We start from the raw sequence: 50,931 nt of genomic DNA, 5'->3' as shown, positions 1-50,931 counted from the left end.
TTTGACATATAGTATAAAAACCCACCTTAGGTTATGAAATTATTCATGCATCATCTATTATAAATGTTATAATCTAGCATGAAGAAATTACATGAAAGCATACGCATGCATCATGAAATATAAGAGTTATATATTGCATGCAGTGAACATTATCATGCATCATCCTTTTATTATAAGTGTTATAGTCTAAGGGTGAATGGAAGCATGTTGTGCTTTTTTCGTTTTTGTTTTTGTATAGGCATTATATAAAAGAAGTAGCAATGAATGAACAATGCATTGAGCATGACACTTAGTTGTTTGTAATTGTTATGAATGCCTTGCATGTCTTAACTTTGCATTGTGGTTTTGGTTGTTTCCGTTTATAACTGTTATAAAGTAAACTAGAACTAAAATCAATAAGAAAAAGTTGCATGCGGACTTTAGGGTGAACTCATGTTTTTAAAAAGGGTTTTAAAATTAGATTGAGATAGACCTAAAGTCAAATGGTTCTAAAGAGTTTAGTGACCTAGATTAATCTTTTAAAATCGGTTTAATAGGATTGAATTGATTGGCATAAAAGATTAAATTTGTTTTAAATCTATCTATAAGGGACCTTTTGTCTAAGGCGAGTTCTGTCTAGGTTGGGGTTCTTAAGCTAACAAAAATCGTACACCCTTACCTAGAAACCTACCTGGAAAGGTGAATTAGATAAATTTTCTACAAGCATACAACAATTGATCAAAGACTCCGTTAAAGAGTTTAATGGATGATGATCAAAAGTTGTTTAACTATCCAAGGTAAAAGTTACTCTTGGGCAAACATAAAGTCACTTAATTAAAATCCTTAGCTGTGTTTTTTCTAAGTAAACTAAACCCTAGGTTATAAAATACTCAGTGGGAAGAAGAGATGTATCTGATATGTCTATGATTCCATTCACGTTTCTCTCTGAATGTTCACACCGTGAGATTCATGCTTGGCCTCGTGGTGCCCTAAGAGTATCCTTCTTCGGATGATGTTTGCTTGAGTCAATATCAAGGTGGACGGAGATAATATTTATAGTAAGTGGGTGAAAGGTGTTTGTCAACATGTCCTAGTCTCTGTCATTGATTCACACCGTGAGATCATTTTGTACTCCTTCGTGGTGACATAGGAGCGTCCCCCTTCAGATGGGTTTTGTGCAGTTGGTCAAGATCAAGGTGAACTCTAGAAATGGATAGGGTCCCTTTAGGTTTTTCCCCAATCGGATTTTTTCCCTTCGAATTAGCTGCTTGGGGTGGATCTCTAGGGCCTAAAATGGTGGGTCACACTTACGGGAGATTGATAAGTAAGTTAATGATCTCTTAACCAAATCAGTGATGGCTAGTCATTATAGGAACAAGAATTGTTTTAGTATTAATGACTAGTTGAGAACTTCTCATTTCAAAGGAAGGATAATTGACCTCCCTTCGATAGCTTTTGTCTTAAACCTTTGAAGCGTCATTGTGAAACTAGATATCACACGGGGTTCATATTAGTTTTTCTAAAACCTTATTGGATGTTATTTATTTTACAATGGGTATTTGTTTAAAACCTAACGTAGGTCAATGTGTTTTTTCTTTTCAGCAACTCGTTTGTATTTCCGTTTAGTGCCTTTAATATGACTAAATACTTACATTGGAAAGAATCGTGTGAAACGTATTTCGTGGCAAACAACCTCGAATTTGTCATGGTTGAGGAATGTCCTCAAGTCCCGACCCTTGATGCACCGCGAAGTGTTTTTCATGCATATAAAGTGTAGATGAAGACTAATTCATTGGCCAGACTTCACATTTTGTCTAACATACCTGATGTTTTGGTCAAAAGGGTTGAGAACATGATCATTGCACGCAATATCATGGACTCATTGCAAGATTTGTTTGAACGTCAGTTCTTACTTTTTGAACACAAAGGGATAGATGACGAATCCAGTAGTGTCAGTTGTTCTGACACTGATCCCACTACCCCCCAAAAAAGGAGGAAAGACATTAAATCATATTTATTGGTCTTGGAGACGTTTTTGATAGAGAATGATGATTCCGCCTGGTTCTTAGATTCGGGTGCTACCAATCATGTCAGTTCCTCTTGCCAAGGATTCAGTTCCTGGCAAACGTTGCTACAGGAAGAGATGACTCTATGAGTTGGTACTGGTAAGGTTGTTTCAACTTTTTTTGTAGGCAGGCTAGAGTTATTTTTTGACAAGAAACATTTTCTGTTACTGGATAATGTTTTCATGGTTCCTCATATTAAGAGGAACTTAATCTCAATTTCTTGTCTCATTGAACAAGGGTATACTGTCTTCTTTTCTGAGAATAAAGTATTTATTTTTAAGAATGGCATGGAGATTGATTATGGTTCAATGGAAAGTAACTTATATGTACTAAGGCCGTTAGTCATAAAAGCCTTATTTTACACTGAAATGTTCAGTATGGCAACAACAGCTAAAAAACCAAAGGTTTCTCCTAAGGAAAACACCCATCTTTGGCATCTAAGGTTAGGTCACATCAACCACAATAGGATTGAGAAGTTGGCGAAAAGTAGACTTCTAAAGAGTTTAGAAGAAAACTCTTTGTCAGTGTGTGAATCCTGCCTCGAAAGTAATATGACCAAACGACCTTTTACTGGAGAAGGTTACAGAGCCAAGGAAGCCTTAGAGCTTATACATTCAGACCTTTGTGCTCCGATAAATCTTAGAGCTCGGGGTGGGTATGAATATTTCATTTCTTTCATAGATGATTATTCAAGATTCAAGTATCTATACCTAATGCAACGTAAGTCTGAAGCCCTTGAAAAATTCAATGAGTATAAGGCTGAAGTTGAAAACTTGTTAGGTACGAAAATAAAAACACTATGACCTAATCGTGGTGGAGAGTATATGAACCTCCAATTCCAGAACTATATGATAGAACATGGGATTGCATCCCAACTCTCGAACCCTGGTACACCTCAGTAGAATGGTGTATCAGAAAGGAGAAACAAAACCTTGTTGGACATGGTTCGGTCTATGATGAGTTATGCTCATCTTCCAGACTCAATTTGAGGTTTTGCAGTGGAGGTTGCATGCTATATCCTAAACAACGTTACCTCAAAAACTATTTCTGAAACACCTTTTGAGTTGTGGAGAGGCCGTAAAGGTAGTTTACGCCACTTCAAGATTTGGGGCTATCTGACACATGTGCTAATGACTAACCCAAAGAAGTTGGAACCATGTTCTAAGGTTCGCCTCTTTGTAGGTTACCCTAAGGAAACGAGAAGTGGTACTTCTATGATTCGAGTGAGAACAAAGTATTTGTTTCTATAAATGCTATCTTCTTGGAAGAATACCGCATTCAGGAACATAAGTCATGAAATAAGCTCGTTTTGCGTTAGATTTCTAGTGAGACTGAGACTATTGAGGGTTCAAAAAGAGTTGTTGATGTTGAGGTCGGAACATCTAGTTAACCAGCTCAAGAGTTGAGACTGCCTCGACGTAGTGGGAGGTTTATGAACCCACTGAATCACTACATGGGTTTTACTGAAGCCCAAAACGTCATTTCAAATCATGGGGTCCAGGATCCGTTGTCTTTTAAGAAAGCAATGGAGGATGTTGACAAGGATGAATGGGTTAAAGTCATGAACCAGGAAATGGTGTCTATGTACTTCAATAACGTTTGGGAGCTTGTTGATCTGTCTGATGGGGTAAGACCTATTGGGTGTAAGTGGATCTACAAGCGAAAGAGAGGTATAGATGGAAAGGTGCAAACCTTTAAGGCTCGACTCATGGCAAAGAGTTATACCCAGGTTGAGGGAGTTGACTATGAGGAAACTTTCTCACCTGTTGTCATGCTCAAGTCTATCCGGATACTTCTGTCCATAGCCACATTTTATGATTATGAAATATAGCAAATGAACGTCAAGACTACCTTCTTAATGGTAATCTTGAGGAGACCATCTATATGACTCAACCAGAGAAGTTGATAGTTCCAGATCAAGGGCAAAAAGTTTGTAAGTTTAATAAGTCCATTTATGGGCTGAAACAAGCATCTAGATCATGGAACATCAGATTTGACATTGCGGTCAAGTCGTTTGGCTTAAATCAGAATGTTGATGAGCCTTGTGTCTATAAGAAGATCATCAATAGCTCAGTAGCTTTCCTGGTACTGTATGTGGATGATATCTTACTCATTAGGAATGATGTAGGGTATCTGACTGACATTAAGAAATGGCTAGGATTTTTTTTTTTTTGGGTGAGGCATAGTATTATCTAGGGATCCAGATCATTCAGGATCGTAAAAACAAATGGTTAGCCGTGTCTCAGGCATCGTACATCAATCAAATGTTGATCAGGTACAAAATGCAAGATTCCAAGAAGGGTTTATTACCCTTCAGGCATGGAATCGTTTTGGTCTAAGGATCACTGTTCTAAGACACCTCAAGAGGTTGAGAAGATGAGACGGATTCCCTATGCTTCACCTGTAGGAAACTTAATGTATGAAATGTTGTGTACCAGACCCGACATTTGCTATGCAGTAGGGATTGTCAATCGGTATCAGTCCAATCAAGGATTTGATCACTAGACGGGGTCAAGACGATCCTTAAGTATCTTTGGAGAACGAGGGACTACATGCTCGTGTATGGAGATAAGAACCTGATTCTTACATGATACATGGACTCTGACTTTCAGACCGATAGAGATTCTCGTAAATCGACATCGAGGTCAGTTTTCATTCTGAATGGAGGGGCTATAGTGTGGCGAAGCATCAAGTAAGGATGCACCACAGACTCTTCCATGGAAACCGAATACATAGCCACTTGTGAAGTGGCTAAGGAAGCTGTTTGTCTGAGAAAATTCCTTTCAAATTTGGAAGTTGTTCCAAATATGGATTTTCCTATCACTCTGTATTGTGATAACAGTAGGGTTGTGACAAATTCAAAGGAGCCTCAAAGTCATCGTCGGGGTAAACATATAGAGCAAAAATACCACTTGATCAGGGAGATTGTGCATCGCGGTGATGTGATAGTCACGAAGATCGCGTCGGAGCACAACATTGTTGATCCCTTTACAAAGGCTCTCACGGCTACAATGTTCGAAGGTCACGTGGAGAGCCTGGGTCTGTGGGACATGCGACATCTTGTCTAGGGTAGGTGGGAGATGATACTGGGGTATGCCCTAGTTTATTGTATATTGTACATGTTTTATATTTTATTGTACATTAGTCTCCTGAGGCATTAGAAGAAGTGGGAGATTGTTGAGATTAGTGTCTTAATTCTCCAAGAGTCTCATTGCTTGTAATTATACACAATGTTTTATGAATAAAATAACTGTTATTTCATTCTGACATTTACTCATATCCAATAAACAAAGCTCCATGGTTATCTTATGTAAACTTAAGCATGTATATGTGATATAAAAGTGGATCATGCCTTAAGTGATAACCTAAATAGGTTTATAGTATAAGGATTAAGGTGGGATACCTGATCTAGTGACACTACGGATACGGCCTGCTTTGTAGAGGTTTGCAAGTGTTGTAAACTACTAAAAATGGTAGATCCTGACCATTCATATGGAGACATGTGAGTGGGGGTGTCCTATACAAAGATGGTAGATCCTGACCATTTATGAAGAGAGGACTCAGTCATAGTAGGACTACTTATGTTCATTAGAGGATTCAGTGGTACTTAAGGAGTTAGATGTAACTATAGGGGCATAACGGTTATTGGCCGAGCTGTACTTACGAGCAATCTATGAAGGGTTGTCACGTTGTTGATTGGTTAAGATGGACACATAATATATCTGTAGTAAAGAGAGTTCAGCTATCGGTCTTTAGTGGAGTTCCTAGCAGTTAACGAATGGTGGATCCCCTGACTAAAGAGTTTAGTCAGTTATTCACGTATCGTTGGAGCTTCGAGCTACAGGTCCATAAGATCCCCTTGGTAGCTCAATGGATTCAAGTTGAGGATCAGTTCTTCGTGTTGATTTGAAATGTTCAAACTGACAAGAGGTAATTTGATTATATATAAGATTTACATTAAGTGCCATGGAATAGAAAAAGAGTTATGGTTTATATGTTTCATGAGATGAAATATTAAAACTATAGGTATAAATATATTATGGTAAGTTAGTTGTCATTTATACTTATAATAATATTAATTATTGGATAATTATTTTTTTTTTCTCTAATAACTAATTGAATGGGAGGTTATTTGTAGTTTCATGGTAACCGTGAGATAAAAGGAAAAATGTTTTCCTATTTTTAGTAAGAAAATAAAAGAAATAAGATTTGAAAAATTGTGTTTTTGAGATTTCCATTCTCGAAAAATTCTCACGGAGAAGTTGTCGAGTAAATCAGATTTACTAAGCGACAGCTTGGAGTTAGCTAAACGATCATGGAGTGTTCTTACACGATAGACACTAAACTAGACGGCGAGCTAAACAATTGCATAGCTTTTGCTAGACGATCACATAGCTTTTCCTAAACGATTGGGCATCGACCTATACGATAGGTTGTTCCATCTTCCACTTGCTCAATCATTTACAGATTGTGGTTCCTCCAGTTCTCTACCTTTAACCAAGTCCACACAGAGGCCACCCTCTGGATTCTCACATCGAGAATACCGAGATAACCTTCTTGGTGGTGTCATACTCAACTCGACATAGTCAAGATTCTGTGGAGGTCGTTCATGGTATTTGGAGTGTTCGTGACTTTGACGATCGCTTAGTTCGAGTGCGCGGTGTTCGTGCAGTGTAACAATCGTGTTAGACGAATGTTCATGTGTTGTTATGTTGCTGTGATCAAGCGTTCGTGATCAAGGAACTAGAAGATGAGTCTACAAAGGTTTATTGATTCTTCCCTTGATCTATAGTAAAGCATGCTATAATTTCTATTTTATGCTTAACTGCATGTTTCCGTTTGTGATTGTAATTGTAAAGTTCATATACGATTGAAATTTGGAAAGATCCTTCCGTTGCTCATGGAAATCCTCGTATCTGATTTCCTTCAATAGTGTCCTCACTTATTAGTTAGATGCCCACTAGATGTTATGTTTCCCTCAGGATTCACTAGATGTGGTGTTATCCTTCGGGATTCATCAAAGGTTGTGTTTCCTTCGGGATTAACCAGAGGTTGTGTTTCCTTCGAGATTCACTAGAGGTTGTATTTCCTTCGAGATTCAATAGAGGTTGTGTCTCCTTCGGGATTCACTAGAGGTGGTGTTATCCTTCGAGATTCATCAGAGGTTGTGTTTCCTTCGAGATTCATCAGAGGTTGTGTTTCCTTCAGGATTCACTAGATGTGGTGTTTCCTTCGAGGTCCACTAGAGGTTATGTTTCCTTCGGGATTCATTAGAGGTGGTGCTTTCCTTCGGGATTCACTAGAGGTTGTGAGTCCTACGGGACTTACTAGAGGTATTGGGCATACTTAACTACAGTAGGATGAAATTCAGTTATTCATGTATGTATGTGCCCCATGAGAATCAAAGAAGTTTATATGTTCCACCAGAAGTAGGCATCTAGAGGACATAGATGTCTAGCCTGACCCCAGTAGTAGGGTTACTTACTGAGTATTTTATACTCACCTTTCTTATGTTGTTATTTCAGGTATGGATAGAGATGCACCGGCGATTAATAAGTGGAATCCGTGATCGAACCACTGGGACCAGTTTTATGCTTCCACCCATGATTTTTTTTTTTTTTTTACTTTTAGTTTTAATGTTTGAAACTTACTGCTAAGATTTGTTTTAAAACCTATTTATTATCATTTATGATTTATGGGTACCCTATCCTTTGATTTTAAATATTTGAATTTATTATTTAGATTTAATGAAAATCTTTTGAATTTACCTTATATATGTAGTATTTATTTCACTATAAAAGGGTGTCGTTTTAGGTTCCATGCATGCATGTGTCTTAACAACCTAACTTGAGTCCTAGGGGGTCAGGTCGTTACATAAATGCCTAGTTTGACCCTAGTAATGGGGTTACTTATTAAGTATTTTATACTCATCCTTTCTCATGTTGTTGTTTCGGGTAAGGATAGAGATGCACCAACGATTGACAAGCGGAATCCGTGATCGAGCCACTGGAACCAATTTAAATGCTTCCGCTCATATTTAATATTTCTTTTATGTTTTAAATTTTTCAATTTTGAGATTTGAGACTACTGTGTAAGTTTTGTTTTCAGACTTATTTGTTTTCTGTTATGATTTATGGGTACCCTATCCTTTGAGTTTAAATATTTGAATTTAATACAAATCTTTTTATTTACCTTATTTTATTAGCATTTATTTCACTATAAAAAGAATGTCGCTTTAACTTCCATGCATTCATGCATTTAGTAACGGCATAGCTTGAGTCCTACAGAGTCGGGTCGTTACAACTTCTAGGCATTTCACTTACATTTTAGTTCGAGATTCAACTTTATTAATTAAATTCACCAAGTTGGCTATCAATGATAGATTTCTATAAGTGGTTATTAACTATGAAAATATAATCAAAGATTAAGTTATCAATGATAGAAAATATTAGAGGCTATCACTGATAGACTTTTATTTGCTATTTATATTTATTATTTATTAGAATAATCAAACTTGATAATTGGCTTGTTGGTGTTAAGTCACTTATGAATTGAGTACTTTCAAGTCTTGGGTACAAAACTCAGCTTCATAATTCTTGTGGAAAAAAAATGGACAAAGAAAAAATTCAAATAAAGGAAAAAATTTTAAATAAGAGAAAGAGAAGAAGAAAAAATTGAAGAAATGAAAGAAAAATAAATAGAAAAAAGGGAAGAAAAAACCAGAGAAATGAAAGAAAAATTTTAAAAAAAGAGAGAGAGAAAGAAAATGTAATATATTTTTAAATTTTTTCTCTAATTATACTATCTATTACAAATATCCAATAGTTAATAAGATTGTTAAAATATGAATTATTGATATTGCAACAGTTCCAAAATTGAAATATATTATGAACTATTTACCGCTAAAGCCATTAAAAAAATATATTCAATTATTGGAAAATGCCCCTTCTTACTTCTAATTAAAATTAAGCTTAAAAAGTGATGGGTTTTTTTCAAGATCATCCCTGCCAAAATCCACATAAACTAATAGATCATAATCCCGACTCAAAATGCGTATAAATTTGGATCGAAACACCAAAAATAATGATGACCCGCTCTGTTACAAATATAATTGAATGAGATTCAAATATATTTTCTATGAATGTGATTCATAGTTGTTAAATTTAATATAAATATGATTTATATTAAATGTCATAAAATAGAGAAAATAAACTACAGTTTATATTGTATGTGATACAATATTAAAACCATAGATTATATGTTATATTTGATATAATATATAATTTAAAATAAATATAATATGATAAGTTAGTTATTATATTTATTTATATTATTTTATTATTATTTGAATAATAGCTTCTCTTTTTCTCTCCAACCACCTTAGTTGGTGGTTATTGTTTTTATGGCAAGACGAATAAAAGAAAATTGGTTTTCTTTTCTTCCTAAACAGCTAACGTTTTTTAGATTGCAAAAACAATTGAGAGTTGCATGAAAATTTTGTGTGTTCTTTCAATCTCCTTCCTCCACCCAACCTCCTAACCAAAATAGTCAGAGCCCACCACTCCTAGGTTCTCACCCCGAGAATACCAGAGGCTCTTTGTGGTAGTGTCCCTGTTTCTGTTCGAAATATCTTGAAGAAAGTCTTCAAAAGTTGTTGTTTTTGTTCGAGGGAGTTTTACGTGAAGAAAGGTTCTTCAAGGGTAATGTATCTTGAACCCTTTATTTCTTGTAAAAGCATGTTGTAGTTTAACTTTAAATACATATCTAATGTATGTTTACTGCAAATTATGTTTTCAATAATTAATGAAATTTGGACGATCCACTTCCGCTCAAGGATCTCTTCAAAACGAGTTCATTTAATCTATGAGAAAGCAACTAGACAATTCAGATCTCTAGTTATCTTACTAATAGATAGTAAATTGTAAGATATTTTGGGTATATACAGCACATTTTGTAAAGTTAAACCATCAAAAGGAGAAGTATGACCCTTGCTCACAATAGGAGTAAAGGATCTTTTCATTATTAGCACCCAGAAGATATGATGAAAAAATTAGCAGAAGATCCAGTCAAATGATCTGTAGCCTTTGAATCAATATCCATGGTTTCTTACCATTTATGCTGAGGAAACCTAAGGATTGAGAGGTACTTGGTTAAGCAACAGCCTCAAGGGAAGAGACATCAGGGTCACTTTGGCAATTCACCTAAGATTGTGACTGGGAAGCACTTGCAGATTCACTCATAAGAGCCAACCAGGATTGGACATGTCATTTGGGGGACGTCTTCTTCCATTCAGTGATCTACCATGTAACTTTTAGCACTGATCTTTCATATGCCAAGGTTTCTTGCAATATTCATACATCGGGGTATGTTTCCCATTTTGCTTGTCATTATTAGAACCAAATAATTTTATATTGAAAGCAGCAGAATCAGTAGCAGATACAATCGTGATATTCATAGCACTGGCTCTATCTTCCTCTAGACGAACCTCAGAACACACTTCTATAAGAGAAGGTATAGGCCTCTGTCCCAGTATATGGCCTTACACTTCATTGAACTTAGAGTTCAAACCAGCTAGGAAATCATAGACACAATCAACTACCTCAATCTTGGAATACTAAACACCTCCACAAGGACAATCCCAAATAATTTCACGACACAAGTCCATCTTCTGCCAAATTAAGAACAATTTGTTAAAGTATGAAGTGACATCTATCGTCCTCTATTTGCACTCGTGAGCCTATTTACGTAGAGTATAAAGACGAGACACATTCTACCTCTTAGAATATAATTTTTGAACTGCATCCCAGATATCTCAAGCAGTCACGACATACAACAACGATTTCCTTATCTGAGGTTCTATATTATTAATCAGCAGAGCAGGGAGTCATCTCCTTTCCAAATGCGCTCTTGAGGATCCCCTGACCTAGATCTTGGTATCTCACCAGTTAGATACCCAAACTTGTGACGCCTCTCAAGAGTCATTTTAATGGACTGAGACCAGGAGAAATAATTCCGACGATTCAACTTTTGTCCTGCAATTAACCCTATGGAATTTCTCATAGATCCAAACAAATAGTTTACAGTAGTTAAAGTAGTGAAAGAGGTTGTTGGATTTTCTGGATATATTAGTAGACCGAAAGGAATATCATCATTCACTGTACTAAAATTTAAGTTTGTGGAAGCACCTACAGCTGCCCAAAGAGCAACAATTTTCTGCTGAAAACTTGCCTGAAGATTAGTCGACTGTTGTTGAGCCATTACCGGCGATAAACCAATCAAACCTTGATGTTCATAACTAGGCGGCTCATGATGAAGAAGGCTTGACAGCTGCAAATAGGTTGCTTGCAGCTGAAAAAGAAAGAAGTCGAGGATTCTCAGTGTTGCCGTGACGATTTACCTCTGTGGTAGGCAGACGATTCACCAATCTCGGCTTCAAGGTGTAGGTTTTTGCTACTAGCAGTGAGGTTGGAGGGATAGACACTAATAGCTCTCGTTAACAAGGGAGGAACGTCGGCGGCATTGTGAAAAAGGGTGGTGGCGCTAGGGTTTTCATCAAAGGGTTGCGGCTGCGCTAGAGTTGGACGGACAAAGACTGAAGGTACAGATTAATTGCAGCTTGGACAAAAGTAACAGCGACAGTATCGACAGTGGCAGAATCGGCAGTGGCGACAACAGTAGTGTCGATGGTCAAAATCGGTAGTAGCGGGACTAGTGCAGAACTAAAATTATCTTGCACCGGTTGGTTTTCATCAATGGTGGCTAGGGTTTCGTCACCACGCTTTGATACCATGTTAAGAGATGGAAAATAGAGAACATTAGGTTTACATGAAAAACTCTAGAACAAGGAGAAAAAACCATGATAAAGAGTATCTTTTATTATTTTTAACACACAATGAAATTTACAATAGAAGTCATATTTATAGGCTCTAGCAAGCCCTAAAATAAAAAAGGAAATAAATCTAGGGTAAAATAAAATACTAAAATACCCTTGGGGCTATAAACTATCGACAAAGTCCCTTATTTCCAACAAAAAGCATAAAAAAAAAAAAAAAAAAAAGCCTTAAAACCAAACCATACCGTACCACTTATAATTTAGAAAATATGAAAAAGCATAAAAATAAAAATAAAAATAAACAAAAAAAAGACCATGAAACCGAACCGAACATGTGATTCGATTCGGTTTCAGAAAATATACTTTTTAAAACTTGCGATTCAGTTCAGTTGTTTGAGCCCCAAACCAAACCGTGAACACCCCTAAACAATTATAAGAGCACAAAAAATGTATAGGTGCAAAATTTTCAATTTAAGGGCCTCAAACATATGTATGTTAAAAAAGGACAATTATTGAATAAAACCATCCCATTGTAAACACTATTCATAATTGTTGAATTTAGATAAGAGAACTATATAATACCTCTGACTATTAGATATCGTTGAAAATGTAACCAAAGTCCTACGTTAAATAGATATTGAATAAGATCCATCTATATATAAAGGGTAGAAAACATCTCCATGTATGAAAGGTATTTCTAAGTGGAATCAAAAGCAAATAATAGTCGTCCCATAACTCAAACAATAGGAAGAGAGCCTCGTTATGCCATCTACAACAATTTCTATTTTTAAAAAATAATAATAAATAAATCCTTAATCCTTCCTTAGGTAAATGATTATAGGCCAAATTGAGCATAGATTAATTGGCATATCCAACATGATGTTAGCAACCAAAAAATTTGTGATTTGCATGTCCTCCACCCCTATTATACTAAAAAGAATAAAGTAGATGATCATTAGATTGGCACATTTTTAGTAACAAAATAGGAGCAAAGGATATTTGAATCCCATCAAGCTCAAGAAAAGTGTTACGTGTTGATTACCGTTGAGTTAGGCTTACTTTGACCATTACGATCATTATTGATGCCAAAAATGGGTCAATCATAAATTTGTATTTTGGGAGGGAAATAGTTCAACTGCCTGCAATACAAAATAAAATGAGCATCAATACAATGTCAAGTCACACATACTCTGATGCTCAAGTTAGTCTCAGGTTTACGAATAACTTGACAGTGAAAGATAGTAACAAATTTTAGGCATATACCCTCAACCATTGATTTTGGTTATTTATACAAGATAGTAATATGTCATTGACGCTTGGATTCATAACTGCCTCTCTTCAAGTTTCAATATTGTTGAGTTAATACTCACTATTACCACCACTTGATGTTGTAATCGATGCTTAAATGCACCACCCATCAATTCTTCAATGGTTCTTTTATGGACCATTCGTTGATAACTTAGACGGTTTCAAACTCAATCACTCAGAGGCTATTCAGGGATCCTTTGAGGTCCTCCTTGGGTTCTGCAGAGGTCTTTTATGGGTCCTCCAAGGTTTTTCATATGACTCCTAAATTCTCCAATATGTTCCTACAAAGATCTTCCATGAATCTTCTAAGGTCCTCCATGTGACTTCTAGGTCTTTCCTAGGTACTAATGAGCTCCCTCACGAGTCCTCTGAGCCTCCACCAGGTTCCCTCATGGGTCCTTTAAGTTATCTCTAAGCTCCATCATGATTCCTCTTAGCTTCCACTAGGCTCCCTCATAGATCTTTAGAGCTACCTCTAAGTTCTCTAGGGCCTTCTAAGCTACCATTAAGCTCTCTCATGGGTCCTCTAAGCTACCTTTAAGCTTCTCATTAATCCTGTGAGCTACCTCTAAGTTCCATCATGAGTCATCTAAACTATCTCTAGACTCTCACATAGGTCCTCTAAATTACTTTTGTTCATAGACCTCCTATCTCTCTAAACTCTTATTCTCAACCTATCTTGATAAATCTCTACTCAAAACAATCATTACTCACAAACTCCTATCCACATCAAAAGAGTATCAAATTGTAAATATTATAAACGTGATAAAATAAATTAATATTATTTAAGCCTTCCCATCATTGTTTTAATAATAATTATTTTTTTAAAAAAAATCATTGTCAAACTTGGAAAGCTACACGTCTTCATCATTGTCCAAATTCCAAACATTTTGTTATAAATACCTCTCGTAAATGCTCAAGGGAGATTCATTTTATAAAGTTTCCAAGAAAAAAGAGAAGTAGAGATCAAGAGAGAGTTACAATATTATTGTTCTCAAAAATATATTTAAACAAAAATGGGGATAAAGCCATCTAAGAGTAAGATCAAATCCCATTTCAAAGCAAACAAAAGCTCTTTTCCAGGTATATATACAATCTTTCTGCACTCAAGTTTTCTTTTCATTTTCCCTTTTTTTCTTTTTATTCTAATTCATCTTTATAAATGTTCTTTAAAAACACAAAAACAAGGTAAGAAAATTAAAGCTAGTAAATAAATAGAGATAAGAGTATAAAATAGCAAAAGAAAGGACACTCAAACTTGATATATACACACTTTCAAATTTCAAAAATTTTGGAGGATGAATTTAGATAGAAAACTTTGAAATATTAATTTGGTTTTTTTTTTTTGAAAATTATACATGTTTTCATACAACTTCTTTACCATGATTTTCATTTTTTTTTTCTTAACTAAACATTTGTATTTTTAGCCAAGTTTCAAATTTTAAAAACTATTTTTTTTTTTAGTTTTTTGAAACACCTCAAAGCAGATAACAACAAAATAAAGAAATCAATAGATAGAAATAATATTAATAAGTTTGATTTTTGAAAACCAAATAGTAATTAAAAAGTTTACATCAAAACAAGGATGGAAGGGAATTGCCTTCCCATTTTTCTTCTTCAACTTGTCGATATTTTTTATAACAAAAGAAAAAGAAGAGAAAAAAATAAGAGAGGATTCTATTGGCCTTTGCACCTTTGACTTTAAACCAAAAATTGTATACTTTTAATGAGTTTCATGAATAATATGTACCATTTTAATTGGAACCATTCTATTGAATGACAATGAATTTGTCAAAGGTTTGATTTTTCTTATTCAACCAATATAATGATAAAGAGAGAGAGGGGGAAAAATAAGAAACGTTTTATTTTCTCCAATTTTAAAAATAGATTCCATTTGATTTAGAATTTCAAGAGATCAAGCAAACACGTTAACGTCACAACCATAGTTTGGAAGTTTCCAAAATCAATTTCCATTATATAAAAATATTAAGCAAGCAAATAAGAAGGAGTTGACACAATCAAATTAAGAAATTGATCATAATTATTCTTGTCCATTTCCTTAAGAATAAAATTTAAATGAATTAAAACAGTCTCGGAGGTTTATTTATAAAAAAAAAGTTGCAAAAATTTGAAAAGCAAAAACAAAATAAAAACAGACGTCAAGTTAAATGGGATACATCACCATAGAAAAATATGAAATACTTTCTAAACTTAAAAGACGTATAAGATACCAAATTTAAAATTTAAAATTTAAAATTTTGTTCAACAATTATTTAGTTTTTGTATTTTTTTTAAAAAAAATAAGTCTAAAAACACTCCCTCCATATCTAAATTTCATATTTGTTATCTACTTTTTACCAATATTTTTAAAATGCAAGTTAAATTTAAAAAAACTAAGGTCCCATAAATTTAAAAGGAAAAAAAAAACTAATGCCCCATTTGGTAACCATTTGATTTTTTATTTTTTGTTTCTTAAAATTAAGCCTATAAATATTATTTCTACATCCAAATTTTTCATTTGTTATCTGCTTTTTATCGGTGGTTTGAAAAACTAATTCAAAATTTGAAAACTAAAAAAGGTAGGGTCCACTTGGTAACCATTTAATTTTTATTTTTTGTTTTTGCAAATAAAGCCTATTTCGTCCCCATTTCTTACAATAATTTGTATTTTTCCTAAGTATGATAGTTGAACTTTTAGCCAAATTTCAAAAACAAAAATAAATTTTTAAGAGTTACTTTTTTTAGTTTTCAAGTTTTGGCTTAGTTTTTCAAACCATTGGTAAATGACAAATGATGAAATTTATAGGTAGAAGTAGTAGTATCTATAGACTTAATTTTCAATAATGGAATGGTTACTAAACAAAGACCGTAGCTTTTAAAAACTTGTTTTTGTTTTTGGAATTTGGCTAAGAATTTAACGATCATACTTAATCTATGAAAATCATTATAAGAAATTGGAAAGAAATAGGTTTAATTTTCAAAAATAAAAAACTAAAAATGAAATGGTTACCAAATGGAGGCTAAAAAACAGCTTGTAAAAACTTATTTTTATTTTTGAAATTTGACTTAGAATTTCAACTTTTATACTTAAAAAAGATGCAGATCATTGCAAGAATATGAGAGGGTATAAACTTCATTTTAAAAAACTAAAAACAAAAATAAATGAAATGGTTACAAAATGAGACTTAAGTTATTAAATACAAAATTGAAGTCAATACAAATATAGCTCGACTAACATAAATTTATACTATCGATTTCAAGATTAAATATTCAATTCTTTTCTCCTATATATCGTAAAAAAAAATACGAAATTGAAAATTTAGAAATTATGAGTCGTTTTTAGAAACTTTAGGGACATAAAAGTTGGAAATGTATAGAGCTATTAAATATTATTAAGATTTGAAACCAAAACTTGGTAACTAAAATTTTAAAGTTAAAAAATGGATAATTCCATTAACCAATTAGTCAAGGAACCACAGTATTTTAACTCACAAAAGTGAAGGCCTGAAAAGATATTGGTCAAAATTCAAAACTTCAATTTTCAATGTTCAAAGCTGATTCGACAATGGTTTCTTACATTTCTTTTATTATTTTATATTATATATATATATATTAAATAAATTAAACTTTAAAAAAATGAGAAGATAGAGATGATGATGATAATGGGAGATCCAATTTTCCAAATGTCTCACTTTTGTATTATTATTTATTTATTTATATATTTCATTGTATTAAATAATTTCCAATTGTAAAGTTGGACCCATTTTGCATTTCCAACGTTCTGCCTCTTTACCTTTTCCTCAACCGTCGCCGGTTGATTTGCCCTTCACGAGTTCACCTTCACAATAAAATTAGGTAACTTTGAAATTAATAATAATAATACTCAAGAAACATTTTATTTATTTGTAAATGAATTTATCTTAAAAAATATATATTTATTTAATTTTCTTTTCATGCTTTTTTTATTTCTTTTTATTTTATTTTTCAAAATTAATTTAAAATATAAATTAATCATTTGTCTTGAATTTTCTTTTCTTGTATGGAAAAAAAATCTTAAATATTCATTACGATGCGGTGATATTAATATAATTAATTTTTCAATGTAACTTCTTTTGGTTTTTTAGAAAGTAATGTAATAAATCCATAAGTACCGAATATTAATTTATTATACTTTTTCAATTAATTATTTGTCAAAATTACTCCAAAATGTATTCATCAAAACTATTAAGTAATTAACTAAAATTAGAAAGGTTGTCAAAATAAACATACCTTAATTGCCATATTTTGTACTATTGACATAGTTCAATTCTCCAACTTCCATTCATGGTAAACAAAATAGAATAGGTTAGACTTATCGAATCATAAATACTCAAAATAAATAAACAAACCTATTCAATTATATAATTTGGTAGAAGTGTTAATTTTTTTGTAATTATATTTGGTTATTTGATATATTATCTATAAATCCTTTAGAATGACTAGTTAATATTTAATACTCAATAAATTTTTTATTAGGATGGTGAGAGATTTGAATTTCGACTTTTAAGGAATAGTACATTTTCAAATTACGACTGAGTTATGTTCACTTAGTCTAATAAATTTTTATTAGTTTATTGAATGTTACATTTTATAATTATATATGAATCTCAAAATATTTTTTTTTGCTTGAAATCATATACCTTTCAAGTCTTAATTACACAAAACAAACACATAGGCCATAAATATACATTCTCATACAATATCAAATACAAATATAGCATCGCTTTTCTTTTGGAGCCCTTTTAAAAATCAAAATCAAATTTTGAAAATTAATCAGAGGAAGAAAAAAAATTATCAGAAAAACTTCTTTTGAATTTAGTATAAAATCCATGTTTTTCAGAAAAGTGAAGAACTTATGGAACAAAAAGTGTGAGAAAATAAACATAATTATAAATAATAAAAAAAAAAAACATAAAACAAAGTCATGTTTGATTATCATTTGGTTTTTAGTTTTTGTTTTTCGAAAATTAAGCTTGTAAATATTTATTGATGACATGGCTTTTAGTTTTTGTTTTTTTAAAAATTAAACTTATAAACATTACTCACATTATAAGTTTCTATGTTTTATTCACTTCCTACGAAATTTTCAAAAAATCAAGTGAAGTTTTGAAAACTAAGACCATTTTTTGTCATCATTGGATTTTGTTTTTTGTGTTTAAAGATTAAGCATTAAATACTCCTTCCACCTCTAAATGTTTTTTTTTCTTATCTACTTTTTAGCAAGTTTTCAAAAACTAAAAAAAAATTAAAAACTAGTTTTTATTTTTGAAATCTCACTAAGAATATAACTTTGTACTTAGTAAAATGCAAATCAATTTAGGATATTAAGATATTAAAAGTAAATAGGTTTAATTTAAAATTTAACCAAAAAAAAATAAAAAACTAAATCATTACCGAAAGACCTAAAAAATGATTTTCGAAAAGTATTTTTTTCTTTCTATAATTTGATGAGAAATTCTAGTGTTTTCTAATCATGATAAAAATCATAACAGAAAAATTGAAAAGAAACCATCGGAACTAAAATGGTAACCTAATAAGAGTTAGATCGTTATATAATAATAATAATAATAATAATTTGAGACTACATTATTTCTGAAAAATAATAATAATTAAGAACACTACATTTTGCTAAATTTGATAATATTTTTGGGTTTTATTTAAAACAATTAGCCGATATATTATTTTCCTTATCGTGTGACTCGTTATTTCCAAATATCTGTTTTGCTGTCCAACCAAACAGCCAACAATGTATAAACCCACTGGAAATACAAACATATTCCCACCTTTTGAAAACCTTGTTCACCGTCCACAACTTCACGTATTTATAACTTCATTATCTTTTCTTCTCTAAAGCTAAAACTATGGAGTTGAAGGTGGAGAACCCCATGTGGAGAAAACCCGAAAACTTCGTCGGAGAATCTTACAGTAGTGTCAGAGTGTATGCAGAGGCCGACGGAGAAGAGGCAGAAAGCACAAGCACTGGAAGCTATGGAGTTTGCGGGCGGTCGAGGTCGTTTCAGACGGTGGAGATGGACGGCGTTCCGTTTTCCGGCAGGGCGGAGGAGAGGCTGGCTTGGCTGCGTTCTCAGATTATAGGTGGAGAAGCAGAGTTTGATTCTCCATTTGGAAAAAGACGAATGTGTTATGCTGATCATACAGCTTCTGGTCGTTCTCTTCGTTATATTGAAGATTTCATCCTCAGAAACGTTCTTCCATTTTATGGTTAATTTCTCTCTATCTCTCTATCTCTCTATCTACCATTTTTATTATATTAGAAATTTAGAACTTAGAAGGGTTGGCTACTATGTAGACTTTCTATCGTGATGGATAGAATACATGTTAAATTAAGCCAAACAAATTTCAAAGTAAAAATGAAAATTTTCAAAATCTAAACGTAACTAATTAAAATGTGCTCCAAAATTTAGAGATGTTTTATATGACTAACATATGCTACATATATAATCTATCAATATATAAAAAGGAACTTTTATAGAGATGAAAGAACATTTTTTAAATGCTATATATAAGTTTAAATACTACTTTTAGTCTTCGTACTTTTAGCTTTCGTGAAGTTGGTCTCTATACTTTGAACTTTAGTTCATTTTGATCCATATACTTTCAAAACATTCATTTTAGTTCTTATACTTTCAACTTTGATTCATCTCAGTCCTTGAACTTTCAAAAAATAACCATTTTTATCTCTTAAAAATGAAAATGAAAGGGACCAAAATTATCATTTTTTAAAAGTATAAAGACCAAGATAAACCACAGTTAAAAGTATAAGGACCAAAATAAACATTTTTAAAGTTTTGAATCAAAATCTAAAATATATGAATCAAAATAGTATTTAAACATGTATATATATAATAGAATATGTTTTTTTAAAATATATATGGATATATAAAAGAACATTGACATGTACAAATTATAATAACAAGTATTAGTATGATATGTGTGACGTATAATAAAATATTCTACCATAGAGTAAAGCACCAACAAAACAACTGACAACGGCCAATCTTATATCAATGAATAAAAGTGCGTTTTGAATGTATTTTCAAATGTTTAATTTTAAGAAATAAGTTACTTTAAAAGAAATTTGAGTGTTTGACAATCATTTCAAAATATTTTTTTAAGTGTTTAAATAAAAATGAATTTTTTGAAAAACATTTTTTTCTCAAGTCAATCCAAACAAACCTTAAAACTACCATCTCAAAAATCGATAGTTCGATCAATTACCACCTCAAAAGTCGATAGTTTGATCCCATCCTAATAACGGAAAAAGAACCCTAAAGTTACCATATTTGCAGGCAACACTCACACATGCGACAGCTATGTAGGACACCATACGACAAAGATGGTGAACGATGCAACTACGTACATCAAGAGGTGTTTGGGAGGTGGAGAAGAAGCACTTATATTCTGTGGACAAGGCACAACTTCCGCCATTAAAAGACTACAAGAAGTGATGGGCATTGCAGTGCCATCCATTCTGAGAGAGAGAGTAATAGAAACCCTAAAGGAAGAAGAAAGGTGGGTTGTTTTTGTTGGGCCTTATGAGCATCACTCCAACCTACTCTCATGGCGGCAGAGCTTAGCCGAGGTGGTAGAAATTGGAATGGATGAGAATGGACTTTTAGACATTGGGATGCTCAAATCCCAACTTGAGGCATATAAGAAAACTGGAAATAGACCAATTTTGGGTTCTTTCTCAGCTTGTAGTAATGTCACAGGAATTTATTCAGATACAAAAGCTATTGCTACACTGATTCATCAATATGGAGGCCATGTTTGCTTTGATTTTGCTGCAAGGTACCTGAAATTTTTACCTATTTACTTGAATTAAAGCATTCACTAAGGATGACTATTGAATCTGTTTGTCTGGTGCAGTGGTCCTTATGTGCAAATTGATATGCAGTCAGGGGAAATTGACGGCTATGATGCAATTTTTCTAAGTACACACAAGTTTCTTGGAGGGCCTGGATCACCTGGAATCCTTCTAATGAACAAAAGTCTGTATAAGTTAAAATCATCTCCTCCATCAACTTGTGGGGGTGGCACCGTGAGCTATGTCAATGGCTTCAGTGAAAAGGTAAATGAAAAGCTTACAGAATTTCAAGTTTTGTTCGAATGGTAACCGATAAATTGAAACTGAGGTTTTATTTTGACGCCTATACCTTTGCTCATGGAAAATTTTCTGCAGGACACACTGTATAATGAAGAAATAGAAGAGAGGGAAAATGGTGGAACACCACAGATAATAGGAATAATAAGAGCAGCTTTGGCTTTTTGGGTAAAAGAATATATCAGCTACCAAGAGATAGAGAAGCAAGAGCACCAATACATAGAAAGGGCTTTGAAGAGACTTCTCCCAAATAGAAGTATCTGCATTTTGGGGAGCACGTCTTCTAAGCGACAAGCCATATTATCATTTATCATTTACTCTTCGACTAATTCATCGCCCAACTGTACAACTGACAAATTATGTAAACCTAAGAGCAGAGAAAAGGTTGAAAAGCTTTACCTGTGGGAAGAGACGGGGTGTATGAGAGCCAAACCTCTTCATGGTCCTTTCGTAGCAGCACTACTGAGCGATCTGTTCGGCATTCAGTCTCGTGGAGGATGCAGTTGTGCCGGTCCCTATGGTCACAAGCTGCTCGACATTGATGAAACATGTTCGCATGCCTACAGATCTGCCATTGCTAAGGTATAATCAGTTTGGTCCTTCAATTTAGTGAGATTTGTTCCCATCTTTGAACTAAATCTTTAATAATCTAATAGGGCTATGCTGGAATAAAACCTGGATGGACAAGAGTAAGCTTTCCCTACTACATGCCAAATGAGGAGTTCGAATTCATTTTAAAAGCTTTGGAATTCATAGCTGATTATGGACAAAGATTCCTTCCTTTGTATGCCTTCAATTTGAGAATTGGTAGCTGGACACTGAAGAAAAATGAGCTCGCCGACCTACTCGGGAAGGAGAATTACAGTGACGGTCACATCTTTGCATTCAAAAACCAGTTTACCAATGCAGAAGCAAAGTTAGCAGCCATAGTATACAAGCATAAATCATATTTAGAATCTGCCAAAAAGATTGCCAATCTTCTCCCCAAGTTCCCTCCTGAGAGAAAGTTACACGAGGACATTGAATCCTCTCTATTATACTTCAGAATCTAGAAAAATACCACATTTGCTCATGATAGTTGAATAACGATAACCAACAAATAAACAATGCATTAATGAATTCTTTTTTCAATATTTATTTGCCCACTTCTCCAGTTATCACAATCCCCTTCTTCCAAGTTGATCAAGGGAAGATAATATTTCTCATTGGTAAATGTTATGATGTGGTGTGTACAGAACTTTGTGATCGACAAAAATTTAAATGACCCGATGAACTAATGGTACAATTTACAGGGGCTACTACAAACAACTGCCTCTTCTCAGTGATGCTAACTCAGGCTGAAAGACAATTCCAGTAATTCAGTTATAGTCTGCATAAACCACGTAACTTCAGCAACTTCTCACAGCCTAAAACAAAATTATTGCATCATCTTTACTGGCATATAAGAATCCACAAAGTCTCCAGCAATATAAATCTGAAATGTGCAATTTTTCCAAGCCATCATCATCTGCGTAAAATAAAAGCACCCACAAAGTCACCAAAATACATAGTCATCAAGGATGCAAATTTCTAGACTTTCAGGAATCTGGCTGGCATTTACTGCAAACATTTAGGATCCCACTATGATCTGCAAGACTGTAAACAGAAGCCATCAAAATTTCTTCCCCACATGAAAGACGAAAGCATCAAATGAAAAATATAACGGAAGAGTTATCAAGAGTGTCCAAGTTGAACCCTCAATGAAAAGATGACACGTTAATAAAGTTTCAAACCCTTGTACAGATCCTATGACACAAATGAAAGGTTTTTTGTTATAACAGTTTTCTATTTTTAGCTTTCTGTTTCCACTTTACTGAATTGTAGTAAGAGTGGGTTGCTATTTTTTCTCCTTTATTTTCGTGGATGTAGTTTAGCTACTAGCTACTATTTAAGCTTGGCAGCATTATCAATAAAAGATAGTTTGTTGTGCAATTCTTTTTTGTTCTCAACATGCTGGTATCAGAGCCAAGGTGGTTTTGATTTTTCAAAGCAGCAGTCTTTGAAACTTTGCAGCAAAATGACTACGGAAGGAAATAAGAATGAAGGAAGTTTTGTACAGCCGGCAATTCCACGTTTCGATGGTCATTATGATCATTGGAGCATGTTGATGGAAAACTTCCTTCGATCCAAGGAATACTGGGAGTTGGTCGAACCTAGATATGTTGAACCAGCTAGCGAATTGTTGCAAACAGAAGCCCAACGAAAGAAAAATGATGAGATGAAGCTGAAAGACTTGAAATGCAAGGGTCAAGAGGTCTCATCTACAAGCTCTTCGTAGAGACTTTGAAATTCTTGAGATGAAGTCCGGTGAAGGAGTGACAGAATACTTCTCCAGAGTCATGACGGTGGCAAATAAGATGCGGATTTATGGAGAAGATATGCAAGATGTGAAAGTGGTCGAAAAAATTCTACGCTCTTTAACAGAAAAGTTTAACTATATCGTTTGTTCTATTGAAGAGTCAAAGGATATCGATACTCTCACTATTGATGAGTTGCAAAGTTCTTTGATAGTACATGAACAAAAGTTTCAGCGACGAAGCGGAGAGGAGCAAGCCTTGAAGGTGACGAATGATGAAGGAAGAGGTCGAGGTCGAGGCAGCTACAGAGGAAGAGGAAGAGGAAGGGGTCGAGCAAATTTCAACAAAGCAAATGTGCAGTGTTACCGATGCCAAAAACTTGGGCATTACTAATATGAGTGTCCTGAAAATAAAGAAGCAAACTATGCCAAAATCGATGAAGAAGAAGAAATGCTTCTAATGTCCTATGAGGAATTGCATGGAGTCAAAAGAGAAGATACATGGTTTTTTGATTCCGGGTGTTCTAATCATATGTGTGGTGATCGATCCATGTTTAGTGAGCTCAATGAAGATTTCCGACATTCAGTGAAGTTGGGAAACAACACTAAAATGGATGTGATGGGCAAAGGAAATGTGAAGTTTTTTCTGAATGGAGTTAATCATGTTGTTACTGAGGTATACTACATTCCAGACTTGAGTAACAATCTCTTGAGCATAGGACAATTGCAAGAAAAAGGTTTGATTATTTTGATCAAGGGAGGGGAATGCAAAATATTTCATCCAAAGAAAGGCTTAATTATTCAAACAAAAATGTGCAACAACAGGATGTTTATTTTGCTAACCCAAACTTCTTCTCAAACACAAGTTGATCAGTACCTTCAAACAAAAGCTGAAGCTGAAAGTTTATCTCATCTTTGGCATCGACGATATGGACATTTGAGTTACAAAGATTTGAGAACTCTACAGTGCAAAAACATGGTATATGGGCTTCCTCAATTTAGTGCCTCAAATGCTACATGCACTGATTGTATCAAAGGGAAACAACATCGAGATCCCTTTCCAAAGAGGAGCACTTGGAGAGCAACACAAAAGCTAGAACTTATTCATGCAGATATTTGTGGCCCAATCACCCCTACATCTAATAGCAACAAAAGGTACATTCTGTTGTTTATTGATGATTATAGCAGGAAAGCATGGGTATATTTTTTGGTAGAAAAGTCAGAATCTTTTAACTCTTTCAAATACTTTAAGTCCTTGGTTGAGAAAGAAGTTGAGTTGCCTATTAAGTGTTTACGCACCGATAGAGGAGGAGAATTTAATTCAGTTGAGTTCAATGATTTTTGCAAACAAAATGGGATCAAAAGGCAATTAACGACCATCTATACTCCGCAACAGAATGGTGTAGCGGAAAGAAAAAACAGAACGATAATGAACATGGTTCGTTCAATGCTGTCGGAGAAAAATATACCCAAAACCTTTTGGCCGGAAGCAGTAAATTGGACCATCTATGTCTTAAATAGATGTCCTACCTTGGTGGTCAAAGATATCACACCAGAGGAGGCTTAGAGTGGGATAAAACCCTCAGTAGATCATTTTCGGGTTTTTGGATGTGTAGCACATGCACATGTTCCAGATGCAAAAAGAACCAAATTAGACAATAAAAGCATTTCTTGTGTGTTATTGGGAGTTAGTGAGGAGTCAAAAGGTTACAGACTATATGATCCGGTCGGTGGAAAGGTTTTTGTGAGTAGAGATGTAATTTTTGAGGAAGAAAAACAATGGGATTGGGATGCAAAACAAATAGTAGCAGTACACTTAGATTTGGGTGATGGTGATGATGCAGATGAGGAAGAAAATGTGAGTGAAAATGAACTTGATTGTGATAGAGAAGATGGAGTTAGGGAGGAGGATCACATTTTTTGTGATGGTGGGCAAAATGTGAGGAATTTAAGGGAATCTTGTGAGAGGCGTCTTCCTACATGGATGGATGATTATATTAGTGGAGAAGGTCTTTTAGAGGATGAAGCTCATATGGCACTAGGGATATCAACAGATCCATTGTATTTTGAAGATGCTATACAAGATGGAAATTGGAGGCTGGCCATGGACAATGAAATCAGATCCATTGAGAAGAACAAAACGTGGACACTTGTTGAACTACCAATTGGAGCTAAAAGGATTGGAGTAAAGTGGGTCTACAAAACCAAATACAATGAGCACGGAAAAATTGATAAGTACAAGGCTCGATTGGTTGCTAAAGGCTACTCTCAACAATATGGAGTAGACTACACAGAAGTTTTTGCACCAGTGGCAAGGATGGATACAGTAAGAATGGTTATTGCTCTAGCTGCACAAAAGGATTGGAATATTTTTCAGCTTGATGTTAAGTCAGCTTTTCTCCATGGTGAGTTAATTGAAGATGTTTATGTAAAGCAACCAAAAGGGTATCAAAAGAAGGGTAATGAGCACTTAGTTTACAAATTGCACAAAGCTTTATATGGATTAAAACAAGCTCCACGTGCTTGGTTTAGTCGAATTGAAACACATTTCATCAATGAAGGATTTCAAAAGTGCGATAGCGAACAAACATTATTCACCAAGAGAAGTTTGGAAGGAAAAATTATCATTGTAAGCGTGTATGTTGATGATTTAATTTTTACTGGTGATGATGAAACTATGATGATTGATTTTAAAAATTCCATGTTGCGTGAATTTGATATGACCGATTTGGGAAAAATGCGATTCTTTCTTGGGATTGAGGTGTTACAACAGTCTTCTGGATTTTTTATATGTCAAAGAAAATATGCATTGGAGGTTTTGAAAAGGTTTGGCATGCTGGAAAGTAACTCTGTGAACAGCCCAATTGTTCCTGGTTCCAAATTGAGTAAAGCTGGAAATGGGGTCCCTGTTGATGATACATATTACAAACAATTGGTGGGAAGTTTAATGTATCTTACTGCCACAAGACCCGATATGATGTTTGCTACTTGCCTTATAAGTAGGTACATGGAAAAACCAATGGAAGATCATCTTCAAGCAGCTAAAAGAATACTTCGGTACTTAAAAGGGACTGTGAACTATGGAATTCATTACATAAAAGGAGGAAATGCTGGATTGTTGGCATATACAGATAGTGACTATGCTGGAGATTTGGAAGATCGAAAAAGTACATCTGGGTATGTATTTTTAATGAGTTCAGGTGCTGTTTCGTGGTGTTCAAAAAAACAACCTATTGTGACCTTATCAACTACAGAAGCTGAGTTTGTAGCTGCTGCAATTTGTGCTTGTCAAGGAGTTTGGGTGAGGAAAATTTTGAAGGAGTTGGGCCATCCAGATGAAAGTTGCATTACCATATTGTGTGACAATAGTTCAACCATCAAGCTGTCAAAAAATCCAGTTATGCACGGTCGAAGCAAGCATATTGATGTGAGGTTTCATTTTCTAAGAAATCTTACAAAAGATGGTGTAGCTGAATTGGTTCATTGTGGAAGCCAAGATCAAGTGGCAGACATTATGACCAAACCCTTAAAGTTAGAAGTTTTTCAGAAGCTTCGAAGGTTGCTGGGAGTATGTGAATTTTCAGAGGAAAACTAATTGCTTCTGAGCATTTAGTTTAAGGGAGGGAATGAAAGGTTTTTTGTTATAACAGTTTTCTATTTTTAGCTTTCTGTTTCCACTTTGCTGAATTGTAGTAAGAGTGGGTTGCTATTTTTTCTCCTTTATTTTCGTGGATGTAGTTTAGCTACTATTTAAGCTTAGCAGCATTATCAATAAAAGATAGTTTGTTGTGCAATTCTTTTTTGTTCTCAACAACAAACACGGAGAGGAATGAGAGAGAGGGACGTAAAAGGCAGATCAATTTCTTCAGGGCAGGTATCTGTTTTATTGAATGGGGTCAATGCAAAGTTCATATTAGAAATAAGAATTTCTTTGTTTCTCCCTCTTTTTTCCTTCCAATGAATAATTGACAGCTATTTCCTCCATTTTGAAATTTTAGAGTTGCAACAGATATTAAGTGTTACAGAGAAAAGGCATGAAGACAATAACAGGATAAGGTTCACACGGGCTAAGTTAATGTTTCGATGATGAACTAAGTTACACTTTCAGTTTTATGTTTGCCGGGTAATTCCAGGAGATTTACACCCACTATTTTGTAAGATATTTATCATAATGTTGCAAGTGAAGGATTAATGTTAACATTACTACCCTTAATTAGTTCAGAAAGCTCAGACAAACAAGCATATTTTTTGAGAAAGAAATGATGAATGAGAAGTTGTTAATGGATAGAGTTCAGCTTTCTTTTCATACTTTTTATTGGTCAAAAAATGTAATGTAAGCATTTGCCATGACTTCTTAACAACTCTACTAGGACAGACTCTCGTAGTTTCAGTTTGTCTTTTGAGGCTACCTAGTCCCTCTACATATTTCTACTGTTTTATATACTTCTCATTTTGAATGATTCATTGCAATATTTGTTTTCAATTAAAAAGAAAAAGAAAATGCTAAAATGGGTCAGATGAAGGAATTTGTTATTACATTCAAAGGAAATGACTGGCCATCAGAAGCTGTGGCTTCTCTTTGTCTTCTTCAACCTCTGCTGAAGCTTCAGCTTTGATTTCCTGAACCCTCTTTTCCCAGATATCATCAATTAGTTTCCAAGTTTCGTCATTAACAACTTGTGTCTGCACAAGGGTTCAATTCACAGAGGGCAGATCCGAATATCAGTACTTCAACAAAATGGATGGAGTAAATCTGAGCATTATAGATTTTCGTGTACCTCCATAGGTCTAGGCGCACCAAAAGTGGCAAAACCAGCATTTCCAGGTGCAAATGTAACCCTTCCAGGCAGTGTAACTCCATAAATTCCCCACCGTCCAGCATACAGCAGAGCTCCATGTTCATCAATTGGACGCACAGAAGGCTGACAAGGTGAAACAAGTAAGGGGTAGTGTACGAGTAATAATATAATATTAAATTCACCACAACTCATCAACTTAAGCTTTTGGGTGATGGGTAATTTAACACATAATGAGGAAGGACTGCCCATTTTTAATATATGCAATTAAGAAAAACAAAAGAGAAAAATCAAACAGATACCATGTGAAAGTAAGCAAGCTATGATAATTTCCCAATAATGGAAATACATTTTCTGAAGTCAAGAAAAACCACCTGTGGAAATCGAGGACGCTTTTCAAATATGTCCCAAATTTCCTCAGCTTGAATCTCTCCCTCCTCAAGTAAAATATCTGCATAATACAAATGCTGCATGTTCAATACGTGATAGAGCTTAGATGATACCAATTCCTTACTTAAAAGAAATCAACTTCGTCAATTTCTAGTTGCATCTCGATATTTAAGCTAAACTACTATGAAGATCATTCAACAGTCGACCATTGTTGCATAAACTAGAATAAAGAATTACAGAAAACAATATGACCTGTGATTGTCTCTACAGCGGAATGGTATTCTCTCAAAACAGAAAAACATTTTTCCACAGCATAACGCAAGTATTCCTCACGAAGTGCTTCAAGTTTGGATGCAAGCTGTAGAAAGTATCCAAATTAACTGAGTTATTGAAATATTTTATTGTTCAGAAAATAACTGTCATAAAGACTTGAAGAGTATTAAGCTTCAATTATGCAGACAAACATTTGGAACAAGATCGCCAGGATTCCTGTAGTATGCTTTACCAAAAGCTGTCATCCCTGTCTGCAGAATCAAAAATTCTGCCAACTTTGAAGCTTCTAACGTAGCCTTTGAAGAGATCCAACACAAGTTATCAACCCCAAACATTTCCTCCTCAATTACCCGTGCTGTGAGAAATCCAGAGAGCAAGTATTAAAAATTTACATAAAACCAGTGAATAAACAAGTAATTCTAACATAATTTTGAAGAGTGTATGCCAACGTCCAAGAGATTACCCTGAAAGTATAATTGATTTAAATTTCACATTTTGAAATGAATTATCAACACCTAATTAAAGTCTCCTACGAATCTTACTCATAATCAGATCCCAAAACAAACAGTTTTTGGGGTTATGTGCAAAAGGGAGACCTAAATAAAGCGAAGGAAACAACTCCATGTCACACCCAACCAAAGCAGCTGGATTTTTACATTTTTTATAGATTGAGTTGGAAAGCACTATTTAGGCCCAACCCAATTGTTCGGATGGTAAGTTTCTTCAATCCAAATAACCCTTATTAAATAATAAACCCAATCCAAGGGTTGGGTTGGGTTGGTTCAGTTTGTTCGAGGTATTTATTTAAATCTGTGTTCTAAAAATAAGCAAAATGTTAATATATAAAAAATTTAGTAATTCAATTTCATTTAAATTATGAAATTTTCTTTTCAAAGTGCTAAAAAATTAATTTTAGAAGTTGTTGGAGAATAAATTTTAAAAAATGAAACAAAATAAAATAAAATAAAAATAGATGTATATATAATCATATTATAAGTAAAAGAAACATATTTTTAAAAATTAATAATAAGCTTGGTTGGTTTGGGTTATTTTGGGTGGACCCATGAACCAAACCAAATTTTCATTTATTTGAACCCAACCCAAATGAGTGATAATCCAACCGAACCATACGGATTGGGTTGGGTTGATCAGGTTTTTCAAGTCATCGGTTTTTTTTAACACTCCTATTTGATATATTGAGGGTTTAGTTTGACCATTGAAAGTTTAAGGATGCGACTTTTACACTGAAACTTTAGGGGTTTAATTTTTACGCTTGAAAGTTAGGGTGCAATTATTGCAACTACTTGTGGTGGTTGATGCAATTTACCCAAAGTTCAATTTCACCACACACAGAAACTCCCAATGAAAAATCGCCCACAGAAAATTATACAAGTAAAGCATAAGCATCACATATAACTTACGAGCACATGCACGCACAATGGAATTAACATAATCTAGTTTTCTTGAGAACACTCTCCCTGGAGTTTCAGCATAACGCATATTTGGCTGGCTACGGATTGACTTTATATTTGTCTGCAAGGATAAGACTGAAAATAGTTAACATGCTTCTTCTTTACCTAGGAAGTGTTATAAAACTTTGAAACAGGATGACAACACTACCTCAATGAATGGACGGTGGGTATCTGGAAAATAGCAAGCAAGAATAGCAACGGCTGCTTCCCTATATGCCAATCTTAGTTTCAACTCTTCCGGAATTTCAGTACTATCTTCCTGACCAGTTTCAAAGGTACCCCTTTGCTGCAAACCATTGAGCAAGTAGACAATTGTTGATAATACCTCTACCCAACAAAACATAGTGTAATGCGAATATCATTATCCTTTTCCAGGGGAAAAGTGCTATATCTAAGCTCCTAAATAATGGAGGGAATGGGGACAGGCAAACACGCACTAACCCTTTTTAATGCTTCAAGCAACTCTTCACGTCCAATATAGTCCAAATCCTTTCTAGCAGTCAAAATTCCAGCTTCGTTTCTGTCCACATTTGAAAATATATAAATAAGCTCAACTCTCCTTTGAAGTGTAAAATGCACACAAATTTTTTTGCTGAATATAGGCATAGCTTAAAGATTTGTGTATTAGTACAATATATTTTGCAATTCTGCCCCAGTGAAATCTTCAGTTAGCTCAGCAATTTCTTGGAGTAGAGCCTCCTTATTCTCCTCAGACTGAAAAAATTTATTTCTCGCATGCACCTGCATTACAAATAACATACAAATCCAAATAAGATATCACAACATTTTAAATAGTTTTCTGACTCTTTAGTAGCAAACCAACTATCTTTACCTTCAATATGGCCAATCTTCCATCTTTAGATGGCAAACCAACCCTAATAATTTTATCAAAACGCCCCTTTCTCAACAGAGCAGGATCAAGAATATCAAGTCTATTTGTTGCACCAATAACTAGCACCTGAAAATTTCAGATTTAACCTATAAGCAGAAATTAACTCTTCAAGTTTAAGGGAGAAAACAAATGAGAAAACAGTCCTAAAAATATTGATTGGATAATCTTTTTTTAATGAGGGAACTCGTGTGATTTGGATCTGACCGAAGAGAGTTGATATTTTCCACGATACAAAGAGTTAATGAAAAAATTTCAACTAAGTACCGAACATTCAGGAAATGAAAAAAAGAAACTAATGTCATAGAAATACAAACTATGCTAGGGACTAGGGAGAAAGAAAAAGAAGGAAAACTACATCGAAATGGGAAAATATTGAAACTCAGATGGTGAATTCTCTCTATAACAACACAACTTCTTCCATCATTGACAATGTAAAAAGTAAAGACTTCCGCTTCAATTAACCACTGCAGGCTATAACTAGCTAGATTTTCCAATCTCTCGTATCCTCAAAATAACTACTAGTGCTCTCCTTAGGCCTTATATGGACTGAATAATGAATATTGAGCAAAACTTAAATTAATAAATCATAGAAAATTAGAAAGGAAACAACCTATATTTTAAAATATGGACATATCATATGTAGCTGAGGATCTTCGGCTGGTAATATCCAATTAGGGTACCATCCTATGCCAACGCATTCACATTCTCTACATACCTGTGTAGTAGAAACCTTGAATCCATCCATCTCAGTCAATATTTGAAGTAGGCCTTGTTCCCTTTCTGCTCCACCCTGCATTGCTCATTCTATTAAATCTATATTGCATGCAATCAATATTCAAGTTCAAGCATGTTAAGTGGAGAGCAGAGTTCCAGAACAAAGCCACTTTACAGTATCTTCATTTCTATAGATCCATTTGAAGTTACAAAATCATGTACAGATTCATTAGTAATCATTTCAAACTCTCAGCCACAAACACAGAAAGATAACAGCTTGACATTTCATCAAAAAGAGTACTGCAAAACTTCTAACAAGTTGCTCATTTTTCTATCGTTTGAGCATTAAGGTTGATTTGTTAGGTACTTAAGCATCTTGGAGAGCCACACCCCAAAAGCCAACTATTGGGGTGGGAGAGCCAAGCCACTTAAGTACCACATTGGTCATCTCATTCTAACCAATGTTGGACAAAGACAGCCCATACTACCTTGGTTCTTGACAATACCCCATCCTCGGAAAATTGACGTCCGGACAACTGCTCTGGCTGTATTTCACTCGGTCACACCCAATCAGAACCCTTTGTCAGTTCCACTTCGGAACGTCAACAACCGACTTTGACACCATTGTTAGATACTTGAGCACCTTAGATAACCATACCCCAAAAGCCAGCATTTAGGGTGGGAGAGCCAAGCCACTTAACTACCACATTGGTCATCCCATTCTAACCAATGTGGGACAAAGACAGCTCATACTACCTTGGTTCCTAACATGATTTCACTATATCCTATTGATTTGTTTACAGACAAATCACAAATTACTTTCAACCTTAGCTTCATTTGCTAAAACACCATGCCCAAAAGTACAACTTTATCAACTATATATATGAACTTCGTCAGGTTGAATAGCTTACTAGGTAGTAGAGACTCAGATTAATGATCTCATATTTCACTAAATTTGTCACATAATCAAAATATAATCCAACGAACTAGAGTTTGAGAACCTTCTGCATTATCATGAATGTTTCAAGTGCATTAGTTAGACCAAATGGCTTAACCAATCATTTCCCTTCCCTTCCCTATGATATGCTAAAATTAAAATATTTAAACAAAATAAATATTTGTAAAAGAAAAAGGAAAGTTTCAGAGCTACTTAATTGTTTTGGAAATTCACCTACTCGGAGGAAGGAGAAACTAATATCTGACTGTGGTCTCACCAATGTTATGTAGATTGCAAAGGAACAGACATATGAAAGGCAAAATTGATTATTGTGACTAATCACACAGATTTCCAGGCTTTATTTTAATCATGAGTATCTCTAGTTTCACACTTACTACAGAATGTCTCACTTTCTTATCCTAAGAAAGCCGAAATTCTATGAGACTTCACATTTACAACAAAATTTTAATAATGAATATTTCTAGGCCACATAAAAATTTATATTTAGCAGATTGCATGAACTGGTATTGAAAATGACAAATATATTAAATCGATGATGAACAATGAACAAAGAATCAAGGAGGTCATCCACTTCCTGCTTCTAGTAAAGTTTGTACTCAATCTGAAACCTACAAGAGAATAGATTACAGAATAAAAGGCCAATATGTGATGTGATTGCATCCATTATGAATCTTACAAAATAAGTTCGTGTCTTTCTCGGTTTATGGAAATCTACACCACCCAATGATAGAGGGAGATAGAAACGGAAAGTCAAGAATTGTTTGCAGCTGAGAAATAAGAAGATAACATATAAAATGAATTTCAAGTTCAATTCCATGTAGTCATCACAGATGCATATGGCCGAAAAATTGAAAAACCAAATAACAAAGCGGCTGGGAAAGTTTGAGGTAAAATATATTATTTAGAAAATAGAATGAAGAAAAGAGTGTGTTTTCCTTACTCCACCAATATCAGGTCCACCACGTTTGCTACCAATGGCATCTATCTCATCAATAAATATAATGGAAGGTGCATATGACCTGGCGCTAGCAAAAAGATCCTTCACACGGGAGGCTGCCACTCCCACAAACATCTGGGGAAATAAATAACAAATTGCTAACGTTTTTTAATCCACTGCCTTTCATCAAGTACATTAATTACATTTAAACAATAATTTTTGTTAAACTGTTGATATAATTAAATTTACCATAACCCATCAATTTATACTTTCGAGTCAATTGGTGACATGGCATGGTATCAGAGCAGGAGGTCTTGTGTTCAAACCCCTATTTTGCCATTTCCTCCCCAATTAATAATTAATGATTTCCACTTGTTAGATCATCTATAAATTTTCTTTTAGCATAAGCCATCAGCTTAGTTTTTGGGTCACTAAATGATCTAACATTTTTATTTGTGTTGCAACAGCATGTATTTTATAATTAACCAACCTACTCAGGTCATTTCAGAAAAAGTAACCAGACCGAACTCAGATGCTGCATCCAAAAGCCTGAACACCGCTAAATAGAATGGTGAGACTTGGGCAGAATAACCATTTTTCAATTGACCTCAATATGCAATATTTATACTGTCATAGTATCATTTGATCTTTAAATAAAATGTGTATTCAAATAACCACATCTTCTTCTTGTTACGATTTACCATAACAAAGAAAAAAGAATAGCAAAAGGATTGGGAAATGCCAGGAGTTTATATAAACAAACCGCGTGGGATTTAGCAAACAAGATGACTGGCCTTTTCTATGCGTACTTTTCACTCAAATTTTTGTAATTATAGTTGCTCTTCCTTTTTTTTTTTTTTGGCTAATTGTAGTCTTTTGTGAACCCCTTCCCCTTTCAAATTATAGTTGCTCTTCCTTTTTTCTTCTTCTTCTTCTTCTTCTTCATCTTCTTTCTTTTTTTTTTCCCCCTAATTTTAGTCTTTTTGTGAACCCCTTGCCTTTTCAAATTGGATGAGCAACAAACCTCACCTCTACAAAATCCGTTCCATTTGCAGCAAAGAATGGAAGTCCAGCTTCACCAGCAATAGCTTTAGCTAGCAGCGTTTTACCAGTTCCAGGAGGCCCATGGAGCAGTACTCCTTTTGGGCAATAGATGCCCCTGTCTTGGAAGTCTTCATCATTTTTGAGAATTCGTACAATCTCTTGCAACTCCCTCTTTATATACTCCTGCCCAGCAAAATCACTGAAAGTAACACCAGTAGTTTCTTCTGCTGATATAAATTTTGCCCTGTTAAAAAGCCGTAAAGTATTAGATTCCAAATTCCAGGAATGGAACAAAATTTACATTAATCAGACGGGAAATGTTCAAAAAAAAAAAATTGATCAAGGATATCTACTTACCGACTCTTTCCTAAAGATCCTAGTGCACGGCGCTTGAGTGGTAGTCTAGTTATTTTTTTAGGCACTCCCAAATCACAAGGTATCAACTTTGCATATGTTGGTCTCGTCAAGTTATCAATCCAAAGATACAATGCAACAGAGAGTGCTAGCCGCATAGACCAAATCACTGCAGTTGCAACAGATGAATAGACTTCTGCAGGGACTGCATCCACATTAATTACATCAACGTTTACTACTTGTTGATGTAACTTCTTCCAAACATCGTTCCAACAATCAATAGGCATACGATCAATCACATGACGCCGGAAAATGATTTCATTCTTCGCACTTCCACTTGTTTCATCCTTGTAATATGGTAAAATAACTGCACAAGTATCACAATCAACCATCAGAAACTTTTCAGAAAACAACTATTATACCCTACTACCAAGGTCGCTGAAAGAAAGCTTCTTGAATACATAACCAACAATCAATTGCTGAAGACATAGAACAGCAAGAATGTCTTAGAAAGCTAATTTACAACAAAATATCGTTAAAGGCTCAAGAAATTTGTAATTACACAGTACCCCTTCCATTTTGCTAATTGTAGTCTTTCTTTTTTCTTTTTCTTGTTTGTAGATAAACTTGAAGAAACGTGCAGGCATTCTAAAATATAAAGAAGATATACTGTGACTACCTGACATTGTCTGACCATAATTTGAGTACTCAATGAACTGGACATTGCTCGAATTAAGAAGTGTCCAAAAATCGCTAAAATTAATTTTGTGCGAATTCTCAGGATCCCACTCCGTTCCCTTTAATTTTCCACGCATGGTCAGTAAGGCCCTACTCCAACTAGAAGCCATTACAAGCTGCCTTTCTAATTGTAAATTCGCCTTCCTCTGAAGTTCTTCCAACTTATTTATCCGTTGTCTCTCAGCATCCTTTAATTTCTGAAAAACTCAAGACTTGCATATATGAGATTAATAATGACAAAAGGTTAGAGAATCAAATTAGTATTGACTGTCACCACCTAGAAAATAAAGTTCTTCGACTGTTGATAAATATATGTGCAGTCACGCATTGAATCTCTGAGAGCCAAACATACGACTAATCTGTTGTTTGTCATTAAACATAATGATGTCTTCTCAACAAACAGAGTCATTGTCAAAAATTAGAAGACCGCCAATACAAGTGATTGTTACTTTTAAGTTTTAATCGTCAAGTAAAAGTTTGTTTTCTAAACATAAGTTTCAATTTCAGGAACTGAAGAAAAGTACTCTCTCAATCAACCTCGACTAGCATTTCTGCCTCTTCCACTTATTCGGCGAGCCGACACCAAATACATATATCAAAATCACACTACTCTTTAAGGTCCTCGTATCTCGTTAATGAATCATCAATCAGAATTTAAACGTAGAAATGAGAAGAAAACACAACCTCGAATAGCTGAGCAGACTCGACGTCTTCCTCTACATTTGGGGAGGCTACCACCAGGTCTGTGTCCGAATTTGAAGCTTTTGGAGTGAAAACTCTGTGCTGCCGAAACTTGTGGAAAGTAAAATTTCGGTCTCTGGAGCGAGTTTTGGTAGCTGAACTATGGTTGCTACACGATGAAGAACATGATGGAACTAGCTGAATTCGACCGAGAGATGTAGTTGAAGGAAGGATTGGATGCGAAAATTGCATGAAATTAAGTGCATTTGAAGCCATAAACTTCATGATTCCAGCATTTGGGAAAATCTTCTACGCTTCTATCTGGTTGTCTTTCAATCGGCTCTCACTTTCCTGAGAACTATGCGAGGAAACAGGAGGACGGTGTTTGTAAAGGATGGAGTTTTATCTGAGGTTTTGTGTGTTTTCAGGATTCGTAGTTCGTGGGGAAAAAAGTATATTGTTTTTTTTTTCCTTTTTTTCTGATTTGTAATTATACGAGTTTTATTGAGTTTTAATTTCGTAAAGTCAGAACCCTAATTTGGTAGGAATTAATTAAATATTAATTTACTAGATTAATAAAATTTAAAAAACAAAAACAAAAACAAAATAATACCCTGTGCTTTTTTAATTAAAGGACGTAGTGATATTTTGATCTAAAATGTATTATCCGACCAATTAATTAATTAACATACCAATGTGTATTAATAATCAAAAAGTTTGTCATTCAAAACTTCTGCAAGGTTGATGATATAATTTTAATATTAGTTGAATTGGGTTGATTAGTTATTGGTTACTTTTTGTGAGTTATTTATATAATTATATGTTTTTAAAAGGTAATTTTAAATATTTTTTCTTATATTATTATAATAATCTTCAAGACAATTAGATTAGCTTTTTCAATTGGTTTGGGAGTGTTGTTTCTTATTATTTATCTTGTGTGCTTTATAACTTAAGATGTCAATTTAGTCCATTGGAATCCACCTTGAACAAGGTAGAAAATCTCTAAATAGACCGAGAATGAGGGAGGGAGCATACAAAATTTTCTCCTCATTTGCTAAATGGAGACGAGGATGGAAAATTTATTCTTCCTCCCCAACGGATGAGTATAGCATATATGTTTATAATATATATACATAATAATGTGAGTTTATATATAAATCTAATACATTACAAAAATCATATATTCAATAATTAACCATTTTCTAATTTTCATCTCAAACTTTTCATATTTTAATACATTTCTAAGATATAAGTGTCTTAATATATAAGACTTTCTTATTCTTAAAACTATAAATGTTGCAATATTTAAGTTGAAGATTGGGTTATAATATAAATGTTATAGAGTTCTTTAAATTAAAAATGTATTGGAAGTGGACCATTTAATTTAGAAAATTTAAGTTAGTTGAGAATGGTTGTTTTGAAAAAAATAAATAAATGAAAAATTCTTAATTTTTAGGAGGTGGGGATTAAAATAGGGACAGGGACGAGGCTTCCCGTTCCCGCTCCTGTCTCATGAATATCTTTATTTGTAGCCCATATGAAACTACTCCTATTTGTTAATTGTTGGCTTCATCAAAGGAAAAAAAAAAAAAAACATTAAATTAACTTTCATTATTTTAGTTCAATAGATTGATATAAACATCCCAACCAAAATGTCACATGTTGAAATTCTCTCGTGATGTTTTTCTAGTGTAAAAGAAAAAAGGAATTCGAACCATAGTCAGTTGAATCGCTAACACATTCATATGTCAGTTGAGTCACTAACACATTCGTATGTCGTTAATACAATGGTTGATATCAAAAAATTGAAAGTTTTACACGACACATCGTTTGATTTACATCATAATATTCACGTAAGCTGACATTGCCACTAATGTGTAAAAATTGGTTGTAAAGTTCACTTTAATGCAATATATTTTGAGATAAAATAAATTATTACAATGATCTTAATCCGTGTATGAATATAAATAATATAATGTATGCCTTCGTTTTTATGCTTCAATGGCTAATTTGTCGAGTGCAACTATTAAACAATGATTGTGTTTAATACGTGTGAGTGTTCGGATCAGTTTACCTACGCATCAACTAATCTCAAGGGACAATCTGCCTTATCATATGATATTTAGGTATCAATAAACCTTGTAAAATATTAAATCCTAGGTAAGTGACATCATGGATTGAACTCATCATCTCTTAGTCCTTTATCAAAGTTACTTATTGATGTAGATATTGAGATTTTACTTTTACGGATATATCATATATACAGATAAAATATAATTTAATAGTTCAAGTTTTTTTTCAACAAGTTTTTTTTTTCACTTAAAAAATAAGCTATATATATTAATATTTGTGTTCCTATTTAGTTTAATAACTGATTTTATATATAGAAAAATGGGTTAACTTTTTTACAAATATATTGAACCCAAAAAGAATTACAGAAATGGCGAAAAAATTTCTTCAGCCATGTATTAAGTTTTTAAAGAATGTATATTTTCTATGTTAATTCTCCCAAAATTGTATTGATTACTTGCTTTAATTGCTAATTTTATAGGACTAAACGATCCCCAAAGCATTTTGGAGTCATTACAAGAAAATTGTGCCCAAAAAATAAAAATGACCAAGAAAATCAATAAATTGAAGAGAATCAAGTAAACACCTAGGAGAGCATCAAGTAAGGTTGTTGGATCATGAACCATTGAGTATTTAGCAAAATACTGTCAAAGAACATCCAGTAAAGACTATCGAGTATTCAACCATCTTCCATCGAGTCATTGAGTTTCGTTTGATTCATTTTCCATCGAGTTAAGGCAATCAAGTGAAGAGCATCCCGAGCATTGAGGATCGAGTATTGACCGCCGAGTGTCGAGGAGCGAGTATTAAATAGAAAAACTCGACACGCTCGTTCTTCTTTTCGGATTTTGATGCGATCCATCCGCGCACTTCACGATGATTTCATGCTGGTATAAATGAGTTCAATTCTTCAAAAGACAGGGAGAAATATCATTTTTTTAGAAAAATCCATCATTTTCTTGAGAGAAAAACTTATAAAAAGAACCCCCCCCCCCTTTTTTTAGAGAGAGATTTCGATTTTCAAGAGCAATTCTTGTCATTTTCTGTGAGATTAAGTCGATTTGTACTCAGACTTGTATCAATATGCAGCTATCAATGGAATGCTTAAAGAACTTCAATCTCCATGAGTAGGTAAATCTTTTTTCTTGGGGTACTATGTAATTAGGCATTTTCTTTAGACTTTTCTTGAATTTTTTTTCATGTAATTACTTTCTTTTGAATGTTCTTGCTGAGATTTAGAATGAAATTGATTCAGATTGAATTGACAAATCAAGATTAATCAATTTTAATATGCAAAAATTACATAATTCTATAACAAAATTGTAATTGTAGTTGCAAGAATTAGTAGTTTTGATAGAAAACGTGGACTTCTTTTCCTCTCTTCTTTAAATAGTCTATTAATTCAGAACATTCATGTAATCAATCTTGAATTTTCAGTCTTTTGATTTCAAGATTGGAATAGTAAGAAAACTCATGAGTTCAATACAATTTAGGGATTAGTTGTGAAATGTCTATAGGAAGCAATTAAGACCTAGATTAAGGTTAATTGTAAAATTAGCTAATTAGGACATTAGGAATTTATTCTTAATGAACTATTGAATAATCTAATTGCATGATTTCTTATTAAGTCAATGATAAAATTGCCTAGTTATATAGAATTCTCAAGATTTCATTTCCATTGAATTTTATCTCACAATCTCTTTCTTATTTCTCTCATCAATAAATTTCCTATATCAACTCTCGTCTTTTGCTTAGTTAGTTTCCTTTAGTTCTTAAAACAAACAAGCCCCCCATTTAATCTTTTGCATTTAAGAATTCAAATAGTCATTTTCTAGGCCAATTATTTGTGGTTCTCTTAGGATCGACCTCTTAGTTCCACTATTACTACGTGTTAGTTCTAGTTGTAGTTAGAGTTTAAATAAATTTCATTTGTTTTGGGTACATAGAATTAACAACACCTACTTCATTGCCAGGGACCCGTGCAATTGGCCTTTTAGAATTTTGAATTCCTTCTAGAAATAATAATTAAAAAAAATAGTTAGTTCACTTTAAGCTTTTCTTTTGTGTATAACCCGCTCCTTTCAAAATTTGCTTTGTGATTTGATTTTGGTTATTGACCATGAGGGAAGAAGATTATGAAGGGAAAGAGCTAGAAGAGAGCAAGACGAAGTTGAAGAGTTTGATCAAGAAGAAGAACAACCATAACCATGAAGAATCTCTTAATAAAGAGCATCCATGAGTGCATTCGGATCTTTCCAATTTCACCGTGACTGAAATACACCATATACATTCGAACATACAGTTATGCAAATATACAGTAATTAACGGCATGGTTTGAATACTAAAATGTAAGGGAAAGAGTATCCATACCAGTTGAAGACACTCTTCAAGCTTTGGATCTCAAATGCAGCGGAAGACCTCTATGCAATCGATTATCGCCCAGCAAATGTGTCGGCTGCAGTAACACAATCAATCACAAACAAATGAACGCAGTGGGGATGACACTACTGATAACAGGTAGAAATACAAGTTATTATAGCTCAAATAAGTAAAATAACGAGAGAATATGATAGTAAAAATAAGCAATATCATGTCCAAAAGCGCTAAACTGAATGCATGCGCTCATCGCATAAAAACAGTTAATTTACTTATTTTGTGCAGGAAAAATTTGATGGCACAAGTAAAATTGCGATCCAAAGAAATTAGGCATCAACGCGCTTGAAGATTGCGATCACAAAGCATGTGATCGTATGCGATCCTAAGAAGCTTCTTAAAAAGGTGGCCGCATAAGGACTACGCGTTAAGGTAACGGCATAATAAATCACGATGGGATGGAAAGCTAATAATGGTCGAATCCGAATTTAGTTGACAAGCCGTTAAAGCCACATTATAGCAAGTACACTCAACTTTTGGTGACTATTAATCAGCACATTAGAGCAGGGGAATTAATGATCGCCCATCATTGCAATCATAACAAGAAAGGTTGCTTCACCTTGAGCTCTATAAATACCCAAGGCCACCAACGTAAAAGGGTGAACAAAAGAAGGAGGGAGAGTCGTTAGTCCATTCACGTACATACTCATACTTATACTTAGAGGACGGAGACGAGCAAGGAGAGGAGGAATCCGAGAGATCATTCCCGAACAAATCGAGAGACTGCCGGAAATCGTTAAAGGGAGAGAGGGCCAACACTTGCGAGAGCAAGAATACACATCGAGAACTGAGTTAAAGTGAACAAGAATAGTGTAAAAGGCCATGGGAAGCAAGACGTTGCTTACTGAGCTTCTTATCTCTCAATTTCATTTGTTATTTTGTATTCAATACTTTATTTATAGAAAATGAAAATCTCATTTCAATCTATGTTCTATCTCTCCATATTCCGCATGAGTAGCTAAATTTCTGAACGGGTTGAGAAGTATTTAGCTAGTATGACTTAATATTTACATTTTATGCGATCATCTTGTCTTATGTATGTGTCATTCACCATTTAGAGATACTTGAGAGAGTAGTCTAAAGATAGAATCTAGGCTTGAGAGAGTTAGATTAGAACCACATAAGCAAGAAATAGAAACTTAGACATAAGTTTTATCGCTATTTACACATCGCATGCACCCTAGAAATAGGATATGATTGTATGCGGTCACCTTGTTTTATGTGTGCATCATTCATCATCGCATAGACAAGAATAGAGGCTTAGACATAAGTCCTATCGACTTTTTTGTATACATTGCATGCGTCCTAAAAATAGGAATGATAGCATTCTGCATTGAAAGATGACGTGTTGTTATTTGTGTGTAGCATGATCGCATAACTTATGCATAATCTTAGGAAGTGTTAGCTAAACCCCTTCATCGCATACTCATTGTAACTCTCGATTTTATCAACTTTGCGTTCAACTCCGTCGCATAGGAAAAACTTTAATCAAAACACCATCCACTACATTTGTTTTTACCACTGCAAGAGAATCAAAATGATTGTCGCATATTTACTTAGTAGTCCTTATGTTCAACCCTAGACTTACTAGGAAACCTAATAAGGCTTATACTTGGGTCTTGTTAGGAAAACTTGTATGTTCATCGTATAACACATATCACTACAAACTCACACCATAAATGCATCACAATTACATGTATCAACCACCAAAATGGAGCACTTGGTATTCACAGAGTGAGAATCCAAAAGTGGTCTTTGGTGAGTTTGGTAAAGGTTGGAGAAAGAACTAATCGTGTAGACGATAAGAAAGTGGGAGAGAAAAGGAAGCTATCATATAGCTAAATGCTTATCGTTTAGAAGAAGTTATACGATCGTGTAGGTTTTACTAAACGATCGTTTAGGAAAAGGTAGACGATCGTTTAGAAAACACGACAAACTATATGATTGTTTAGGAAAGCTATCTAATCATTTAGAACTAGCGTGGGATCGTTTAGGCACGAGGTATGCGATCGTTTAGGCAATGAACGACTATCGTATAGGCTTTCGACTTATGCGATCATTTATGTTTCCACACCGACACCAAGAATTTTCAAACCTTTTGAACTTTTGCAAAATGAAACAAATTTTCATTTTATTCTTCAGTTACAATAACCGATGAGGCTGCTCCCACTAACGCACATTCGATAGAAATTTTAGGTCAATTATCATATAATTAATAAATATAATTATATTATATTTTTACCATATAGTTTGATATCACATATCTACTATAGTAATTTCTCCTCTACTTGATATAAATCATATTTGTATCTAATTTCCTCCAAAATAATGTATCTCATACATTTAGTCAATTATATCATATATAATTAACCAGTATAATTATATCATATATAATCGAACTTCCTCTTGTCAATTTGAACATTTCAAATTAACCAAAATATTGATTTTCGACTTTATCCAAGCTACCTAAGGGACCTAATGAACCTGTGGCTCGAAGCTCCAACGGTCCATGAATAGCTGACTAAACTCTTTAGCCACGAGATCCACCATCCGTTAACTGTCAGGTATTCCACTAAAGACCAAAAACTGAACTCTTCTTACCACAGATATATTTCTATGTCCATCGGATATAACCAATCATAAGTACGATGACCCTTCACAAATGCTCGTAAGTACAGTTGGGTCGAGTTATCGTTTTCCCCCTGTAGTTACATATCACTCTTTAAGTACTACTGATTCCTCTAATGAACAACATAGTCTAACTATGTGTGAACACCTCTCGGGCCAAGAGAATGTGTGTGGCGTTACATCGTTCAAGTCCCGGAATCAGCCCTTAAGGGAGCTATCTATCTACTTACCCCTTGCCTCGTGGAAGGAGTGAATTTCATCTTGTGTAGCTGAGTTCCCAACTCCCAAATGAGACAAATCCCTAAAATGATAGGTTTGAATCGACAACCTGGCCACTCGTACCCATACAAATCGCCCTCAATAGTAAGAGTTCCCAACTCACTCAGGATTGAGGTCATATTACCTATGATCATCCTAGTGAAGTGAAGTTTTTGTCATAAATGGTGTTATATAACGAGACGTTAACACTTTGTAGTTAGGTCTTATACAAACTCTTTGTATAGGACGCCCCCGCTCGCATGTCACCAACACGAATGATCAGGATCAGACCATCTATGATAAGTCACGATACTTGTGACCATTCCACAAAGCGGGCTGCGTCCGTAGCGTTACCAGGATAAGGTTTCCCTTCTATATTCATATACTACAAACCATTTTAGTTATCACTCAAGATATGATCCACTTGTATGTCACCACATACATGCTTAAGTTACATACACATAACCAGGGATTTTATGTTTATTAGTTTGTGGTAAAGCAAATAATACATACAATTGAGCAAAAAACAAGATGTGAAGTAAATATCATATATTATACAACACAAGCATTCGTACAAATTATTTACAAACTATAGGACACGAGACTTTAGGGCATCAATCCCAATAAATCAAACATCATGGGCGAAGCAAGATAACAAACTTTGTGTGAGCTAGTGGAACCGAATATAATCAACAACCTCTTTGCATTGTATACCCGGAGACAACTGTCTCATTTGAACTCAAACCGAGACTAGTATATTTACTTCCAACTTTTAGAGGGCAAACCGATGAAGATCCTCATAAGAACCTGAAGGAGTTTCACCTTGTTTGTGACGGGATGCATCCTCATAGAGTGACACAAGAGTAGCGCAATCTTAAAGCCTTCCCCTTCTCCTTGAAGGATGTGGCTAAGGATTGGCCATACTACCTATCAGCGGGTTCTATTACTACGTGGATTGGGTTGAAAAAGAAATTTTTAGAAAAAATCTTTCTGGCATCTAAAGCTTATAACATAAGAAAAGAGATTTATGGAATTAAACAAAGTGTAGGAGAATCTTTGTATGAATATTGGGAAAGATACAAATAGTTATGTGCATCTTTTCCACACCATCAAATTTCTGGCAATATCTAATTCAATACTTCTATTCAGGTTTACTCCCATCCGAGAGAAGCAATATAGATGGGTTGCTAGTGGAGCTCTAGCAGACAAAACACCGACTGAAGAAAGCCAACTCATATCAACCATGGTAGAGAACTCTAAGAATTTTAGGACAAGGAATTTTGATAACCCTGTTGTTCAATCTAATGAGGTAACTGAGCTTAGATCACAAATATCTAATCTAGTTTCTCTTTTTACTCAGGTAGCCTAAGGAGACCTTCCTCAAATTAAACCGTGCGGGGCATGTGGATTAGTCGGTCATAATTCTGAGGCTTGCCCACAAGCCCAAGTCAATGCCATTGGTGGATTTCAGAGAAAATACGACCCTCATGGGCAAACATATAACCAAGGATGGAGAAGATCATCCCAATTTCAAGTGAGGATCTCAAGGGCCATATAAGAACCGTAACCCACCATCTTCCTCAAGCTCCTCAGGTATGTCTCTAGAAGACGTAATAAAAACTCTTGCTAGCCATTCATTAAAATTTCAATAGGAACTTCACAATTTGCAAAAGGAACATTCAACTTCATCAAGAAACCAAGCAACTTCAACAAGACACTAAATCCTTTCAACAAGAGCCTAGACAATGCTTAACAAACTTGGGCACTCAAATCACATAACTCGCAACTGTGTTAAGAAAGCTTGAGAATAAATCTTCTGGAAAGCTTCCCGCTCAACCGAAGCATTGAAACGTAAGCACAATCACTCTAAGAGATGGTAAGGAAATTCCCTCTTCCTCTCAAGATGCAACCCTAGTTTAATCTCCTCCCAAGAGGGAAGAAAAGGTAATGAAAGAACAAGAGAGCAAGGTAAGTGAGCCAAAAGAGACTCTTATTTTTTTCAAGGTATGTGATTATTCTCCCCCTAAGGTAGAGTCGTATGTACCCAAGGCACCATTCCCTAGTAGACTAGCGAGACCTAAGGTAGAAGATGTTAACCACGAGCTAATTGAGATGTTAAAAAAGGTACAAATTAATATCTCTTTGCTAAATGTGATTCAACGAATACCTAGGTATACTAAATTTCTAAAAGACTTGTGTAATAAGAAAAGAAAAGAGAAGGAAGATGAGAGAATAACTGTTAGCAAGAATGTCTTTGGTTTGCTTAAAAAAGATATGCCTAAAAAATGTAGAGATCCGGGAATGTTTACCTTACCATGCAAAGTAGGAGATAGGATAATCACTCATGTCATGCTAGACTTAGGTGCATCAATAAATGTAATGCCCTTTCATGTCTATGAAGATCTAAAATTGAATGGCCTATAAAAAATGAATGTTTGTATACAACTAGTGGATAGGTCATATATTCAACCCTTAGGTATTGTTAAAGATGTTTTGTTGAGAGTCGGAGAATAAATTTTTCCTATTGATTTTTACATTCTAAAAATGGATGAACCCTACTCTACTTCATCTTCTAATATTATACTTGGTAGACGCTTCATGAAAACTACAAAAACAAGAATAGACGTAGATAAAGGGTCTTTGTCGATAGAAGTTAATGGAGAGATAAAATCTTTCAATATATATGAGGCAATGAAATTTCCAGAGGAATACTTGTCCCTTTGCTCTATAGACACATGTGATATTTTCTATGAATTGTTATTAAATGTAGATGAAAATTTGGATTGTTTGGTTAGCCCCTCTATTGATCTTGATGACAATGACTTTTCGATTGATTCTTTGTTTACTTCTAATGAATTGGATTTGAATGATAAATTTTCTAATAATAATGTTGTTGAGTCTCAGGTACAAGGGATTGAGCTTAAGGCTCTCCCTTCACACCTCAAATATGTCTTTCTTGGAGATGAAAAAGTATTTCCAGTGATCATATCTAGAGAACTCACATATTCTCAAGAATGCACATAGGTGGAAACCTTGAAGATCTACAAAAAAGCAATTGGTTAGACTTTGGATGATATCAAAGGGATAAACCCATCCCTTTGCATGCACATAATAGTTCTAGAGGACGGAGCCAAGGCAACCGTTCAACCTCAAAGAAGATTAAATCCAACCATGAAGGAAATTGTTCATAAAGAAATTCTTAATCTTCTTGAAGTCGGTATAATATACCCAATTCCACATAGTTAATGGGTAAGCCCTATACATGTGGTACCAAAGAAAACCGCATGACTATTGGGAATAATGAAAAAGGTGAGATGATTCCCATGAGAGTGTAAAATGGTTGGAGAATGTGCATAAATTTCAGAAAACTAGACGAGGTAACAAAAAAGGATCACTTTCCTATTTCTTTTATTAATCAAATGGTTGAATGGTTAGCTGGGAAGCCATATTTTTGTTTTCTTGACGGTTTTTTTAGATTCTCTCAAATACCTATAGCACAGGAGGACCAAGAAAAGACTATCTTTACTTGCACATATGGTACTTGTGCATTTAGAAGAATGCCATTTGGGCTATGAAACGCCACAGGCATATTTCAAAGATGTATAATGAACATATTCTCTGATTATGTTGAAAAATGCATAGAAATTTTGATGGATGACTTCAATGTGTACGGTAGTTCTTTTGAAGATTGTTTGCACAATTTGAGTTTGATTTTAAAACATGCATAGAAACAAATTTAGTTTTGAATTATGAAAAATGTCATTTTATGGCTTCTCATGGAATAGTGTTAGGACACCTTGTAACATCTAAAGGCATAGAAGTTGAATAAGGCTAAGATAAATGTCATAGTTAACCTTCCTTATCCTAAAAACATTAGGGAAGTGCGCTTTTTTCTTGGTAGTGTAGGGTTTTACAGGAGGTTCATTAAAGACTTTTCCAAAATTGCACTCCCTTTATCTAGTCTTCTTAAAAAAGATGTCACTTTTGATTTTAACAAAGAATGCAAGGAAGCCTTTGACACACTTAAAGAGAAGTTGACATCAACTCCAATCCTTCAGCCGCTCCGATGGGCCTTACCATTTGAAATCTCGTGTGATGCTAGCAACCTAGTAGTGGGAGCAGTACAAGGACAAAGAGTTGACAAGAAATGTCATGTGATTTGTTTTGCATCAAAGACTCTCAATGAAGAAAATCAAACACGAGGAATTCCATAAGCAGCCGAAGAGATCATTCAAAATTCCATTTGAATTGAACACTAACAGTTACAGTCTAAAACGGAAACTAACAAGTCATGCTATACGATGATACAAGGGATAGAAGATGCATACCTTTGAAGAACCATTCTTCAAGAATCCCTCGATTAATCTACAATGCGTCCAAAACAACTCTTGAACGGAATGAATAGAAACACCAACAACACAAACACAACCAATAGCTTCTCGAACCCAATCGAGTCCAACTCGATTCATGAACTGAGTAAAGACACTACCACAATGGTTACCTTGGTATTCTTAGTGTCAGAATCCAGGAGTTGTGAACTCTGTCTGATTTTGGCTTAAGGAAGATACTGGAGGTCTATGATTGAGTAGACGATCGAGCAGGTGGGAAATAAGAAGCTGGTCTATCGCATAGACGATGTGCTCAATCGTTTAGTAAATGATAACTTATCACATAAACTCTGCTACTCGATCGTGCAGCAACGATCAGCTGAATGACTATCATATAGTCAAATCTACACGATCGTTTAGTCTCTCAACAGCTATCGCTTAGTAAAACTCTTTTACTTGATAGCTTGTCACCGTGAGTAATTTTCGAATGAAGCAACTTCTTTAAATTAGGAAAACAAATTTCCTTTTTATCTCACAATTACCATAAAGCTTCCAATAACCTCTCACTTAATCAGTTATTAGAGAAAAATAAATTAATTATAATATAATCAATATATTATAAATAAATATGATAACCAACTTATCATATTATATTTATAACCTATAGTTTTAATATTTCATCATATGAAACATACAAACCATAGTTCTTTTATATTTTATGGTATTTGATATAAATCTTATTTATATCAATTCCTCCAAATAATGCATCTTATACATCATACCAATTATATCACATATGATTGAATTTATTCTTGTTAATTTTGAACACTTCAAATCAACTCCAAAATCTAATTCTCAACTTAAACCCATTGAGCTACCAAGGGGACCTTATGGATCTGTAGCTTAAAGGTCCAACGGTACGTGAATAACTGATTAAAACTCTTTAGTCACGATATCCATCATCCGTTAACTGTCGGGCACTCCACTAAAAACCGAAAACTCCATTCTTCTCACTACAAATATATTTCCGTGTCCATATTAACCAATCAACAGTGTAATAACCCTTCACACATCGTTCATAAATATAGTTGGGCCAATTTACTATTTTTCCTCTATAGTTACATCTAACTCCTTAATTACCACTGATTTTTCTAATGAACAATAAGTCGTGACTGGGTCCTCTCTTCCAAAGAGAGGGTGTGACCACTATGTTCAAGACCCAGAATGAACCCTTAAGGAAGCAATCTATCTACTTACTTCTGCTTCGAGGAATGAGTGAATTTTATCTTGTGTAACTAAGTTCCTAGTTGCCTAATCAAACAAATCCCGAAAAAGGTAGGTTTGTTGAGTTGGCAATCTAGCCACTTTCACCTATACTAATGAAAGGACCACACTTATAGGCAATAGTTCCCAAGACACTCAGGATTAAGGTCATGCACCTATGGTCGTTTTAGTGAGATGTAAGTCTCAATTATCAACGGTGTTATAGAGACAAATCATCTCGTGGTTTGGTCTTATACAAACTTTTTGTATAGGACACCCCTACTCACTTGTCTCTACATGGATGGTCAAGATCAGACCATCTGTAGCAATTTACAACACTTGTAAATATCTACAAAGCAGGTCATATCTGTAGTGTCACCAAGATCTTCTTTATTCTTATACTACAGACCTTTTAGGTTATTATTTAAGGCATGATCCACTTGTATGTCTCATATACATGCTTAAGTTTACATACAATAACCATGGATCTTAGTTTATTGGATATGAGTAAATGCAAATAAAATAACTTTTATTTTATTATCAGCAATGTGTATAAACTGTTTACAAACTACGAGACTCCGGGAGAATTAGGACACCAATCCCAACACTCAACTCATCTCAAATCAATTATTCCACAACATAAAAAGAATTTCTTTCCATTATTTTTGCTTTAGATAAATTTAGATCTTACATTCTTGATTTTCCACTTATTGTTTACACTGACCATGTTGCTCTCAAATACTTAATGACGAAGAAAGAATACAAGCCCAGACTTGTGAGATGGTACAAGCCCAGACTTGTGAGATGGATCCTTCTCTTGCAAGAATTCAACATAAACATCAAAGATAAAAAAGGATACGAGAATTCTGTAGACGACCACCTAAGCAGAATCGTGCAAGAAGAAGAATTGGTTCAATTAGAGAAAATTTCTTAGACGAACATCTTTTCAAGGTTATAGGCACAACGACAGTGGCGGTGATTGGCTCATAGGTATGCTCGATGGGAATGGTCCCGGTAA

The 50,931-nt window shown here is 34.4% G+C and overlaps 2 protein-coding genes across 4 annotated transcripts; one reads left to right on the top strand and one right to left on the bottom strand.

Moving 5' to 3' along the window:
- The first annotated feature begins 14,114 nt into the window (after window positions 1–14,114).
- On the top strand, window positions 14,115–22,482 carry LOC120073227 (uncharacterized). The gene is made up of 6 exons (XM_039025945.2): window positions 14,115–14,268; window positions 19,078–19,446; window positions 20,535–21,036; window positions 21,115–21,316; window positions 21,428–21,931; window positions 22,006–22,482. The coding sequence occupies exons 1-6, from the start codon at window positions 14,202–14,204 to the stop codon at window positions 22,399–22,401; spliced, it is 2,040 nt and encodes a 679-aa protein (XP_038881873.1). The 5' UTR covers window positions 14,115–14,201; the 3' UTR covers window positions 22,402–22,482.
- EMB3144 (AAA-type ATPase family protein) lies at window positions 22,428–37,460 on the bottom strand. Of its 3 annotated transcripts, none has more exons than XM_039025944.2 (17): window positions 36,937–37,460; window positions 36,194–36,449; window positions 35,518–35,881; window positions 35,146–35,404; window positions 34,120–34,251; window positions 32,223–32,297; window positions 31,448–31,573; window positions 31,247–31,356; window positions 31,057–31,135; window positions 30,764–30,901; window positions 30,565–30,676; window positions 29,335–29,498; window positions 29,123–29,228; window positions 28,855–28,931; window positions 28,463–28,606; window positions 28,222–28,367; window positions 22,428–22,856 (listed from the first exon to the last, which is right to left on the bottom strand). In XM_039025944.2, exons 1-16 carry the CDS (start codon window positions 37,216–37,218, stop codon window positions 28,224–28,226), a joined length of 2,568 nt encoding a protein of 855 aa, XP_038881872.2. In that variant the 5' UTR covers window positions 37,219–37,460; the 3' UTR covers window positions 22,428–22,856; window positions 28,222–28,223. The 3 variants fall into 3 exon arrangements, with proteins under 3 accessions (XP_038881872.2, XP_038881869.2, XP_038881871.2); XM_039025941.2 differs by having other exon boundaries at window positions 22,428–22,984; window positions 36,937–37,414; XM_039025943.2 differs by having other exon boundaries at window positions 22,428–22,976; window positions 36,937–37,414.
- Between the last annotated feature and the right edge of the window lie 13,471 nt (window positions 37,461–50,931).

The sequence above is a fragment of the Benincasa hispida genome, chromosome 3 (genome assembly GCF_027475165.1).
Source record: "Benincasa hispida cultivar pf3 chromosome 3, pf3_genome.v1.1, whole genome shotgun sequence".
Classification (NCBI taxonomy): Eukaryota; Viridiplantae; Streptophyta; class Magnoliopsida; order Cucurbitales; family Cucurbitaceae; genus Benincasa; species Benincasa hispida.
The sequence above is the reverse complement of the archived record's forward strand: the minus strand, read 5'-3'. Positions and strand labels throughout refer to the sequence as shown.

Coding starts and splice junctions, on each gene's coding strand:
- LOC120073227 (XM_039025945.2), top strand. CDS start 14,202: ATGGGGATAAAGCCATCTAAGAGTAAGATCAAATCCCATTTCAAAGCA. Junction 19,447..20,534: donor AAACGTTCTTCCATTTTATG/GTTAATTTCTCT, acceptor CCATATTTGCAG/GCAACACTCACACATGCGAC. Junction 21,317..21,427: donor TCAATGGCTTCAGTGAAAAG/GTAAATGAAAAG, acceptor AATTTTCTGCAG/GACACACTGTATAATGAAGA.
- EMB3144 (XM_039025944.2), bottom strand. CDS start 37,218: ATGAAGTTTATGGCTTCAAATGCACTTAATTTCATGCAATTTTCGCAT. Junction 31,357..31,447: donor GAAGATTGGCCATATTGAAG/GTAAAGATAGTT, acceptor TTTGTAATGCAG/GTGCATGCGAGAAATAAATT. Junction 28,932..29,122: donor CGCTGTAGAGACAATCACAG/GTCATATTGTTT, acceptor TGTATTATGCAG/ATATTTTACTTGAGGAGGGA.